At 38.0% G+C, this 72,089-nt stretch overlaps 1 protein-coding gene and 1 long non-coding RNA gene across 2 annotated transcripts; one reads left to right on the top strand and one right to left on the bottom strand.

Annotated features, from left to right (window-relative positions):
- Window positions 1-23,532: 23,532 nt before the first annotated feature.
- Window positions 23,533-31,971, bottom strand: TDRD15 (tudor domain containing 15). The gene is made up of 2 exons (XM_061460885.1): window positions 31,894-31,971; window positions 23,533-29,933 (listed from the first exon to the last, which is right to left on the bottom strand). Exon 2 carries the CDS (start codon window positions 29,926-29,928, stop codon window positions 24,025-24,027), a length of 5,904 nt encoding a protein of 1,967 aa, XP_061316869.1. The 5' UTR covers window positions 29,929-29,933; window positions 31,894-31,971; the 3' UTR covers window positions 23,533-24,024.
- A 999-nt stretch (window positions 31,972-32,970) lies between these two features.
- LOC133273465 (uncharacterized) lies at window positions 32,971-57,612 on the top strand. The gene is made up of 3 exons (XR_009744822.1): window positions 32,971-33,026; window positions 44,039-44,124; window positions 57,478-57,612. It is a non-coding gene; the product is annotated as an uncharacterized LOC133273465 (long non-coding RNA).
- The last annotated feature ends 14,477 nt before the right edge of the window (window positions 57,613-72,089 follow it).

The following is a 72,089-nucleotide window of genomic DNA, read 5'->3' as shown; positions in this document are numbered from 1 at the left end:
CCTATGGAAATAAATCTTATTCAGGAGGAAGGTAAAGGAATACATGAAAGAAGGGATTCATGGAAGGGTAGAGACACTGGTGTAAGAGGCTTTGGGGAGCTGAGAAGCCTGTGAGCAGCAGTCTGTACTTCTCACACCCGGCATGCTAGGTTCTCTATGTCCTGCACACATGGTCCATGCTGAGCTTGGGCCAGCATCTTTTCTATATGGAGTTAAGGCTCTCTCTGGAAGAGACCAGAGGTTTGACTGGCAGGGACAGATGGTAAAACAGTTCAGACTGGTCTCTTGCAGTTGTCCCTAATTCACCAGAACTTTAAAATTTTCTTCAAACTCCTTACTGTCTGTTCTGTCATCCCAAGATCCTTCTTTGCTCCATCACAAAACGGTAATGTCTCCAGAAACAATAAGGAAAAATAAATATCCCTGATATTCACTCATGCAGTGGCAAAATTCAGTTGCATTCACCCAGGTAAGAAGCTCTGTTAGTCCTTGTGAGAAATACGAGACCAGAAGATTGTGGGGAAGGAGAAGTTATTTTAAAAAGATTTTTAATATTCTTCAATTATACAATCCTACTGTACCAAAAACATCAATTAAAAATCCTTGCTGCTGCGCTTGCTATTTCCTGCACTAGTTCCTTCAGTAATCTAGAATGGAGATTAGCTGGATTTTGTCACACTTGGCAATCTTAAGCTTTTCTTCTTAGAGCTATGGCTTGTTTCTTCTGCTTTGCTTAGAGGTACTGCATGTAGTGCAGTTACAATGACCGATTTCTAATTGTCTACAATATACAAAACAAAGGGTTAACATATTAATCTTCTGCATTCAAACAGAAAATACCCCAGTGGAGCCAGTCAGAGATAATGAAATTATAGCTCAACAGGAAGATCCTGAGAATGGAGTGTAATGGTTTTACTAAATAAGGATTGCTGATTTTGGGAGGGAGGCTTTCTACAGGCTTAATTAATCAAAGCAGCTAGGGAACACCTAAGCAACCACTATAACCAGTGGAAGTAATTGTTCTTTATGTGAGTACTTTATCCAGCCAGGATGTAACTTCCTCATTTGGCTGTGGAATGATACAGAGTGCAGACTGTATACAAAGTCCATACATTCATAAAAACATAGATATGTTTTAAATCATTTAACAAAATCATTACTCTATTGATTGTCTATGAAATGTAGTTAGGAAAGCAGAGTCTATCATCAAAAATGAGACATCTGTTGCATCATTTTCCTATAAGGGACTTTACAGCAAGAAACTGTCTGAAGGCTGCATCCAAGGCACTTCACAATAGCTTGGACAGCGTCTTTTGGTGTCTTTTCTGTCAGGTTTAATAATAAGTGATTGTTATATTCTGCAGGAGGAAGGAGTCATTTTCAGGTGAATACCTGGTTCAGAGCAGTATTTCTTCCATGTACCCATGTGCTCTCCCTGAGAAATGCCTCACTCTAACAACACTTTTTATGACATCCTGACGTCAGCAGAACCAGCTGTCGAGGCTAATGGAAGTACACAGTCTTTCTGATGATTTCTGGAATAATACAAAGGAGAAGATGACAATTACCTTTGAGACACCTGCCTCTAAAATGGCACATGCTTATTTTAAGCAGCCTGTAATCTCACCTTGAGTGACTGCCAGGCTTCATTTGGATCCTTCATGTTTAATATATTATTTAGATTGCATGGTTTTAGGGCTGAAAGGAAGCAATTTAGATTTAAATTAGCAAGAGTGTGGAATTATACTGACAGACAGTGAAAGTTTAGATAGTTATTTCAAAAAATATCACTCTCAGCTCTACATGTGCCTCTTTGGCACTAAAAATGTTTAGAGAATGTTAAGACATCAAAGTTAAATGCTCAGAAATAAAAATCCCTGAGTTAAGGTATCAGCCTCTAGTTTTGCTCCTTTCTTGTTTCCAGTGCACTGCCAGCACCAGAATACCACACAGGTCTGGCTGTTGCCCATGATCAAACTGGAAGAAATTCACTGAAGGCCTGTGAAGCTGACGAAGGGAAAGGAGAATATACTTCATGGGAGTTAAGCAAAGGAAAGATTGCTGTCTTGTTTGGTCTAGTCAAATGGAACTGGAGTGGGAAGGGGAAGCCAATTAGAAATGTATCAGAGATGACACAAGAAGAAAGGAAGAAGTACTTAAATCTGAGGAATAATGTTGGTATAAGAACAAACAGTATAAACCTGACACAAATAATTTGAGCTGGAGACTAGAAGAAACATCCTCTAATAGTCTCATGATGACAGACGTAACAGCATAAGCCTTGCTAAATTTTAACTTTCTAATTGCAGTAACACTGTAAAACACTGACTGACTTCTCATTTTAGATTACATGAAATGCAGCCTTATGTCCTTTAAGTCTTGATATGGTAAGAGTTGTGATGATTATCTCCTTTTTATGTTTGTCCTGCAGACAAATGGGTCAGGAAAATTTCACCCAAAGCGGTGAAAGTTTCTGAAAGCAGAAAGTAATATCAGCACTCTGACATCAGAAAATGCATCTGCTAATGGTGTTCACTATGTGTCATGATATATGGAATTGCCATTCATCTTAAACAGCAGGCAGTTATTCAAGGAAACTACAATTTGCAGACACTGACAAGCTCTCATGCATGAGTTCCAGCTTCATTTCTTTTACTTGCTAGGGACCACATACCAAAACCAGACCCCTATAAATCAGTTACATTAGTCTAATCTTGAGGTGACACAGGCATGGGCATGCGTGGTGAGACCTGTATAGAGGAGAAGCAGGCAGACTTGGTAGTCAACACTGGAGTTTGCTGCTTGTCTTACTGTAGAAAATATTATATTTGTTTTATCAAAATGCAACCAAATGGCATTTATGATTTAACCATCCATCCATGCTTTTTAGAACAGTGCTCATGTTATCATCCATGAGCTAATCTTAGTTACACCTCCCATCTGCAACTTTTCATTGTAAAGTTCTACAGCGACTGGTGAAAAAATTCAACTTGCCAACATCTTGTAATTTACATTTTTTTTAAACATAGAGCAGCTTCTACATCTTTTTAATTTTCTTTTCAATCCAGCCAGTCTTCAGTGGCAATGTGTATTTTACGAAGGTGTAGAGCCACCTGGAAACGCTTTATTTTTTTGTTATATTTATCTTTTGCACTTTTCAGGCTTCTGTCAGCATCCATAGTAATGGCTGCTATAATAGTCTCCATTCTTGTGTGGCTTGAGAGCTGCACAATCCAATGTGGTTTTCAGTCTAGACATCAGGCAACCACCGATTTGTAAGACTGATATTTAGGGGTTTTTGCCCTTAGAGACTATTATACATAGGTGTCAGAGGTGACATTTTTGTGTCCTTTTTGCTCATGGCTTATTTCAAGGGTGGTTGATCAGGAGACTATGCATTAGTTTTTTCACACACATATATGTGTATATACATATATACACACATATATTAAAAAAAAATAATCCAGAAAATGTCGACTTCTGCATTACAGGTTTTGTGTGTGTGTTTGTTGGTTTTTTTTTAACCTCTATTCCAATCATCCACCTTACAAACTGAATTATTTTCCTTGTTTGGGAGAGCAGAAACTCTGAAGTGCTGCAGTTCACGTACAGCTGTATTATATTTTTCATGAACAGTAATGACTTGCATAGGCATAACACTATTCAACCCACAGAACTAAAAAAAAAAGAAGTGGTATCACCTCCAGGTGCAGACATGATAAATGCTTCAGCAGGTAAAAACAGTAAATAAGGAAAGCAAAATTCTAAAAATGTAGCTGAACCTGAGTGAGATGTTTGTGAAGGTGAACTGCATGTATCCGAGCTGAAATTTGAGATGTCTTGACTGTTAAAAGTAAAAAGGGGCAAAAATGACCTAATGATTACAAAATATTTTAAAACAAATGCAATAAACATTTATGGTAATTAGTAGAAGGAAAAATATTCCTATAATTTCCTATCCTAGATTTAGGAGTATTATGGTATGTGATCTATACTCACAAGTGAACTTACCTGCCCAACTTTTAGGGGCCCATATCCCAGATGGCATTAGTAGCTCTGAGCATTCACAGCAACCAGCAAAGTGCTACGTACATAAACAACAGCAAATACCATGGTGGGATTTGTGCCTGAAAACATCTGTCCTCGGGGCTCAGGTGTTTACACCGCAGTTTATCTCATGCTTCTTTAGAGGCATGCAAGGAAAGTACCTAGTCTAATCTGGAAGCTGACGCACCCTTTGGAAGAACACAGAGTGATTCATCTCACTGGAAGACCTGAACAAGCATTTAAAGAAATTTCACTGGCAAAAATCTGTATACCTGGGGTATTACATAAAGATTTTAATGAATGTACTTGGAAGTCAGTGTTTAATTCCAATCTCCTAAAATTCAACTTTTTCAGAAAGGTCTGTGAACTGAACATTAGTCTGAGAGCCCTAACCGTCCAGCAAGGTAACCAATATGTCACTTTCTTTCATAATGCAAACTTAGGAGGAGAAATATATTTGTGAATTATTCAGATTTTGCAGCAATGGACCATATAGGTACCCAAGAGAGATACTTTATGTCAAAGAAAATTGAGATTCTTACTTGGAACCTGCCTTCCAGCTAAACAGCTCTTCAGTTCACCAGTAAGGACTTTACCCTTCCTTTACAAAAGCTAAATAGAAAGGCCAAACTGCAGCTAGCAAATGGTATTACTTTATTCTATCTCTGCATCACACAGTCAAGGCAGTGCCTCTGAAAAATAGCACAGATCTACTAAGCCACATCCTCTTAAAACATTTAACTTTCTGCAAAGTTTGACCGTTATTCTTTAGGAATAATGGATGGGGAAAAAAAGCCCTGTGCATTGGTAACCCGTACAGTGTGTTGAACTGTAGGCCCAGCAAAGTCAGCATATCACAGAATCACAGCATGGTTTAGGTTGGAAAGGACCTTAATATCATCTAGTTTCAACTCCCTGCCATTGGCAGGGACAAGGAAAACCGCTCTAGGGAACTCTAAACATCATCCAGAAGACAGAAAATTTGCATACAATGTATATACTGTACTGCCTGTCTTTCCATATTGTTATTGCTAAGCTCTTTACTGTTTAAGCTGTGTGGTAGGGTGCTTGTCAGTCTCTGTTGTACCTGAAAATTCATGTAAACAAACAGCATTATGAAAAATCCCTAGATTTTCCCTGAGGCATTTTTGCTGTTGCTGGAAGCCTGAAGTCACTGTGCAGTCAGTCCTGCAAAGATCCCCCATGACTACCAACTAAGAGGGCATAAGTCTGGATGCTGTGACACTGGAATGCTTCAATAAAAAAACTCACAAAACAGAGCTTCGGGAATCAGCATCTATTAGCACGTTTGAGAAATCTTTTTATTTCTTCTAAGGATTGGGAAAAAATTCATGTCTGTCAAACTGTCAATGTGCAGAAGAAACTGCCCCTGAGCATACACTGTTAGTCAGCAGACAGATCTAGCAGCGAGAGTCCTTCTACTTTATCATGATCCACTGACAATTCACACAAAGATGCTTGCCTCCTCCAAGGCTCAAGCTACAAGGAAACTAATTACCAGGTTGGATTAAATAGATAAATGAATAAAATTGGACATATTTTTTTCACTGATAGAGGCTGGAGGTCAGACTCAACAACCTAAGGCATGCTAACACCTAAAAATGAGATGGTTAGATTTAGCATGATGATTCAGATTTTATCTTAGGCTCTTAATGCAAAGCTACTTCTGAAGAGCAGCCATCATAGCCTGCACTGACTATGGAGCCTTCTAGAGCTGGACAGTGACTAATGAATTTTCATGTCTAACTCAGGGTTACATACTAGAGATAGGGTACAACTACCCTAACTTTAGGCATCTAAAAGTCAGTTTTATGTCTCTAGGCTACCCCTGTAGTCCACACAGAAAAGCAGGACAGTTAAATCACCTTCCAGGAGAACTGTTCCACAAGATGAAATATTTCCTTAGATGTGCTTATTTGTCTCCACTGGCTTAAGCAGGTAATTTCTGAACGTGCGTATTCTAGAGAGATGAAAGTCCTCATAGCTGGCTTAATCAACTTCCCATCAAGTTACATAAGTGTAATTTACATATATAATGCATAGTACTATGAGAAAGATGTCAATCATGTGCAGACTGGACCTTTATGAGTATTACATTTGTCTATCTATTTACTTGTGTCTGATTTTTTATTTTTTTTTAATGTGAACCTAAAGAAACAATCTGTGGTTTGCTCAGTTGCCAGTGAAGTTCTGTATTTCCCCAAGTATATCACCCTGAGAGAAATCCTGAAATTCCTGAGATCAAAACTCATGAGAAATTTCTAACTTGAGAAAGAAAAGATAGGTATTTCCATGTATGAAGCTGTGACTTTATCCCAGTGGCAAGTTTAAATCAATACTTCAATGGCCATGCTGTGGCTTTGTTCCCTTCTTCCCCTCTACCTCACCCAAATCAAGATCCCTACTGAAAGTCACTGTCTTGCAGCTTAGTTTTCAAAACTATCTTATGTCACAGAATGACTCACTTTTCCTATTTTACAATTTAGGTGTATGACATGTAGTATTATACCATACATCATTAAACATATGAAAACATGAATATGTTCTACTTAGAAATCTTAACCATGAAATGAGAAACCATCATTATCCCAGTTTTCAATTCTGAGATAGGCAATAGAGAAATCAATGTGGAGACTGCTTAGACATGTGTGTAAAGAAAGCAATATTGTTTTATTCACAGAAAACCCTTGAAAAGCTTCCAAGGACCTTAAAAAAAAGTCTTGCTTCTAGTTACATTAGATATTATAGGACCAGGAGGAAGAGAAAACTGTTTGTGCCATTATGAGGATATCAGTAAGATCAGCGTAAAAATGTTCCCATTTCTTCAGGACTTATGTCCCATGACTTAAAACAGCTGTAAGATGAATTTGGTGATCAAGGAAGAGTCATTCAGTCCATGTTTGCAGGCTAGCCTGGCACAGAATGAAATATGGAATCTGCTTTGAAAATCTGAAACCCTGAAACCTCAGAGTAAATCTGAAAGGATCTGCAATGCTCCATTGCCCATCCATCTCTGTGTCCTTGCTCCCATTAGTAAAGCTTCCTCAGGCAACTACCTGGGAAGCAATGCAGAGACCTGTATAAACTGATTATATAGCCAATATTTTTTATATTGGCTGTATTACTGTCTGCTAACAAGAATTTACACAGACCCAAGCCTTTCTCCTATGCTCACATTTTTCCATGACTGCTCACTGCAGACCATGTGGGATACGCTCACACTGAATGCTATTACAAGCTGCATGAAAACTGGTGGCCCTCTGAGAACCATCTCAAAACATACACAGTGCCTTTATAAAAAGAATACATTTCTGGTCACTCAGGAAGCCCAAACAGGCAGCTGTAGTTCTTCTAGGTGCTTGCAAGAACCCCTGGCCATCTTTGAGGCTGCAAGACAGAATAACCAAAATCTTTGTAACATACTGTAGCTATCTCTGACACAGACGTGCACAATGTGAGCATCTACCACTGACCCCCTCTCTGCAACTCCATTACCCAAAGGCACTTCTATCAACAACTAATGTAGATGCGCAATTCTTACCATGCAGAAGCAGCCTGCTCAACAGAGTATGATGCAGCCAAGCACTCTCTCCAGCTAAGCTCTTTGGGGTGGTCAAGAAGTGTCTTGCATCCATTGAGGAAGAACAAAATTCTATGAAAATCACACACAAAACATTCTTTGCATGCATACATGCTGTTGTTCACATCTCACACCTAATATCAGGTGTACCTTGTTCTTTACGATCCAAGAAGAAAAAAAGAAAAGCACACATATCATATATGTGTATCTTTGTAAATATAGATCAGAATGTACTTTATGTGTGAGTCATTTTTTGTCCTGTAATACAGGAAATAATAGCCTTCCCAGAAAATGGCATCATGCAGATTTCTAATATTTATTACCCCAAGTGAGATGATGAAGTTATTTTTGTTCTCCACACAAAAGTGGGCTCAGTGAAAACTGTGTGCGAGTTGCCTGCATATTTGTGTTTTGAAAGGTTATTGATGTGACTAGCCGGTAAACTGTAAAGAAAAGGCTCCAGCAGTTTCTTGCTTTGAATTCTTCCTTGGTGCAAGCACCAAGAGTAAATACTGGAATGGGAAAAGTTAAAACTCGTAAATGTCCCAGTTACACTCAAAAGGAAAAGAATTAAAACCCTTACTTGTTGGTGTGCTATGCAGTTCTGCAACATTGATTTTATTCACACATAGTGAGCAGCTGTTTATTGAGTCTGACCCTTGAGGGGACGCGAAGAAACACTGAAAATGAAACTACTCAGAAAAAGGCAGTTTTCCTTTCCTGTTTACTTGATAGATGTTTCATATTAAAAAAAAAATAAGGAAAAAAAATCAAAAAAGAAAAAAACAGAAAAAGAAGGAAGCATTTCTTATATAACAGTGACTTGCAAATCGTTGTTTCAAATATTAGCATAATTATTTCAATACTTCTGATGTTTTCCCCATCTTATCCTCCAGAACAATTGCTTTCACTAAAAATGAAAATAGTGGAGAAGCTACTCCTGTTATTGTTCAGGAGATTGTAAAATAAAACTAAGCAATGCTGTCCTTTATTAAAATGATTTAGTAACCAGACTGTCTCACTTTTTTTATACTGTCTTAAATGCTACTATAAACCAGCCTTAAATATGTCATTCCTATTCTGTTTGAATGTTTTGTCAGAATAAAAATATAAAATACATAATGGATTCAAATAAAGAGAGACTGAAATGCAGTGAGCACATTAAAATCCCTGCAGATCTGATTTTGTAGGTAGGGAGGAAGTCTGGGAAGTTGTTGCCTGACTACTTTTAGCTAGACTCCTGCAGAATCTCCCTTACTTAATACAATTCTCCTTGAACAATACCATTATAGGAATGCAAAAATTTAAATATAAATTTAATAAAGCAGCATCAACTGAAACTTTAATTATATTGAAGACAATAAATGTACAAAAAATGATACTTTCAACCCCTCTTTCTCCTTAGGTGCTTCTAACCAGCCAGTGGCAAAAGCTGCACAGCTGAAAGCGATTTCCACAGCCTCCAGTTCTATACTGATTCAGTGTTGGACAATTCACCACCACAAGAGAAAGGTAAAATCAACTTGAAATGGGAGATGCCTATACTTTGAGGAGAATTCAGATTTAAGAATTCCCTTTCCTTTAGTTTGTGTTGCTATAGATTCAGTTCTCGTATATATGGCAAAAATTGAAATCCTAAGTCTTTGAGTGAGAGTGCTCTAGTGAATGCAGAAAAGAGAAATCTACTTTTCCTGAAGCACAGTGTGATAAAATCATAAACTACTGTGAAGATGCTACCAGCAAAACTAGTGTTTGAACCTCTGGAAAGTTTAAAGAGCCAGGTCAAGGGGACTCAACAGAACACAGAATCCAAGATACAACCAGAGACAGAGCTGTTAAGAGGTCTGAAGACAGTTCAAACAAGACTGATAACATCAGAAAAGCAGCTTCTAGATCTTTGAATTAAGACTGCTGAATAAATGCAAAACATTACTTTCCAACAGGATAGTCATCACAGGAATGGTATGAGAAATGCTAATTTTAATTTAAGAAAATAAGTAATTGGCATAACTAGCTCAGAGTTAGTGAGAAATTTTTCCCAGTGTGTTAACTTTCACATTACTGCAGCAAGACAAAAGATTACAGGTTTTTTTTCCTCCTTTTTAAGCTACCTAAACTGGAGGTCAAATGTTTGGAAAAAAGTAAGTGCATGCAAATTTGCCTTTTCTTGGAGGTAGACTATCTTTTCCCATTATATTATTTCTAAGTTTTATGTTAAAGTTATAATGCTCTTAATCTTCTCCTCTGTGATATCTACAGGAACAAGGACAATGGTAGAAACCTTCAGCCTGAATAGCTCAGCAGCTTAGGCCAGCACATTCATTGACCAAATGGAAATAATGTCCACGACAGTCTACATTACTCTGATTTATTTCAACAAATCTCAAAAGCTGTATTAAAAAAAAAATGATCACAATAAGGGGTTTAATATTTTTCTACAATTAATGCTCTTCTTTGGCTTAAGAATACTGTCCAATCATTAAATATGCTCTGTCAACCTCACTGCCTTTTAAAGAATCTGTTGAAAGTCTTTTCCTCTGACACACACAGATGAAAATTGCGCAAATTTAAAAAGAAAGGAAAAGAGTAAGCTACACATCCAAACCTGCTGATTATGTAACATTCCACATTTATAAATTAGACCTCAGTACAACAGAGCCTCACCTTGAAGAGCTGTGGACTGCATCATCATAGAAGTTCTAATGTAGATAAGAGGATTAACCCTACAGATGTGAGCACGAGCTTTCCTCCACTTAGCATTTCACACTAATGCTGGCACCAAATGAACTGCTTTTCACATACTACAGTATGAGGGACATCAGGCAATTTTCAGCTCTTACTTTAAGGGCTAGATCCTCTTCCTTCTAACAATGTTGAACTATGTTTTACTGGACAAGTGGTCCATTGAAAGAGAACCTGCCCTACGTGTTAGACACAGAATCATAGAACAGTTAGGGTTGGAAAGGACCTTAAGATCATCTAGTTCCAACCCCCATGCCATGGGCAGGGACACCTCACACTAAGCCATATCACCCAAGGCTTCGTCCAACCTGGTCGTGAACACCACCAGGGATAGAGCATTCACAACCTCCCTGGGCAACCCATTCCAGTGCCTCACCACCCTAACAGGAAAGAATTCCCTCCTTATATGCAATCTAAACTTCCCCTGTTCAAGTTTTAACCCGTTACCCCTTGTCCTATCACTACAGTCCCTAATGAAGAGTCCCTCCCCAGCACCCCTATAGGCCCCCTTCAGATACTGGAAGGCTGCTATGAGGTCTCCACGCAGCCTTCTCTTCTCCAGACTGAACAGCCCCAACTTTCTCAACCTGACTTCATACGGGAGGTGCTCCAGTCCCCTGATCATCCTCGTGGCCCTCCTCTGGACTTGTTCCAACAGTTCCATGTCCTTTTTTATGTTGAGGACAGCAGAACTGCACACAATACTCCAGGTGAGGTCTCACAAGAGCAGAGTAGAGGGGCAGGATCACCTCCTTCGACCTGCTGGTCACGCTCCTTTTCATGCAGCCCAGGATACGGTTGGCTTCCTGGGCTGCAAGCGCACACTGCCTGCTCATGTTCATTCTCTCATCGACCAGCACCCCCAAGTCCTTCTCTGCAGGGCTGCTCTGAATCTCTTCTCTGCCCAACCTGTAGCTGTGCCTGGGATTGCTCTGACCCAGGTGTAGGACCTTGCACTTGGCATGGTTAAACTTCATGAGGTTGGCATCAGCCCACCTCACAAGTGTGTCAAGGTCCCCCTGGATGGCATTCCTTCCCTCCAGGGTATCAACTGAACCACACAGCTTGGTGTCATCGGCAAACTTGCTGAGAGCGCACTCAATCCCACATCACTCTACAAACAGCACTAAAGCCCATGGGTTTATCATTAACTACTTACTTCTGGTTTTATTTTAAAACTCTCTGGTTATTTTTTCTAATGATTCATAACTAACTCCTTACACTGCCAAACTGCCAAGCAGCAAAGACCACCAATGGACTGAAGTTAAAAAAGGCAAATTCATAACAAAACTGAAGTTGAATATTTCTAATAACAACTGGTCAACTAGCCATTCTGTATGATGTCATGTGACAAGTTTAAATTCAAATGTAATACCTTTCCAAAATTAATTCTGTATCTCAAGCAAAAATCAGTAGATTGATGTGGATAATAGAGAAAAAAAATCCTTAGTCCTGTACTGAAAACTGAAGCCCAGACAGACCTACCTGACCTAAGGCACTCCAGTTCTTTTCAACAGCACACAAGAAATGAATGTGACCTAACATCATATCTAGATGCAGTAGTAACCCCAGAATAGCTCACTGGGTACCTACTCACAGCTTTACAAGTAAATGCAGGTTTCATACAAAATCTAGAGCAAATCAAAATCTGTTGCAAACTCCTTAACTGCCCAGATACCATGCACTAGAAATCTAACTACTAGATCATAAAAGCCCTTTGGGATCTTTAAAACTGATTTTCTAGTATTTATTTGTTTAGCTTTCTTTTTCCTTCTTTTGAAACACTGACAGCTACCATTTTTCTATCAGAGCATCTCCTTTCATTCTACAATTCCCTCTCACTGCTACAGACATATACTGCATCTGTCCCAAGGCCAAAGGCAGATGTCACTCAACCGGGCTTGAGCCTTAAGTCCACTTTGTTTGAAAATGAACAGTTTTTAAATGTGTCTGCTGAGGGGATATGACAGAAGAAGCAATAGGGTTGGCATCCCTCCTTTTGCTCAAAACCCTTCAGGATGAAAAATGGGGAACAAACTAGGCACATCAGAGTGCAGAATACTGCTGTAATCTCTATGAGACCTCTCTGCTCCCCATTCCCACTACAGCCTCATTCCTTACCTGCCTGCAGCTTTCAATGCTCTATCACGTAAGATACTCACATGCACCCTTTTAAACTATGTCTATATGGATTTTTTTTTAATCTATCTAAGATCACCTCATCCACACTTTTTGGGGGGTAAGCTTCTGCACAAACTAATCTGATTCACAGTTCCAGCCTTTCATTGCCTTTATTCACTTACAACTCAGCACCCACATATACTCATCCCTTCACAACTAAATACTCTGCAGCTGAAAAATAATACTCCTGCTGATCAGAGAGAAACAGAATGGTTTTATGTTCCTACTGAAATTCTGCAGCCAGATTAGCTACAGGGCAATGGGTCTTCACCTCTTTGTGTGTCCTCTTCATTGCATAAAAATAGAAAGATGGTGGAGCTCCAATTAAATAGTCTTCTTCTCCTCCATATTAATAAATAGCTAGCCTGGAAAACCAATTTCCTCCATAAATTTGCAGATTGTTACATATGACACTGCCTATTAGTATTTGCATTTAGAGACTTCCACTTATAAAAAAGCATGCAATTATGTCTTTGCTATTAACTATGCTACACAAAGATAAATGCTGTTTAAACCTGCTGCAGATTCTAAAGGCCACAGAGTTTTTGTAAGTAGGTCATTTTAAATGACAGTAATTCAAGATTGGTCAATTCCCTGCCACTACAAAGACAAATCAGGCAGATAGAACATATTTAACTTTAACAAATTCCATCATTGCATGAAACAATTCAGCATTATGCTGCTAAATCTTATACTATATGCTTCTCTTTTTTCAAAGAATTGCCTCCTCAGATCAGCCTGGGAAACTTTTCATTGACAGAATTATCTGCAAGACCACCTAAAAAATAAATGGGATTTTTTTTTTTTTCTTTTTGAGGAAATGGCTTCTTATGCTGATATCTTCTTTTGTAGCTTCAGTTTAGGAAAAGTTAATGCAAAGTCTCCACCTGGTGGCCAATCGCATTTGGGTGAAATCGAAACATCTTGCTACCTGGTCAACACAGTATTTTCATCTCCATAGTCAACCTATTACTTAAAATTGGTTGTTACGGTTAAATAGGAAAACAAAACAAAACAAAAAACCAAAGCAAAAAAACAAACAAAACCAAAAAGAGATTTCAGAATCTATCACTAATCTACTGACTACACAATGCTATACATAGGTACCTCCCTGGTTTGTAATTTTGCAGATTAGCACTCTACTGGCCATGCTGAATGATGTGGTAACTTCAATTTAAGAGGTGATATCTTTCCAAAATCTGTTCTGCATCTCAAGCAAAAATGAGAAGACTGATGTGGGCAATAGGAAAAAGTGTCAGTGTCTTGATACTTAGTTTTGATACACACAGTACCCAAGGAGACCAAGCATGCAGAGAAAAATGTGGGGAAGGGCTTAACAGGGTAGTATGTGATACAAAATTAAAAACTCTATTTCCCATCAGAAATTGAAAAATTCATAGCAGAGGTAGAGGTAAGGAATGGGACAACTGAGCTAAGGAAAAAAAGAAAGGTAATTAGAGGAAGATGACAGTTCATCAAAGAACAAAGCTCAGTGTGGTGGGTTGAGCCCAGATGGAGCCAGGTGACCACCAAAGCGGCTCTATCACTCCAGTCCCCAGCTGGCAGGGGAGAGAAAACACAGCAAAAATCCTTTGGATGCCTTTTGGATAGTGAGAGACCATTCACCAATTACTGTCATGGGCAAAACAGATTAAACTTGGGAAAATTTAATTTCATTTCTTAGCAATCAATTTCTTAGAATAGAGTAAGATAATGAAAAATAAAACTGAATCTGAAAATACCTTCCCTCCACCTTGCTCCCCTCTTGGGCTCAATTTCAGTTCCAATTTCTCTACCTCCTCTCCCCAGCAGTGCAGGAGGATCGGGAATGGGGATTGCGGCCAGCAATTCATCGCACACTGACTCTATCATTCCTTCCTCCTCAGGGGAGGACTCCTCACAGTCTTCCCCTGATCCAGTGCGGAGTCCCTCCCACAGGAGACAGTCCTCCATGAACTCTTCAATATGAGTCCTTCCCACGGGCTGCAGTTCTTCACCAAATGCTTCAGCATGGGTCCCTTCTGTTGGTGCAGCCCTTCAGGCACTGACTGCTCCAGTGTGGGTCCCCCGCAGGGACACAAGTCCTGCAGCAAACTTGCTCCATGGGGCCACAGCTCCTGCCAGGAGCCTGCTCCAGCATGGGTTTCCCACAGGGTCACAGACTCCTTCAGGCATCCCCGTGCTCCAGTGTGGGGTCCTCCATGGGTTGCAGGTGAAGATCTGTTCCACCATGTACTTCCACGGGCTGCAGGGGCACAGCCTGCCTCACCATGGGCTGCACCACAAACTGCAGGGGGGTGAATCTGTTTCAGCACCTGAAGCACCTCCTCCCTTTCTGCATTGACCTGGGTGTCTGCACGGCTGCTGCTCTCACCTGTTCTCATGCCTCTCTCCCACTGAAGTTACACATAAGTTTTTTCCCTGTCTTAAATTCATTATCCTAGATGTGCTACCACCGTCACAGCTGGGCTCCATCTCGGAGCCAGCTAGCATTGGCTCTTTCAGACATGTGGGAAGCTTCTGGCAGCTTCTCATAGATGCCACCCCTGTAACTTCTCCCCCTCCCTCCCCCAAAAAAGCCCCCAAAACAAAACCCGTGCCATGCAAACCCAACAGATTCAGAAAATGAATCTATCAGTTACCATAGAATGGTTTGGGTTGGAAGATCACCTTAAAGATCATCTAGTTCCAATCCCCATGCCATGGGCAAGGACACCTAACACTAAACCATGCCCCCCAAGGCTCTGTCCAAACTGGCCTTGAACACCGCCAGGGATGGAGCATTCACATCTTCCCTGGGCAACCCATTTCAGTGTCTCACCACCATAACAGGAAAGAACTTCTTCCTTATATCCAGCCTAAACTTCCCCTGTTTAAGTTTTAACCCTTTACCCCTTGTTCTATCACTACAGCCCCTAATGAAGAGTCCCTCCCCAGCATCTCTATAGGCTGCCCTATAGGCTTCAGATACTGGAAGGCTGCTATGAGGTCTCCCCACAGCCTTCTCTTCTCCAGGCTGACCAGCTATAGGTTTACTGGGAACTTGCGTTTTATGAATGACTGCTCAGTGTGTTGAATGAGCTATCTAGAGAGATGCAGCTCAGGAAAGACTACACAGGCAGAAGTCCCTCCTTAGACTCCACATAAAGTGCCTAGTTCTAGAAGGCGTAGCATTTAGAATAGATTCGCACCCTCAGTTTTCCACAGCCAGTTTCTAGACCATTTTAAATACCACATTGAGAGGTGAAGACTTTTCCCAATACAGGAAGCCCTGGCATTCCCCAAAGGTTTCTGTGCCTGGGACAGGAAACCCAAAACACAGCTAGATGCTAGATTTAGAGCTGTAAATTTTTTGTAAGGCATTTGTGTAAAGCACAAAATAAGGCATACCAGGTTTCAGTCAACTTTTCAGTCTGGCTATAACAGCAGACTCCACAGCCCACACCACAGCACAAGGCAGATGTTTCAGAATATGCCCTAAATGCCTCACAAGTCCCATGGAGAAATGCGTAAACCAGCCAACCAGAAACACTGAGTACAAGCACCTGAGATGCCACTCTACTTTAACCAGCTTATGCTGCAGGTAGGTTCCTCCATCCACTCATTCACATCCCTACAGCTCCTAATAAAATGAGAGGTCAAATCTGTCTCATACACTAATGCCCTTTATCCTTTAAAACAGAAAAGGAGAATACACTCTATTATGAAGCAGTTCGGTGCATTCAATCCCAGTGAAGGAAATGCAAAGCTAATTCTCTATTACAGACCAAAGTTGTTCGTTTGTTTTTTCTTATTTTTAATTTCTTTCAGATATGTGCTTTAATCCCAGAACTATTAGTTATTTGATCTCTCTTGTTGAAGGTGTCCTGCTTTGCAGAAAAGGATCCAAGATTAATTAGGAAAATAAAGGGTGTAAAACACAGGGAACATGACTGGATCATGGAAGTCCAAGTGTCTGTTCCCAGAGTTGTTTCATCAATGAGTGTTTCATATAAAAAAAAGTAAGAATTCCTTTGAGGAGAAATTGGAGCATAGGTTCTCCCCTGCCCAAGAAATTGCCTAGCTCCTAGACTGAACTCCTGTGGCTAAAGAGAGACATATCACAGCTCTTTAATACTTTTTGTACAGTAAAACAGCTTCATGGGGGTGAGCAGCAAGCTTATAGCTTGAAGGTGGGAAATGAGAGATGAAGCTTTGAACCCCTGGAGGCAGAAGACGGCTTAATGCAAAAGTAAGCAAAATTCAACATTATATGGAGGAGATCGGAGGAGATCAATGGCTCCATGGCTTAAAAGAAAATGAACATAATTGAAGAGCTTGATCATATATTATGTGTTAAGTTCATACTCCTATGAAATCAGGGTGATTAAACACGAAAGAATTAATCAAAATCAAAGTCTGTCAAACAGTGTTTTCTCTCAACACCATGGTATTCTTTTAAAGTAAAAAAAAAAAAAAGACTAAATCCATTTAAACCCCACTTTTATTCTTATTTTTTTTTAAATGATTATTATTTTCAGCAAGATAAATTTTACAGAACTAGGTCCAGTTATATTTCAGGATCACCTAGTAAGATTCCTGATGCTTGCTGCTCACTCAAATTACATCACAATCATAAGTTTAACTCCTTCACTATTCAGATCTGGATGTGGCAGTCCTAGAAACATTCCTATTAAATTTGCAGGAACCAAGTTAGCTGTCCTTAAAGTCAGTTCAGAGCTGAATACATATTTTCATTATTTGTTTTCACAGTGTTTATTATTATGTGAAAATTGATTTCTGAAAAATACAAAAAAGGTATTTTCAAATATGTCTATGAAATTTCATCAATAAATAGAAATCTACTGGGCACTAATAGCAATGTGCATTTTTAAGTGCTCTTGAATAACGGCCTGAAAATAGACTATGTATCTACAGAAATCAGGAACTTGCCACCAAATATTTTCTTACATCAGAGCTTCCCTAAAACAGCATCCCCAACCTTCTTCTCCTACTCTGTTTATTCTAACGTTTTGTCCTTTCTCAGAAAAAAAGCAGAGAGATCATGACTTGAAGGAAACTTAAGAGGGGTAAACATCCCAAAGACAACTGCTGGAGCGATGCCAGCGTGCAGGGAGTCACTGGGTGTCACTGCAGCTCACTGGATTCACCAAAAACAAGCAGTAAACCGGTAAGAGCTCAGAGCAAGGTGGCTTCCAGAGGCACTACCACCATACAAACACCTCCTAAGTGAATCCAAAGAGGAGTTAAGCTAATATAACTGCTTTCACATCAAGCGTTTCCTCCTGCCCCACACATGCTGAGGGCTATAAAGCATTCCCAGCTCTAACTGGAGCAGCTTTCCGAGTCTCAAGTCAGCTGGTAAAGCTTTCTACAATAGCATAGCTGTCATTTTGGGGGACTCCCTACTCCCTCAGGAGTATGCAAAGTGTATCCTGATGCCTTTGCCCTGGCAGACTGCATTGTCTCCCACTTACAAACAAGTCCTTGACTTTCCGAGTACAGTCTTTCCTCCCCTCTTCTCATACCTCTACATATTTCTATAGCACATACACTCTACAATGTCTCCATTGAAGCTCAATATAAATTATAAAACATAGCTGACAAAAGCCTTTAATACCTATGGCATGGAGTCTAAGATCAAATAAAACATTCATGGATCATGCTGGAGAGCAAAAACACTTAAGATCACTGACCCACACCAAATTTATTGTTAAGCATTTCTACAAGTCATATAAACAGGCGTCTTAAAATTCACAAATTACCTATGTAACAGATATTTGCATGCCTCTAATTGAAGCATTTCTTACAGAAAGACTGCAAAACTGGGACAATGAGTAGGTGAGCATATATATTCTCAAGAATAGTTTATCCCTTCAGATTTAATCAATTAGCCAACGTATGAGTACTCCTGTACACTGTCACAGACAGCTGGTGAAAGAGACAAGTACACTGGTGAGTCTTCAGCAAAGGAATTACAGAGAAATGTTAAACATCTGGGAGAAGAAGGGAAGATCAGAGGACAGAAGAGATGAGGCAAAAGGAGAGCGTTAAGCTTCTATTCGCAAAGCCACTTCTGAGTTATCTAAAGGGACATGAACCACCTGGCAGGCTGACAGGCCTTCTCTGTACCTCAAGGTACACAGAAGGAGGAGGGTCAGCTATGAAGTCAGACAAGGTATGTCAGGACTTTATCCAGTTGTGTTTTGAAAACCATCAAAGATGAAGGCTACACAATCTCTCTGGGCAACCTCCTGCAAGGCTTGACCGTCCTCATTCTAAAAAAGTTTTTCTTTCCAGTCTCAAGCTCTCATTTCAATTTATGGCTGTCTGTCCTCACTACATTTCATTGCATTTCTGCTGATCCATTCCTCCAGCTTCTCCCCCTGGACTACAGCTTGGGATCCTCAAGGTGTATCAGCTGACCCTCTCAACTTGGTATAGTGTGCAAACTTGATGAGCAAGTACTCCATTGCCTCTTCCAGGCCATTAATAAAGATACTGAATAGGACAGGACACAAGAAAGTATTCCACTTCTTAACAGTACTCCACTTCTGAACAACCTCCAGACAGAGCATATCTCTTTAACCACTATGCTCTGAACCCAACTATCCAAACAGCTTTTTACCACTTCTTGACCCATCTAGAGGGTAACATTCTATTCCAGATGCAAGAATATTATGGTAGAATGTTGAAAGGCTTGCAGAAGTCACTGTAAATTATGTATTCCATTCTCCAGGAGTCGCATTCCCTACCCTTATTTCTCCTGGTTTAAAGTTTTCCACACAACAGCAGCTGACTTGTTGGCATAGAAGCCCTTTCCTCACTTTGTCAGGTGTATCCCATCTTTGCCCAGCAATCCTCAATTATCAAAGAGGATCTTGCTGCCATAAAACCAAAATTCCCGTCAATAACATCAGCTGCATAACCAGGTATTAATCCAGAGGACCAATCTGCTCCTCCCTCAGACTCTTCTCCATAAGGACTAAGAACATCACCTGGATCACCAGGTATGAGCAAAAGGTCCTGACAGAGCACTAAGTCTCTCAATTAGCCAAGGCTTTTGATAGGAACTGGGAGGCTCATGAAAACTATTCAGCAGTGAAGATATCATGTGAACACAAACAAGATTATTCTCTTGCTCTGGTATTGGAAATTGCACATAAGAAATTACTTGTGCTTAATTATTTTGGTAGAAAAGTAAACACCAAGTCAGATAATTTTCTCTAGGAAGCATATAAAGTAAATGAAAGGTAAGCAGCCTTGTGGGGTACAGGGCTGCTGACACCTACGTTACTGTAGAGTAATACCATATAGGGCCCAGGCTGCTTACTACTGTCAGAACTACCAAAATCTAGGCAGGGATGCAGGACCAATGACCAAAAAGTAATTTGGGATGGGTTGTTTACATGGGAAGAGTGTGAGAAAAGACATGAAGGCACACAGGCAGCAAAAGGGCAAGTTGAGGGGAGGGGGGAAGAATGAGGTTCAAGCACCACTCCCACTGTAGAAGTGAAGTAGTCCAGACTTTGGTCTGCAGCTAACAAAGCACATCCAAGAATACTTATACAGTCTTCTGCAGACATTAAGGGTAACTAAAAGCATCAGAGGATCTTTTGCATTCTTAAGTTTGCTTTTATGGAATAGATTATTTTTTGTTAGTTTCTATGAGCTCTTCTTCACACTCAACACTCATATTTAATATCCTATCTTTTTACTACAAACTTTAAATATCTTTACACACTAGGTTCGTACTGACACCTAAACTTCTGTCTGAAAGCCCAAACTTCTATGATTCCTGGAATATAAGAACATTCAATAACTAGTCAGCCATTTCAGAATTACTGAGCTACTCATCCCATATCTCCAGCGAAGCCTTTTCCTTCTCCCCCTCTCTTTCTATAGGAATCCTTAATGATCCCAAATTTCCTCCTCGCAGACTCACTATTTCTGCTGGCCAAAGTCTGAACACATTTCTTTCTGGAGACAGTATAAGGTTACTCCTAAATCGGCCAGAAAGGATCAGTGAAATCAGGAAGAGATGCTCTTCCCCTAGTGAGTAACACTGCATGTGGTAAGCTACTAAAACTCAGACATCTTATTGTACAGTTACAGTACCATAAAGCTCCCTCAGGAAAACAAAATAAAAATTACATACACACATCCCCTGTCCCATGTGTCTCAATCATACCACCCCACCAGTATCAGGTGAGCTTTATGAAACATTGTAAAGTGCCAGAACATTAGAAAAACATCTAAGTAATAATTTTAAGTAATATTTTTAATCTAGTTTAAATCTTCAGCAATGCACATCTTTAAAAATAAATAATGGAAAATGTTTCTCAAACTAACTGCATACAAATCTAAAAGTTTTTTAAGTAATGGTACTATAACAGCGCCCCTATCTGGCACGTAAGGCCTGGCTGCCTTCATAGACAGTACATCTGACCAGCACAAAGCAGACAAAGACTAACTATGGTACGCACCTCATCTAGAAAGCTGTATAGGCAGAAAGCTGATGCCATTCATACAGCATTCAAAAGCTAACCTTGATGCAGCACAGGACAAATAAAATCCACACCACGCTACTACCCAGAGGGCAAGGATTGTTGCTTGGATCTATCCCACAAAGAATGCACTCATCTAGCTTGAGATTTTTCACAAGGTGTTCACCAACCACAAAGGTCACAGAAAGCTTCAAAATATTCTGAGTAATTTAGGTATGGCAAGTTACACATGGACAATAAGCATTTCATTATTCTTGACAAAAAAGGCAGAATACTGAATACATCAATATACACAAGAACATTTTTAATTACAAACAAATGCAACCAGTTCTCTATCATTATCATGGATTAAAAAAGTAAAAATAATCAATGACACAGTATAAACAAATACAGAAATACATTTAGTAAATATAACCAAATGATAAGCAGTAGTTTCTATTGAAGTTTTACTAAATCATAGTAGTGTTTTTGCTCAGAATTATACTTGCACAGTAACAAATAGGGTATCACACCTAAACTTCCAAATCCTAAATAAATTACATTTTTTTTTTTCAACTAGATTACAAGTATAGCCTCTTCTAAGAAAAATTATGTTACATCTGAGGTTGGGGCAGGGGAAGTACACACCAGAGAAAGGCGACTGGGAAAAAAAAAAAATCCATAGCCAGACATCCCAGCAAAATAATCTAAAAACCGTAACATTACCTTGCAATACACTTCTGAAAATCCATGTCAACAGTGGCAACGAGAGACATTCTATATATTTACAGGTGCAGCACAATCCTGAAAATACTTTCAGTTATCTAGTTTTTACCTTAAGCACTTTGGGTTATCAGACCTTCAGCAAAGGAAATACTTTATTATTGCAAGATAGACTCTACGAGTTGAGCACAACACACACATTCTTGCAAATAAATCTAACATCTGCAAATTGCAGAACGTAAAAATAGTACACACAAAGCTATTTTTTTCTTAATCATCATTTTTAGGCGCCGTTTTGTAACATTAGTCAGTTTCTACAACTATACAGAAGTTAAAGCACAATATACTTTACATTAGTGAAAAAAAACAAAACCAAATCAAAAAAACCTAATATAAAATTTGCCAGTCCTGTTCGTGTAATATTAATATATAACTTGCATTTAGGGTACCCGGATGATCTTTAAAAATAAAAGACACCCAAGCACCTGCTGTTACAACTGAATGATAGCCAGAAGGTACAATCAGAGTTAATGAACTCTTAGGTGTCAATGCCTCTACATGAAAGTATTACCTGACATTACAGTGAAGGTAGCCCAGTGAAGTACCTAACATGCCAGGTAAGCTTGTAATTTTAACTAAGAAAAATTTAAAATTCTGCAACAATAAATTAAAATATTGCAATATAAAGAAAAACATTAATCACAAATGGTTACAAAAAAAACTCAATTTAAATCAATACATTAATGTGACTTCCGATACTTTAGCTAATATTATCTTACGTATTTTCTCATTTACTAATGGGCATCTTTCACTTGTATACAGAACTAACTTTGTAAAGATCTGCTGTCATTGTCTTATTTCTTACTTATTCAGATTTCCTGGACATGTCTCTCTCCTTTAAAAATAAAAGGGAATCTGTTTTCCAGATAAAGCTTTCAGGTTTTCACACGAATTAAATACATCATGATATGCAGGGCTAGGTGTTCCTAGATCTTATTTTCAAATAGAGATGCATTAGATATACTGTCTATCATTAGGGCTGTGTTATTTTTCTCATTTAAATTCAAACAATCACAGGGCACAGAAAGAAACCCCTTACACTTCAGGCCTCTCCATGCTTATCATTGTCGCAACACCTGAGGAAGGAGGCGGGGGGAAATGTAAAATTAAAAATAATAATAAGAAAATAATCAGAGAAACACCTAACAAATTCTTGTAATTTCAGAATGGTTACTGAAAAACACTTACTGAGACATATGCAGCATACCATCACTTTTCAGTTCTGAAATTTCCACCTACTACAAAGAATTAAACAAAAAAAAACAACCAAATAGGCTCTAAATATTTCAAGATATAAATGGCCTAAAGCACAGAGAAAACTTCCTGTCTTCATTTTGACAGGTGGGGAGGATGGAGGAGAGAACAGGGGCACACTCAGCAGAGAAAACACCCCCAACTGCGATGCAACTCACAACAGCAAGAGAGCTCTGAGACAGGTCAATAACACCTTTGCATCAAGAGCTAAATGAAAACCACCTAATGGGCATCTCTCCCATAAATGGGGATCCAAGGTTTTGGCTTATCGTTTAGCAAACATTCTCCTAACAGGAGCAAAGATACTCATAGGGAAACTTTGTAATTAGGAACAAAGAGAAGAGTAAAGCACTCTGACAGATGTTTGCCAAAACCATGATTGTCTAATTAAATAAATATGTCTAGAGATCTTGGAGAGAGAAGAAAAAAAAAAAGTACCTGGAGTAATACCTTTTTTGTTGTTGTTGTTTTTTTGGGGTTTTGTTTTTTTTTTTTTTTAGACGAATTGACATAGTACTTCCCTGACTGCAGTCTACTTATTCAGATCTTTTGATAGTATCTTCACAAACTGCCTTTCCAGACTGTGGAGCGCAGAATCACAAGTCTCATCCAGTGCTTCTGGTAATATTAAGTCATTCTACTTATCACAGTGCTGAAAAAAAAAAAACAACTTCTTCACAGTATTGTCCACCTTTTGCAGCTTTTCTTTCAGTGTTGTATATGAACTCGCATCCTTTGTTAATGATATTCCAGCACCCACTTTACCAGATTTCCTTATTCGAAACTTCATCACAGATAACCCTATGGTTTGGGTAACTTTGTTTGTTTGTTTGACTCTTGCTTTATTTCTGTCAGCAAATCAGAAGTTTTGTTATAATTATAATCTGGTTCATAAAGGGAAGCACAGTAACTAGGATTTGGATGCTTAGCCTACAAATCTGTTTTTTCCGATTTAATTCTGTCAACTGGAATGAGACAGCACCTACTTCTAAAGCAGGCTGCATGGCCAGCAGCAATTAAGGCATGAGCTATATTGTTCTCCTTGTACAGAACATCCACCTCTAACTTCATTTCAGAGCCATAGTGTTTAAAATGAAATACCAGACCAGGATTACTAACAAGCTCCTGAAACAGAAGTTTAGCTTCATCACTCCAGTATTCCCCCTTGGCAGGAACTACATCATGTAAAGAGCAAGAGTGTGCCAAGTGTGGTAAATAAGACAGACTTTTTGTTATGACTTTAAGTTTATGGATATCAGAGTAAGGGATGCTCTTCAGAAAGCCATAATCAATAAATCTAAGAACAACAGACTGACTTGTTACTTCACTAATTTCTGCCCTGTTCCACTGTGCTTCCAATCCAAACTTGATCAAGCAGCTAGCACCAGGAGCCACAAGTTCTTGTGGCAAAGCTGGCAAGTTGTCAGGAAGGTCAGAGAGCAGCAAAGACAAGTTTTGCATGCAACCAAATAAGCTTTCAAACTGGACGCAGAAGTTTGAAGGATCAGTAACTGCAGTTACAAACCCAGGATACCTTCTGCCACTCAGCAGCAACCATGTGATTGAATTTTTTTTGAATGATGTATCACACTCCTTACAATCTGTAATACTGGATTTTTCTGGTCCAACAATAGTCTGACAATGACTTAATAGGGTCTCCAAATACTCCTGAAGCAGAGTTTCCCCTATTAAAATATCTACTTCCCAGATATGAGAGCATTCCAAGTATCTCAAAAACAAGATCCTAATTCCATGATCCAGGAGTGCATTTACTACATGGACAAACTGATTTTTCTTCATTTTCTTAAACCAAACCCATTTACAAAACACAGCTTGTTTAGGAATACTTCTAATCTCATCACTGAGCATCTTTGCATTATATAATGATACCATCTCATACCTTCCGCAATCCATGAAAAAAACTAGCATTAGCTTCTCTTGGACAAATTTCTTTATCACTCTTGACCGATACCACTCCAAGTTAATTTCAGATTTTGTCATGCATTCTAATCCTTCTTCAATGTCATTCACTCTAAGCAAATCACTTCTCTGTGCTTCTCTGACAAGCAGTACATTTAACTCATGCAATACTTCCACATTTCTAAGTAACTGCACATGAAATTCTCCACTCTCTAAAATATTAACTACTTCTGCTCCTTCTACCTGTCCAGAATTTACATATTGAGGAAGGACATTTAAGGGTGTTTTGAAAGTATTTTTCATCCTAACAGACTTAGTTTTGCTTTGATCAACTAAACCATTCCTAGACCTCCTATCTTGAGGATTACTGCTAGTAACCAGAATCTGGTTTGGCCTATTTTTCTGGTTATGTATTGGTGGGTTTTGCCACCTTGCCCTGCATTTTTTCTGCAGAAGGTCATTAGACACAAATTTTCCATCACAAATTACATCTATTTCCCATTGCTCTCCATGTTGCTGTAAGAACTTGCAAATGACTGGCTTGTTATTTGTTTTGCTTACTAAACAGGAAGTAGTTTTGTTAGTCCAGCTTTCACTGGGAACACTTTTTACTCTGCTAAGGAAACAATGAACACTGAGCCTTGGCAAAGTTAAGAACTTTCTCTGAATCCTGCAGATTTTTGAAGGACTTACAATCGCTGCATTACCATAGTCAATGAACTCTATCTCAACAGAGTTTCTCCATTTCAGAGCTTTAATAACTGCTCTATAGTAAAAACAATCAGTGTCATGCTCTGCAACAATGAGGTCCCCTAACATGGGCTCATCTAAGCCACTTTCATGACCTATGTTCTTCATAGTTTCATTTAACTCTTTTGCTAGTTGCATTATTAAGTTTTCATCCTCTGCAAACTGAACATAGAAACTTGATGGACTATTCACATGAGAAATATAACCCACTACTTCAGAATTTACCCGAATATCACGTTGAGGAAGACTGATTAATTTAGGTACATTTTCATTACTCCTTTCCTGCTGACCTGTATAATTCGGTCTTTCATTATGAGATCTGGAGACAGCATTTACAATTGCTTCTTTTGAATTTAAAAGAGGCTCTCCAACCAGAGGTTCCTCTCTGTGCTCCGGAACAGCACTGACAGTATTTCTATGAACTGGTTCTTCCCTGTCCTTTGAAGTTGGAGGTTCTGGGGACCCATTACCCAACTTTTGTGTGATACATGCAGCATTCTCTTCATCTCCAAGATTCTGTCCAGTATCTGTCTGACAGTACTCACTACATCCGTGGCATTTCACTTGAGTTTTCAGTGCAACTCTTTTAGGATTTTTAGCAGTTACTCTGTTACTTTCTTTATCATCTTCCATGTGACATACCACTCCTCTGTTACTTCCAATACATTGTTGTGTATAATTTTTCAGTGCCAACTCTTCCAATACTTTTTCTTTAATTCTCTGACTTACTTTGAGCTGTCCATCATACAACTCCACAAGAATCTGTCCATCTGATTCTCTGGATACAATTACAGCCTTCAGCAGTTTATCAAGAAATGTTTCCTCAAACCATCTAGTAACTCTTGCTGGAATTTTTGTCTCCCTAAGATCTGACAGACAACATTTAATAGCTTGCATAGGTGTGACTATTAGGTCAGTGGCAAAGTCTGGAATAGGCATCAACTGGTCTCTCTCTACCATACTCTGATTTCCAAAATCCACAAAGTCAGCACATAAGTAGGATGTCGATTCCACAGGAAAAGCCAAAGCTCTATAAAAGAGACCATCTCCAAAATATCTGGCTATACATAATTGCGTACTGCTGGTATCATATTTTGCATTATTTGGCATTTTACTTATGGCACTCACCTTCTTCATCAATGTCTCTAGAGTTTCAGTGTTTCTATTAAGCTGGCAATAGAATTTTGTGGGACTATGTATGTGAGTTATATAAACTTCCTCCTCATCTCCAACTTTTAAATTAAAAGATGAGTAGCAAAAACTGTACAGAGAACCCAAAGATGCAAGGTTTCTCAGACCAGTATATTCAGACTGACCGAGTCCACCACCCAGTTCTCTGAAGAATTCCTCTGCACTAGTAAATGGAGTCTGTAAGTCAACTATATTGCATAAACAGTTGGGGCTTACAAGAGCAAGAGCATAAATTATACAAGTCAGAGATCCTCTAGAAGCAGAAATGAAGTCTTCAAAACATCTACGCATTTCTTCAGAGCAATTAAGCGAATCAGTCTGTAAAAGTACATTTTTAAGTGCACATCGAAATGCTTGACTTTCCAGAGTAAGGAAATCAGGAAGAACACCCTGAAGATCTTTAAGTAAAACTCTTTCTCGATAACCATAGTCTACAAATATCACATCAACTTCATCTGTGGATACTTGCTGCACAACAGTTGCTCTGTACCACTTCCCATCTTTGGGACATTTAACAATACAGGCAAGCTGTCCAGTTCTGTAAGGACTGGTATGCTCTTCATAGTAAGTCTGGATTTGTTCCATTAAGTTATTTAGCTCTGGCAGTTTGCTTTGCAACTGGCATGAAAAATCTCCTGGAGAAACAATGCAAGAACACACCACTTCAAAAACAGCTCCTGGTTTAAACACAAACTCCTTATAAAATAATTTTTCCTCATGTACCGATTTACACCTTTCAGCAACAGCATCTTTTCCAAAACAGGACAGCACAACAGATTCTCTTGGCGCTGAAGGCACACTTAATGATTTTTCCTTATGCAATATCTCTCCATTTCCAGATACCTTATTTTTACGAGTATTACATGTGCTCTGCGCATTTAGTTTTTGTTTCTTAATTTTGTAAGAATTCAGCGCTTGACTTTTTTTTGCTGAATTTTGAGCAGGATCTGGTGCCCTTGCCCAGTATTCAGCATATCCAGCTTGAGCCATACATGTGGCAACATTTCCTTGCTTCAAACCGTTCCTGTAATGCACATTAACAATATACTTGTCGTTTTCCTTTCCAACTACATGAAGTAGCAACGGTGTATTAAACACAGTATCTTTGAAGAAATCAATTTCCTTTTGAACCCATACCTCATCCACAGGAAATGTGCAAGCAAGTGCACAACACACAGCTAAAGATGGTAAACTGGAAAACTCAGGAAGCAATATTTTCACATCATAACAGGGTACTGTATCTGTATTTCCAAAATCAAAAAAATAAACAGTAATGTTTACATGAAGTACTTCAATGACAACACCACGATAATAATGCATGTCTTTGCTATACCGGGCACAGCACAGCACTCCAGGCTCTGGGTTTTTAAGGACCATTTCATCAGCTCCACATTGGTTATATGTGGCTGCAATATTTTTCATCAAGGTTTGAAATTCATATTGATATTCACAGGTTTGAATCCAAAAGTTAGATGGATTTATGACATATACTACAAAAGCAGTGTGGAAGGAATTAATTTTCATTTCTACCCTTTTGCAGTGGCTTGACAAAGAAATATCCCTTTCGGGTAAGCAGTTTTTTGTACATTTATTTTCAGTACAATTCTTTAATGAACTGTACCTCTCATAACACGGTTTGTAGTTTACAGCAATATTTGTGATTTTTGCTTCTGGAAGTGAGACACATGAAGCAAGTGCCTCGTTCAGGTTTTCTGACTGCTTAGCATGAATTCCAAGGGTTTGTTTTTGCAGCGTAATATAATACAAGCATTTAATGTCATTGAATAAATCAACACGAACATACACAGAAGTTTGTGCTATCAAGGCCTGTGTAAGTTCTTTCAGCTGGGTTTTTATTACTGTTTCATCCTGACTATCAAAACAAGACAGTGCACATGGAAATGAGATCACAGGTAATGCCATGAACTCTACTTTAAGTTTCTGAATGCAACTAGATGGCACAGCTTCAATATTGCCAAAATCCATAAACCAGACTTCCACATAGTCAGAGAGAAACCGTTTTATCACTCCTCTATGCCATTTCCCATTTTGACTTTTGGCAGCACAGAGTAGCCCTAAACTATCAAAAGATTTTGTATTTTCTGTACTAATAGCTTCATAGTATAAATGCATAGCTCCTGTCAAATCTTCCAGCTCTTTCTGCCATTTCTGTATCTGACAGTAAAATCTATTTGGGCTAATTGCAACAGTTATTCTTACGTTTTCTTGACTGCCAACAGGTAGACGTGGAAAGAGATTACCTGGAACTGGCCAAAAATCTGTCGATTTCTCAGAATTACTGAAAGTAAGCAAATCCTTGACTGGAAGCTTCCGTTGTAACAACTGTGGCACTCTATTACAAAGCATTTCTTGGGGAAATGCTCTTAACATTTCTACAATAAGACAAAATGAATCCACATCAATAAATTTTCCTAACTGCAGTTCAAGAACATCACTAATTATCTTTGGCACTTCTAGAATAAACACCTGGTATGGCATAACAGCTTTCACATGACCTGTAATCTGTAATCCCACCAGAGATGAAAAATAGTTAATGGCTTTTGGACCCCATTTTTCTCCAAGAGGAAGTACGCTTGCAAAAACACCCAAAACCACCTTTGGAGGCAGTTTAAACAATTCATCACAAGCAGAAGCAAGATGTGTTTCCTTAACTACTAGAACTTGCCCAGTATCTATAAGAAAAACCTTAGAGTTATTCTCTCTCTTTTCCAGAACTCTTCCCCTATGCCATTTTCCTTCTGTGTCTTCCACCAAACAAGATCCACCAACACTGATCTTATCTTTTACTTTGAATACACGCTGAATTTCATTTTGTAGTATGTAATAGCCAAGTTCATATCCTGCCTTGTATTGGCCTTGGAAGACTATAACCAAGCATTCAGGATGGCATTCTATGCAAGTTATCTTCAGTTTCATATCTACTGTGTTTGGTGAGGGAGTCAGAGATTCCATCCTGTCTGCAAAGAAAAGGAGCAAGATCAGCCTCATAATTTTCCAAATTTTTTGTCATCTAATTCCTTACACAAAATTTGTGTATGCTTTAATAGCATATTATTACACTTCCCGTTAAACTGTATACTAAGTATTTAACAATGTCATGTTTTATGCAACTGGGATACACTTGAGAATTTTCTTTGTAAACACATGTTCAGGTAACATCTGAAAAGAAGTACCTCTGGACTTGTTCTTGTGGCTACAGACCAATTTTATCACTTGAGAATAATTCATAATCAAAAAACTGCTCCCAGAGGAACACAGAGAACTAAGGATTATATCAGAAAACAAGCGAAGGCAGACAGTCATAGACAGGGGCAAAGGACGTGCAAGAATGCGGAACAGGACAGGACAGATGACTAGGAAGATAACTGTATTTCTTCTCCAATAAAAGTACTTCTGCTTGAAGAAACAAAAGAGTGGAAAGCAATTAATGTCATTTACGTAATCTCTGCTCATCTCACAAATATTATCCACATTCAGTAAACTTAACTGCACATCACTCCAAAGAAGATCCAATTAAGTATTTTGTTGCACTGGACTTGTTACAAGTTTTGCAGGAGCTTACCACAAAAGTACTTCCAGTATGCTTTACTCTCTCTTTATAAAATGTGAAAGATCAACCCCTATTTACCCTGCATTTTCTCTGTAAATCACCTCTTCAAATTAATAGTATCTTCTAGCTCTGTGCTTTACTATTTACATAATCTGGCTGCCTATACATTATCAGTTATAGCTGCAGCACATTTTACGCTCTTGTACTTTCAAGGACATACATTATTTATGTCCAACACTTCTGCACCGTGCATCAAGCAACAATTGTGCCAGGTGTGTTTTGCACCATCTCAACATTCAGGTTGAGATGTACCTTTAAACCCTTCAGTTACTTCTCTGAACTTCATCTATAATCTGCTCTTGAAGATCAGCTTTCAGTTCCATTCCAAGTTGTCAGGGGATCTGTGATTTCACATTGTTTAGGCATGCACAGCACTTCTACAACTTAACCAAGCAATTCCATTAAATAAATCATTGCTCTAACAAAGTAATTACAGTTAGACACCTGTCAAATGCCAAGACAGTGAATAAACATGTAAGGATAGGCTGGACAAAGCATATGCCTAATACATGAATTTGTGCATAAAGCTGAAAGTCAGTTTCAACTAAAAGTTCTTATGACAAGATCTCTCTCAGCCTGCAAAAAAAAAACTTCAACAGAAATGCCAAAATAGTTTTTATTGCAAGTATCCGTGAATTATGCTAGTGATTATATAATCTGTCCTCAGAACATTGATCCCTATCGTTCTATTTACACACACATACAAAAAAAAAACAACAAAAAACAAAAAGCAGACTCAAACCACTCCTACTGTAAAGCTTACCAGAACAGAACATCTCAGGCAGGAGGAAGAAAGACACGTCTTCTCCAAGAAAACCCCAAACCACCAGCTACCCCAAAACACCTCCCAGTAAAAGCAGTACCAAACTGAGGTCTGACAAATGCCCGACTAATAAGCGCCCTTATTTTTCACTTTTCCTGTAATAAAATAGAAAACTAAATTTGGACGGGTGGGGGACAGTACACTAATGGAAGCAAATAGCCTTCAAGAAAGGATTCTGTCTGCCTGGAAAAAACACCTGATCATTACAGAGGATCAAACTTCTGAAGGTGCACCACTTATGCTTTGGGCACCTTTGCTTCCCCTCCCCCACTACTGAAACAAAGCCCTGGTTGCAGAAACAGTAACAAAGGAAAAGAATGTGTGCATCAACATTTGCTTGCTCCTGGTCACAGGCCAAAAAACAGCACTGCACTGATACAGCATCCTGGTTTCAGCTGGGATAGTGTTTATTTTCTTCCTCTTTTAAACCATGACATAGTCACATTTCTACAATTCACAAAATCATCTTTTGCTTTTTACTCACCTATATACCAGTTTAGCCTTAATTCATTCAGAACACACCTCCAGAAGCCTCAGCCCTCCTGTTAACAACTCTGCATCTAAGGAAAGATGATAAAAAGAAAGGGGAAAAGAAAAAAAAAAAACAAACAACAAAACCCACCATTAAAACGTGCTTGAACTACTTCTGTAAATCCTCCTTCTGCCCAACAAATACATCCTAGAAGAGTTCCTCACACCCAGTTTATCTAGAATGTTAAGACTTTAAAAATAAAGCGTAACTACAAAACTGAATGCACCTTCTTAAAACTATGGTAAGACCATTCTTTCTTCACAGTAGCTCAAAAACCACGCCAATCAGAAGCACACTACACAGATAGTCTACCAAACACCTGCTAAGCAACAGCAGTCACATAGTTGGTTTTTTTTGTTTGCAATACTTCGGACATCCAAATCTGTACTCGATCATGTATTGCTAGATATAAACAAACTTACTACATAATAAAAGGGCTTTGAAATACAAACAGATACAAGACGCAAGTAACAGTTTAAAGCATGGGCGCTGCTCCACAAAACGGCTGCTCAGACGGGGGCTGTTTGACGCCCAAGGCATCCTTCTCCTGAGAAGAGCCAGGCGCGGAGCTGTGCTCATGTCCACATCGCGGGGACCGGCGGGCGAGAGCCGCCGCCACCAGGCGAGACCTGAAAGCGAAGACCGCCACCCTTCAGCAGCAGCTTCCTTACCACGCGCAAGAGCGAAAGCGACGGCTGAGAGCCACAACCGCCAGAGCACGATTATTCTTCACCACCAAGAAGCCGAGTCGGACGGAACCCAGCCACCCCCAGTACCTCCTCTCTCCCCGAGCTGGCAAGATGGCGGCACGAGGACCGGCTCCCGCACGCGCCGCCAGAGGCTTGTGTAGAAGACGCAGCTCAAGGTTGATTGGTGGGAACGCGACAACAGCGCCCGGCCAATCAGCACGGCCCAAGGGCAGAAGTGTTAGGTGATCAGCCTTCACATAGGAGTTGTCAGTGTAATTAGGCACAGTTCCTTAAGAATGAACTTAAATAGTGCCATATTTCTAGAGGGGAAAGATAAGACCAAATCTTTTATGTTCTTGCACGATTAAAACCTCAGACTGAAATCTAGAACCCAAGGTAGGTGTCTTGGCATCCTTTGCAGTGTAAAGGAGGAGTGCTGCCCCAGAATGGCAGCTCAGAAGACTAAGGTACTAGATAAGAAGCAGTCTTGAGCTCATGACTACTAAATATTACAAAGCTGTATGGGGTATGGCTGTGTTTTCCCTGTGATGTAGGCTTTACTCCTGAAGGCAGAGTGCTACCACTGGCTTTCTTTAAAGGCAGCAAGACATACATTTTGTCCTATTCAAATTACAGTGGTGATGGCAGCTGTAATATAATAATCCTATGGTTAAAGAAGTCACATTCTTGCAGCATGAGTGAATTTAAGAAAATGTGTACTACTTCCCTGCAGCATGCCTTAACCATGGATGGTTATGCATGGTGGAATGCAGTGTGTCCCTTTTGTTTGAAGTTGTGCTGCTGTGGGATGGATGGGGGGGGAGGAGGGGGTAGGGAAGCAGGGAAGGAAGAGAAAACAGAAGGCATAACCAGGCAGCCTGTCAGGGCTGATTGATTTTTTTGGAAGGAAAGAAGAGCTTTTTTGCTGTTACGCCTTTGTTACAGAATTTCTTTGCAGTTTATATCATTTCAGACAGTACAGGAATATGTCTCTTCTGACACAGTGGGGGTGGGGGGGGCTGGTTCATCTTTTGTTTACTCAAGAGTAGTACAATTTTTAATTATCTCCTGCCCTGATTTCATATCTACACTGGAAAGTGTTAAGTATACATAAAGTACTGCCAGATCTCAGAAGTAAGCTCCTCCAATAACATCTGAGACATGAAGAGTCACTATAGGCCATTGTAAGTGTACATAGCAGACAAAAGCAGAAATAGCAGTGTTGTATTAACCCACAACATCTCTATAGTGTACTTCAGAAGGCTTGCAAAACTTATTCAGTGTTTACATTTGAATTGTGAATATTTTAAAATATTGGTGAAGCTGCACATTCCACATTGATTAGTACTAAATCTCAACTGTTTTTCCCAGCTTTGTTTACTGTGTAAGTAGTACAACCAAATCTGGGTTTTCATCTTTTCCATTTTATTGTCTTTACAAACTTTGTGTTGCTGTTACTCCCACAAAAAGCCATGTGTTCCTTCCTTGTCGTTGTTGTGAGGAAGGCATTAAATATTTTTTTCTGTTTTGTCCAGTATGGAAGGTCAACAAACTCCAGTTTATATTCCATAAAAATAAAATACAATTGAAAAAGAATTTTGATATGCAAGGCCTTACTCTCGTAATGAATCTCGACTAAGACAAAACTTCTAAAGTGAGCCTCGAGTTGTTTTTGTCTACAACAGACTACTGAGGAAGGTGGTATTTCTTCATGTTTTCCAAAATAGGACTCTATCTGAGAAATCATTTCTCATCACTGAGGATTGATTTCTCACCAGGAAAATGTTGCTAGGACTCCAGTATATTCCTTAAAAACAGTTAATAAAAACCTGAACATTTCACAAAAAAACTCTTCTGTGCTCATGGGTGAAGTGTCTGTTCATAACCATTTTTATTCGGTAAGGGATTATGGTCTGTTTCTGAGTTTGACTACTTTCAGTACACTTCCACATGAAATATCTTGTGGAAGAATGGATACTAGTTTTCCTTATAGACTCAAGAGTAGTAAGTGTAAAGAGAGTAAAAGTATTACGCCACCACTTAAGGGAGTATCATAAATGAAGCTCTACTGCCAGCTGTCTGCCAGGAAGTGGAATGTAGCTCTGTGTAAGTGAGCTCCTGTGCTGAAATTGGATAGCAAACAACTTATCCCACAGTTCTAGCTAACTATCAACACTTCTGAAAATTGATTTTCAGGAGAGGGAACATAAGACAAAGCTATCACTTGTAAAAACTGAAGGGGATACTGAATGGATGGCTTTTAATAGCACTGACATTCATCTCCCAGTCTAAACAGCAACAGTAGTCTGCAGCCTTCTTAAAATATTATTGGCAGGTGATAAATAGTACTTGTTTTGATGAATTGTTTTGAAAAAAAGGGAGAAACATGCAATCTGTAGGATACCATTTAAAGAGAGGAGAGGAGTTATCAGCATCTTCTCTTCTGTTTGAGTTATAAAATAGAAGTGAGTCTCACTGAATTCCTTGGGGAGAGTGAGGAGAGGATTAGGTAACCACCACCCTCCGAGGCAGGCAAGAAATACAGATTACAAGAGGATCGGATTCTCTCCCCAGTGGAGGGTTTAAGGCTTAATCTTCTCCTTAGTGCTTCTTTTTTGGGTGGCTAAATGTCTGAATGCTCATGATGCTAGTTCTATGCAGTGTATGCTTACTGGAATGAATCCCATTCTGAAGCACTTGACTTTGATGAAGAATGATGTAGAAATCATAACTGCTTTGATTTCATGGGGAGAGAAGGAGAATTAAACAAAGCATCTCCAACCTTCAATCCCCACGACTGTTCTATTATCCATCCTTTGTGTTGTTGAGATTGTTTCTGAATATTAATATCATAAAAATGTTACTTAAATAGATAATCATTGCACTTTTTACTTTTTAGGGAGGACAATCTGTCATACCAAAGTACTTTGAAATTGTCTCCTATGGGATTTGATTAGGTCATGACATGCTAAACTGGATGGGCAGATTAATTTAGACTCCCTGGATTAGTTCCATCCCTCTCCAGTTTGAGTCTTGTGGAAACCTGAAAGTACATAAGTGGTTTTTGGTTGCCAGAAACATTTTTTTATTGCATGTAATCAAATTGCTTTTCTGAAAGAGACTGCAACATTTGCTTGTAATATCATTTGTGTTTGTCTTTTAAATAAATAGCTTTGAAAAATACATGTAAGACAGAGGTAGAAATGAGTGACAATGGCAGAAATACAGGACATTTCAAAGATCTAAAAATGAACAGTGAAAGCACCTCCACCTAAGATAAATCTCACAATAAAAGAGATTTTTTTCCCAGCTTAGTTAAGCCCATATTTATTGTTTACATCTGTGTCTCTTCAGAACTTTTCACACTACAAAATCTCTATAACTCTTCCTTTTTTTTCTTTTTTTTTCCCTCTGAATTCAGTCCAGAGGGTTTGCTGTTTTTTTGATGTAGTCAAACACTTTAAAAACAACGGGACTCAAAATAGTTATCTCAAAACTTTTTCCTATTTTGCAGTTTTTCCTATTTTGCCTTTCAAAGTCTCTTAATGTGTCCTTAGTTTGTGTTTCTGTTAACTTGAAAGATAGCCACTAGGTGTCAGGAACAACCACAAGATTAGCTGGATGCTTGGAAAATACACTTGTGTTATTTTAATAGAAGGAAAAAGTGTAGAAGCAACTAATTCAGTCTGACCTTCAATGAAATATGGAGCGGTATGTACTGAAGAGTTTCGCTAGCAGGTCATCACATTTATCACACAATCTGAAACCACTTCAATTATTTTCAGGTAACCTGCACTAACTCTTGAAATATTTTCAATTTGCAGTGTCTGCTTACTCAATACGCAGACAAAATTTCATTTCAAATGTTTTGCTAGATCACATGTCTATCTTACCACCACTGTCATTTTTTAAATTATGTTAATACCATCACTTATATGAAATTAGTCACTAAATCAACAATTCACATGTACAAAAGCAGAGGGTTGAAACAGCTTTTACAAAATACTTTCAGCAGTAGGCAATAGATCTGTTGCTTCTTAAAATTCACGTTGCATGTTTCAGTGGCAGTAAGTGTCAGAGCAGAGAAAGAGATGCCCATTATGTTGGAAGACATGCTCATTTTACAGGTGAAAGAATGAATTGAGACTTGTTGAACAGGGACACAAAGCAGAAGGTAGAATTTCTTTTAATAGAGGCCTCCCAAAATAGATTCTTTTTTGCCATATACTACACCAAACCAGTACATCTGTGCACATACAGGTCCAGACCTGGTATTAGTGGGTTGGGTTCCTCTGCTGTGCAGTTTGTATGATGCTGTGTAGTATGGTCATGCCGACTATGTTATCTTAAATGTCAGGCACATAATGCAGAAACATGCATAAGAAGACCCTGCGCTGCACTCTTACCCTGGGTACCTGCATCTGATGTGTGGGATGAGAGAATGTTAGGGTCCGTCTGCATTAGCAATTGCTGTGGCACAATCAGAGTAGATCTGTAAAGTTAAATTATTGGTGCTGGTGACCCAATATCCAACAGGGTTTAAGGGACAGAGGATTATTTAAGACTAGCTCTAGTGTAGCAGACTGGATGTCTACTAGCAGCTGAAAAGTGTTTTTGAGTTTCATTCCAAAGAATTTGTTTGTTCACTGTGGAATAGGTCAGCAGTGCTGATCAAAGCAGGGTAAGTGGGAAAGGTAAGGAGATTCACCTCCTGTTCTTCACTAAATGTAAACTAATGTAAAAGCACACAGAGATAAGCTAGACTTGGGCACCCTGGGTAAATTCCCAGTTCTTCAGCTTGGCAGTGGAAGAGCAGGGCTAGTGGAGAGGTTGAATGACCATACAGGAAAAGGAGAATAAAATTTTAATAATTTCAGTTCTTTGGATTCAGAGTGTACCATTTTGCACAGCAAATATTTTTAAAGATGTATAGATCAAAAAGGTTTTTTGTTTTGTTTCATTGTTGGTGTTTTTTTTTTTCTGAATTCTGAGATCAGTTTATTCTGAGGGGGAAAAGGAAGTTGCATATGCAGTAGCAATTCTGTCATTAGAAATAGTGAATAATATTTCTGATGAGTGGTGGAACAAACTATTGCATGTATTGATGGTGAGTGAGCTCATTGAACTGTGAGTCATGAAGTCACAGGAACTAAAAGGTGGAAAAAGACCTGCTAAATCATCTAGTTGTCCCTGAAGAGACAAACTGAATGTTCTAATAGGTTCTTCACATGAGTCATTTCTATCATCCAAATCGATTAACTAAATTCTGGCCCCAGCCATACAAAGAGTATGTGAAGAAAGACCCACAGCCTCTTGTGGAATTTAATGAATACCATGAGTGTCTACAGAGGATTGCATTTTGGATTATACATATCTGACAGCACTTTTGTGGTCTTAATTCACACTTAAAACTTTAGCAAACCTATTTGTGAAATTTTACACATTCAAGTAAAAGTGAAACTTCCCACAGTCTCAAAAAAGAGGTTTTGGGTTTTTTTCCCAAAAACACTGTCTGTGCATGTTTCCACTGGATGCATAATGTTTAAGGAACATATTCTTACCTGGAATCTCTATGCACAATTTTCATTTAAATGTAAAAACATAATCCAGAGAGGAAAAATACAGAAAGGAAAAAGTTTCTTCATCTCATAGTTCAGGTTTATTATCTGTAACAGGCTTTTTTATTTAGGGATGTTGAACATCTCTATTTCCCACTGTAGCAGTGCTCAGCATCTTTTTGAAGCTGATGTCTATGGTTTAAGCTAGTCCCATGTTTGTTTGATTTTTCTTAAAAGCCTTACAATGTTAGATTTGACTGTTATTCATTATATCCATCTTGTTAAATATTTTACATCTTGTCTCTGTTTACAAACAGGAGTTCTCTCAAACTCTTCTAGCATTTGATGTTGGCCATTTGTATTAAATTTGAAATCATAGCACAAACCGTAGCAATGTTCATTACAATATGTGCTTCCTTTTCATACTTTATGCACAACCTGTTCTTTCATACTAGTACTCTCAGATGTTTATATGGATGTGTGTGGCCTTTAGCACTACTGTTTTTAATGAATGACTAAATCCTACCTTCAGATAGGTAAAAAAAGGTTGTTGTGTACTAACATACCTGCATATACAATTTCATACTTTCAGAGATGAGTTTAGAAATAGATTTGAAGGTAAAATATCTTAAAGCTATTTTTCTTGTAAATTTTATCTATTCGTACAACATAAAGCAAAAATATTTCTGTGCTGTGTTCCTTCAGACAATATACTAGGAAAGTATGATATACTGCAGCAGTTTTAATTGCTGTGGGGTGCTGATCCATCCTTGGAATTGAAGTACAAGATTTTTTCATCGCATGCATTAAAGAGACAAATACAGGCTGAAAATCACATGAGCACTGGAAGAAAAATTTGTCCTTTTGGAAGGCAATGACAAAGCTCCCATTGAATTCGCTGGAGCAAGGATTTCACTCCATATATGTAAGCAACAAGAAAAGTGTTGTGTTGTTACTCATACTGTGAGGAAAGTAAAAAACAGCTTCTATTTGGCTTTTCAGTGTTTGTACTGCAGATTGGTTTTGATTCTCACGTCCACTAAAGCAAAAATGATACATGGGTAGTTTTCAATTAAAAGTTTTTCTTGGACTGTCAGACTTGCACAACTGCATCCATGTGCCTGTAAGCGTTTCTTTGAATTTTTCATCTGTGAATTTGATTGTAGGATCAAGATGACAGTACTATGATTAAAAGATAAAATGTACTCAGTAGCATGATTTTTCATTTGAAATTCACTCCTGCTTGGCACAGAGCTTGGCCACATTCAGAAAATTATGTAAGTTGCACCTCTCGATCCAGACTTTGTGCTAAGCTCTTTTCCCAGCATTCAGTCTGCCCTTAAGTTTCCCCTTCTCTGTCATGTAAAGTGGTATTTCTGGGCAGTTGGAGATTTCTGCTTCATATACTTTATTTTTACTTGCAGTCTAAGCCATGTAAAACACATTCAGGCCTTGTACATTGTAGGTTTTTGGTATCAGCTCAACTGCCTTAATGCAAAACCTACGTCTCCTTACACTCTACACAGATGTGCTATGAGGTTTAACAGTGCATCGTACCTCAGTTCAAAACAGCAACATCTAAACCAGGGGCTAAAAAGGATGAATAAACATAGTTCCAAATATTACCCTATGGATTTCCATATAAATTCTTAGTACATGTTTTTTTCTATACAGATTTCTTTATACAGTAAGAGGGAATGTTCTAAACTAAGGAGTTACAAGGCATGACTTGATGTTGTTAACAAAAAGTGTTTCACATGTATGTTAAGAATAGATTTCAAATACTGAGACAGCCAATCATCTTCATGAGTAGGGTGCCCCCCCAAGGGGCAGTTACGCACAGCTAATGTACAATCCATGTATGAACAAAATTAAATTAGCTCTCTAATTCCCACACTGCTGAACATACTTAACACCAAAGTGCTGGTACTCATGTGTTACCTAATGCATGATCTAACCTTGAAATACTTAGTGTGGTGAGACCAGCATTTAAGATAACTAGTACACACTTGAGTAATAAAGGATGATGACCTGCTAAGATTGCTACTGGTGTATCTATCTACAGCATACAGAAGTAAATATGAGCTCAGTAAAAAAACCCTCACATACAAATCATGTTTATAGAGATTTTTTTTTCTTCTTGTCTAAAGTAAATACAGTCCTGATAGCTTTATTTAAGAGCACAAATTACAAATGTTTTGTATTTAATGAGAATCTTATTCATATGTAAATACAATAATCCTGAATCCTTCCTTAATATCTTACTTCCCAAAGAATGTTACTGTGAAACTGAAGTTTATGCTTCAGACAGTTTTGTAGGTTAAAAGCTGAATAAATTATTTAACTAAGTTAAAATAAAACTATGTTTCTAGTTTGAGTTTAATCAAATGTTATCATTTGTGAAGCAGGTTGTTAAATTTTTAGTAGATCTGTAATATGTACGTCACAATTCCTCCTGACAATCTTCCTAAAAAGTTATCTGTTAATTCCTGCATCAAGCTCCATAATCTATGGATAAAACTTTGTCAATTAAAACCAAGACACAAAAAAATAGAAAGAATGCTTCATTAGCTCTACCCTTCTATTAAGAAGTTATCTCAAGGCTAAATTTAGATGGTTTGTGAAATTTGCACATATGTTATTTTCGAAATAAAGAGGAAAATTTACCCTTATGGAAGTCAGTGACAGATTGAATCTGGAAAAGTCTAGATTTTTTTAGTGACAGATTTATGTAAGATTTCAGCAAAAGGGGACAATTCTTCTGTACAGACTGTTCATTGTCATAGTTTTGTCATGAGTCAACAAAAAAACTTCCTGGGCATAATTATAAACTCAGCTTGGGTCAGGAACTATTTTACAGTAGGTTTGGATGCAGTGACTTTGTTTGGAGAGTATGGAATTTTAATGATGAGGGTGCAACTGTATTATGCCAGTTGAGTAAAGGGCAGAGAATAATCCCAGATCCTTTTTGGCACACCTGGGGCACAGATGTAGCCTCTATGTGCTGATTTCTAAGAAGCTGACTTCATTCCCACTGAAAGGGTACACAGTGACTTTCCTAGATACTTCATTGGAAAAACTACATTGTCACTTACCTAATGTAAAAGAAAGGTTATTAAAAGCAGAAATTACTCATTCTCCATCTGCAGAGAGCACACCCCTACCCATGTTAGAGAAGAGATTCAGAGCAGCCCTGCGGAGAAGGACTTGGGGGTGCTGGTGGATGAGAAAATGAACATGAGCCGGCAGTGTGCGCTTGCAGCCCAGAAAGCCAACCGTATCCTGGGCTGCATCAAAAGGAGTGTGACCAGCAGGTCGAGGAAGGTGATCCTGCCCCTCTACTCTGCTCATGTGAGACCTCACCTGGAGTATTGTGTGCAGTTCTGGTGTCCTCAACACAAAAAGGACATGGAACTGTTGGAACAAGTCCAGAGAAGGGCCACGAGGATGTTCAGGGGACTGGAGCACCTCCCGTATGAAGACAGGCTGAGGAAGTTGGAGCTGTTCAGCCTGGAGAAGAGAAGGCTGCATGGAGACCTCATAGCAGCCTTCCAGTATCTGAAGGGGGGCTATAGGGATGCTGGGAAGGGACTCTTCATTAGGGACTGTAGTGATAGGACAAGGGGTAACGGGTTGAAACTTAAACAGGGGAAGTTTAGGTTGGATATAAGAAGGAAGTTCTTTCCTGTTAGGGTGGTGAGGCACTGGAATGGGTTGCCCAGGGAGGTTGTGAATGCTCCATCCCTGGCAGTGTTCAAGGCCAGGTTGGAGGAGGCCTTGGGTGATATGATTTAGCTTAAGGTGTCCCTGCCCACAGCAGGGGGGTTGGAACTTGATGATCTTAAGGTCCTTTCCAACCCTAACGATTCTCTATGATTCTATGAGTCTATGAAGCAAGCATTTTCAATTTTCCTAGAATCATAGAATGGTTCCAAACCAAATTGATTGGAAGCTTAACTGACATTTTTACTGCAATTTTCTTTGTTACATGGGATAATGCAAGGGACTGGAAAAGGTAGGAGGCGTTTGAGGGTCACATTCAGTCAAATGGTCATAGCGGTTCATTGAAGTGATTCATTTTCTTTCATGTGTTCTGTGTCAGGGTGATCTTTCAGCTGAACAGGTCAGTGTGGTCTGAAATTGAGCATTATCTGTCAATCTAAGCCCTAAAAGTGTTTGCTTTGCATAATTCTTATCATTCTCTGCCTCCCACACCCCCACAAAGAATTACACAATATGCAGTACCTCTAAAAGATCTTCTGTGGCAAGAATAGACAGCAATACCTCTAAAAGATCTTCTGTAGGAAGAATAGACAAGCAAGTACAAAATATAAGTAATTGACAAAATATGAAATTATTCAAGAACTACATACACAAGCAGTACATATCCAGCAAAATAAAATTCAGAATGTAAATTTTTATTGAATATAAGCAAGTTTATAAACATAGTAGCTTTGAACTGGCTACCGTGGGTTAACAGCAGGAAAGAGGCAGTTGCACAGACTTCGCCATGGATTATGCAATCATAGTGGGGACCTTAGGCATATGCTTTACTTGCTATTCTGCTCTGACATCCATAGTCTTCAGATAATGTGTTTGGTGCTTCCCTAAACCATTCTCCACTGCAGTCACACCTTCAGTTGCAGTGACAGCTTCCATCAGAGAAAATCTGCTGTGAATTCTCACAAAATAGCTAGACTGACAGCCGAATTAGGTACCAGGTTCTTTGAGTCTTGGCATTTTTGGGACTCCTCCCCCAGCTCTCCCCCCACTTTCCCCTCCTCTCCCCCCCCCTCCAAAGAAAAAAAAAAAAAGGAAAACAATTAAATACATGTTTGAGAGCAGTTAAGACATTAGTAAAACTGAAAATCAAGTATGAAAATAACTTTTTTACAATCAGGAACTTGCTAAGAGCTTTAAGAGATTAGGAACATTTTCTGTTAAATGAAAGAAAAACAGCTTTAGTAGGATTTTGTTCAAGTTTTAAATTTTTCTTCAATACCAATTAATACATTTCTGTCACATTAACTATGAACTTCTGAGACTCATTCAAAACTCTGTCCTGATCTTTGTCCTTGGATTTGACACTGACAAACCAGGAAATTTCAGGATCAAAATGTACATAATGCCCTCATACAGATTTTGAAGTTGCATAAAACTTCAGAGCTTAATGGGTTTGAGGTTATCTAGACTTTCTAGATTTCTCTCTTAAGCAAGTAAGTCCTATTTTTCATCTTAAATGCCAAACTGTCTTCATGGTATCTTTTCTCATTTCTTTTCTCAGATGCAGATTAATGTTTCGTCTCTACCAGTACCACATTAAACTTAACATTTATTTACCGCCTTATTTGCCTTAGAATAAGAATAATCATGTAAATGCTTTTGAAATCACAGGTGTGGAGACAGACCCGTCCTGATAAATTTCTTTTCATTTGGAGTTTTTATATATATTGAAAAACTCTATTTATACTTGGAATTCAAATGGAAATCTATCTGACTTGAGTTTTAACTGAGGGTTGGGCCAGTCCTGTGGTACCAATAGTTCTCTTAAGAGCAGTTTGTCTCTCAAGGCTTCCACCTTCATGAGCTGAGTTGAAACTGTGCCTCAAATCCTATAGAATTAACTACAAGTGATACATAGTACCATGTAAAGTGGTGACTGTTGTTTTCTATCAAATTAAAAGCAATCTTGGGATGGGCAGATCCAACTGCAATCTTTGTTTCCCGCTACTTCAGAACTGAGGAGGACTTGATAGTTGGCATCCCTTAAGTATGCCTTCTCTAGGAAAGTCTCAGTGAAATTCATAGCTGCTTCTGAAGTATATATTTCTCTGTTTTGTTTGTGCCCAGATATACTGAGGCCACATTTCAAGAGTGAGCTAACACCTGGTAAAATAGTGACTTGAGAAAAGGGCCTTTGCAAACAAGCCCTAAAGGTAAGAATGTATTGATGATTTTCAAGAAAAAAAATCATTTTGCAGACGAGTTTCACAAACAGGTCTACAGAAAGTTGGGTCAAGGGGAAGGATGCTCATCTGTGTGACTTCTCATATGAACCTTTCTTGGAATCAGTAAATTAAGTCAGATTCATGGTAATTTCACGGAGTAAATTACTGAGGATAGCCAGTATATCTGATTTTATGACAAAGCAGAATAAATGAAGATTGCTCAATCTACAAAGCAACACTTCAAAACTTGAATTTGGTAAACACACACTCTGTGTCACTATGAGCTAACTCACACTAAAAAGTGTGTGTATCTAGAAACTACAGATCCTGAATTTATCTTGAGGACTGCTAAGTTGCTATTGCTTGTAGATTTTTGCCATGCAATTAGTGATGACATTAACTACATTCATTACCTTCCTTGGCCTTGGCAACCACTAATTTGCATTTTTGTTTTTCTGGGTCAGAGATATCAATACTGTCTTTTTATCATTCATTTAATTTGTTGGTTTTTTAAAATCTTTGATTACTGAGACTGCTGGTCTAAGTCTCAGACTACTAAGTAATTTCTGTTAATTAAAATGTTTCTATTTTATCACAATCGGGTATCATGGAGCTAAGAAACATAGACATTGCCCTAAAGAATTTGCATATCGATATCATGACTCTGTCCTTGTATATGTAGATGCTCCTTGTTCATGCAGCTTATCCTACTAATGTCAGATGTCTTGGCCTATATATTTAATTGCCAGTATTAATTCCAGGAGTCAGAATAATGAAAGAAACTTAATTTAATCAGTTTATGATGGTACTGAAACCTGGAAAGGTTAGAGTTAGTGGGTTATTGTTTTTTGGACAGTGAACATTATGCAAAAGAAGAGGAAGCAACATTTTTTATATGAAGTAATAATAACCATGCTGCCAACAGCTCTGTAGCAAGTGACAATGAATGCTTGCAGATGACTGTTATAATTGTGTAGAGCCTATATGTCAAGATCAGATACTTCTTCCCCCAGCATCTCCAGCTATATTATTTCCATATATGTTATTTCTTTCACACTATCAGAGTTACTGCAAACACAGAAAACCAATGCATGTCCAGTATATTTCTGAGTGCTTCTCTGAAATGCCAGATTTTTGTGATGAATTGCAATGCACTGCAACTGTATAACACAGACATATAATTCATTGCCCAAAATCTACTCCTGCCTGTGCCAGAAGACAATTTAGAAAGATGGTGACTGGGAGGAGAAGGCTTCAATCAGTTTATTTGAAAATCTGGGTAAAGATAAGCAGAAGTATTCATGGACAGGCGCAATGTCCACTCCAGGAACAAGTGGTGTTCCTCAGTAGTTGATATTAGGACCAGCACTGTTTAGCATATTTACCGGTGGGATTGAGTGCACCCTCAGCAAGTTTGCCAAGGACACCACTCTATTTGGTGCAGTCAACACGCTGGAGGGAACGGATGCCACTCAGAGGGACCTTGACAGGCTGACAGGTGGGCCAGTGTGAACCTCGTGAAGTTCAACAGGGCCAAGTGCAAGGTCCTGAACATGGACTGGGGCAATCCCAGGCACAGCTACGGGCTGCACAGAGACTGGGTTGAGTGCAGTCCTAAGGGAAAGGACTTGGGGGTGTTGGTGGATTAAAAGCTCAACATGAGCCAGCAATGGGCACTTGCAGTCCAGAAAGCCCATTGTGTCCTGGGCTCCGTCAAAAGAAGGTCGAGTAGGTCAAGGGAGGTGATTCTGCCCCTCTGCTCTCGTGAGACCCCACTTGGAGGATTGTGTACGGTTCTGGTGTTCTCAACATAAGAAGGAAATTGACCTGTTGTAGTGAGTCCAGAGAAGGCCAAGAAGATGATCAGAGGGCTGGAGCACCTCTCCTGTGAAGACAGACTGTGTTGTAAGGGATTGGAACAGATTGCCCATAGAAGTTGTAGATGCCCCGTACCTGGAAGTTTTCAAGACCAGGTTAGATGGGGCTTTGAGCAACCTGGTCTAGTGGAAGGTGTCCTGCCTGTGACAGGGGGATTGAAACTAGGTGATCTTTTAGGTCCCTTCTAAACTGAACCATTCTTTGATTCTTTGAATCTATAAGTCTATGACTCTATGATTCTAAGATTCTATGATTCTAAGTTTTTAAGATTCTATGAATCTATTCTATCATAGCATTTCTGTTCCTTATCTTCAGTGACTAGTGTTTCAGTACGTCACTGATCATCACCCTATGTACATGTCTATCACATGATAGGAAAGAACCTCAACTGTTTCCAATAAGCAGCAGATAAAAGCTGGCCACTACTGCAGGCATACGTAGCCTGCTGGTTCTGAGACCTGAGGGAAGCAGAGGCAGTAAAAGCAGACCAGATAAATAGTCACATGAGGCTGTTACAGCCTTTGTCTTCAGCATAAGCTGCCTTCCTCTAACCATGACAGCGATTGTTACTGTCTTTCACAGAACTATTACTGTGAGTGGAGCTTAAAAGAATAGCCAATCTGTTTATTTTCTTTAGATTGCTTAAGGAGAAGAAAGCAAGCTGTACTTTTATGGAGATTTTAATATGAGCAACAACCTGTAGACATCATTCCACTAGTCTTAAAGCACCCTTGTAACATCTTAAAATTAGGGAACAATCATGAGCCAATTCATTGTAAATTTAGATAGGAAAATGTTAGTGGTAACTGATTTTATTTTCATAGCATACTAGGTCCTGGGAAACCACATAAAAACAATCACACAGGACTGAAAATATAAGGGGGGACAAATACAATAGGATCAAATATGCAGAAAGGTGAAAGTCACATAAATGGATTTCACTGAGAGGTTAGACATTCAAGAAAGGTTAAAAGGAAAGTAAAAAGACATGAGAAAACCAGGTTTGGAAGAATTAAAGACAATTTTAGAAGTTTTAACTATATCAGGAATAAAAGGATTTCTGATAGTGTTTTTTGTCTATTTGTAGGAATAGAAAGATAGGCTGCTGATAATCATGCAGAATAGACAAAAAGTCTTCTAGAACTATTGTTATTTTCATTTTTTGAAAGGATATTAGGTGAATCTAAGGTAAGGTCATGCCCAAATATTTTCCACTCCAATATTAACTAATGGAGAAATTAGATGTCAGCCATTATAACCCCCTTGGCAAGGGGTTTGGACTTGGTGATCTCCAGAGGTCCCTTCCAACTCTAACAATTCTGTGTTTCTGTGATCTGTGATAATGCATACCTTAAAATGAGTATATAGGTGTAACTTCTATCCAAATGTGTTCTGTTTGGGTTTTTTGTTTTTCGTTTTTTTTTAAGATGCCAGAGGGGGGCTCTGTACTTTTAATACTCATTTTAGTAAGTCTTTAGATACTTCTTAAGGACTGGAGGAAAGCTAGCATTGTGTCAGCAAGTTCCCATTTCTTTATGTAGACTGTAGCAAGGTTTCAAAATAGTGTGTAATAGCTTCTTGAAATCAAGGTGAGGAGGTGTGTACTGGCTAAAGGGGCTAGAGTTGCCTCGAAGACTTGATTAGACTTGATTAGACCACATGCAGTGCTTCATAAGTTAACAGTCAGTGGCTAGAACAGGGAGTGACTTGATAAAAAAGACTTGCAGAAAGGGAACTAGTAGACAAGCTGAACGTGTCAGCAGTATGTCTCTTCAGCTATGAAGGCCTACCTTATAAGAAGCTGTAGAGAGCGGCAGAGTAGCTAGGAGGTCTAAGGAAGTCATTATTCCTCTATATTGAGCACTCTTAAAACTGCATCTGGGATACTGTGTCCAGTCCTGATCTCTAAGGTATAAGAAAGACACTGGCAAACTGGAGGAAGTCTGGAGGGAAGCTGACAAGATGGTTTGGAGTCTGGAGCACCTGATATATGATGTGAGAGAGCTGGGTTGTTCAGCCTTAGGAAAAGAGAGTTGTAGGGTGATCAACTACCTAGGTTGGAGCCACATGCTTCTCAAGTGTGAACAGTGGAAGGCCGGGGGAGATAAAGTTCAGCAAGGGAATTTCCAGTTAGATAACAAAAAAGAACATCTTTCATAGGATGGCTGTGATCAAATGATAGCACAGGTCTCTCAAAGAGGTTGTAGAATCTCCATCCTTGGAGATTATTCAAAAATCAGCTGGTCACAACCTTAAGCAATCCGATATAACTTTGAAGTCTACTCTCTTTTGAGAAGCAGATGGACCAGATGACTTCCTGATGATCCCTGCCAGCCTAATTTCTTGTATGATTCTGTGATATAACCAGTAAAGTGGATCAGCCATTCAATGCTAAATTTCCATAATTTATGGACTTTCTTTCACACAGTTTGGATAATATGGTTTTGTTACTGCCACAAATCAAAATATCCATTTATAATTGCTAAAATAATTTAACTTCTCATAGAGAAAAAAGGAAAAAAATTAAACTCGACTACACAAATAACACAAAATCCCTCAAAAATATGAAGGAAATGTAACGTTAATGGCACAAATATACATAACATTTCATCTAAGTTCATATCAAATATAAGAAATATTGGGTGGTCCAAATTTGAAAGATGCAGCTTTTGAAAACATTCTCCAGTTGTCTCAATTGGATGCTTTTCAACTTCTGTAATGTCACAAAAATGTTTCTGTATTCTGAAACCATTTTAAAAATGTTTCCTTTCAGAATGAAAGGATATAGGTTAGTCTTGAAAATGTCTCTTCACCTTGAGGAGCAGTAACTCTAGCAATACTCTAGTATTGCTTACAGCATAGCCATTCATGTTGGTGCTTTTCAATTAAAATAAGCAATGAAATATATTTATAGCTTATTTTTACCAAAGCTCTTAAGTGCTTCAGGCATCAATTGTTTTTAACTACCATATCCATATAGAAATGATAAATAACTGCCTGTCATAGGTATGGGTTCTTGAAGAGGAGGTAATTTGCTTTTGGCCCTTTCCAGTAGCAGTCTGTTGCCTGATCCTTTGTTAGGGTGCAGGCAAGGTTTTTTTACTGTCTTCTGTTTATCTCCTTCCTACCTGGGGATGAAAGAAATGTGCTGAACCTGTCTGTGTGTAATGCTAGAAAACTGCTAGTGGGACAGAAGCAAAACTGAAATCCAGTTAAACCCTGTCAGTCTTATACATCAGCACATGTCTGAGTCATGAAAGAGTACTGAGCAGAACCACCTCTGTATCACCAGCTGTCTTAAGAAATTAAATGGAACCTATTCCTTGGAAGTAGAAAGACTTCAGTACCAATTTCCTGTAGTGTGTGGTGATGTTGTGGGTAATTAGCAAACATCACAGTGACAGCTCTGAAAACTGAAAAATGGACACAATAATAATGATATTTTCATAAATTTATACATCTTCCTGGTAACACTGAGACCATTATGTGGGAGTGGAATATAAGCTAGTTGTTTTCTGTACTACATAGTCAGGAGTGTGTGTATTTAAGCGTTGCCAATTAGTGTATAGTTGCTTACTTGATTATCTCACTTTTATGGCTAATGTTATAATTCTCTGTAGATATTTGTCCTCTTTATAGTTTTGTCATCCAGTGGAGAATGAGATGAGAGGAGTACTTACAAACTCTAGTTAATGGTAGAACAATGAAACTTTTCTAGTTCAGATTCATGGTTCAGATTAAGTTTCATTGAAGAGACTATGACACATATCTCCTGATATTTCCTGTCTACTATGTGGACTTGGAGAAGCTCAAGATAGGTTAGACTCTGTAGATGCATGTACAGTGTAGTAGGTTCTTAGCCGAAAAACAACTTTGACAAGCATTCTTGTGAATTTTTTCAACTGCAAGACCTGTGCAGTATTTGTACAGGGAACAGGAGTCTTATCAATAGTGCTGACTCTACCACTGTTTATCAGTATTGTGCATGTGGGTTAAAAGTGGTGTCAGTGAGTGAACAAACTAAAGCCTGAAACCAGTGTCTGCCTGTGCCTCCTGTTTACCACAGTTCTTATCAGAGAAGTTATAAAGAAGCTGTTCTATCTGAACCCATTTGGATTATAAAGAAGTAACAAGGAATACCACGGTTTAATTACTAAGATCCCATATACTTGGACTTTGCACGTAGCAAATCTCTGTTGGCCGCAACCTTTGCACAGCACAATAAATTTGTCTGCTGCGTGACAGTGAGCTCATTGAGTTAGTAACAGAAAAACAAAGAAAAAGTTTAAAGTTAGTCATGTAAAAATATTCTTAAATGCAGAAGGAACCACTGCTTTACAGCAAATATATGCTATAAAGCGTATATTTGAATGAAGAAATTATCTTGAGAAGAAAAAAGTCTTTGTCGTTTAGTACTGTTAATGAATCATAGCTTTAAAGCGAAATTTGAATTTTAGTCAGACACAGAAGTCAGATATAAACAAACAAAAAAAAAAGTATCTTTTGGCTAGAAAAACAATTTAATATGTGCCAACTGTAATACTAGATGTACTCTGATACACTTCATGGAAAAATAAAACCAGATAAGTAATTCATATTGTATGTAGTTGTTTACACCTACACTAATTTTTTTTCCCCTGGGAAAAGCAGAAAATACACATGATATTTTCATAAATTTCCCCTTTGCAATTTTCAGTCAGGTAAACAGACCTATAGTTTTAGTGTTAAGAGTTGGAATTTTTAAGGGAACTGGGCCTACAAGAGAATTATTTAAAGCACCCAGGCAGCAAAGTACAAGTGACATTAATGGGGTTGCTTGGAGTAGTGACATAAATGAAAAAATCTAAACTGGAATTCCCATTAGGTGTCTTTATGTAACCTAAGATTGTTTTAACACTTTTGGAAAATTGGGTATAGCCACTATTCTATTTTTGATGGTTTTAAATGCTTTAGGTTAGAAAAAGAAATGCAAGCTACTTGCAAATATTTTTTTTTTCTCTCTTTTTTTAAAAAAAAAATCAATCCAGGTGTAAATTTCAGAAATGCTCATATTTTGTTAATTCCCAGTGTTCAAACTTATCTAATTATTTTTAACATGCGTGTTTTACAGGAAGATGATGTAGAATGCTGCTCATGAAAGTGCATTGGATTAACACAAAGCCTGAATTTCATCCATTTGCTTTCAAAGGACAAGGTAAAGAAAAACCTTTGGGTACATGAAATTCAATGCAATTAGGATTGTAGGCAACTCAGTTCATTAGAGTTGTTTATATAAATCTTTTTTTGGCACCTAAGATATTGCTTATAATTTTAGTGAAAACTTAATCTGGTGCCAAAATATTTTATGTTCCCTGAAGCATCACCATCTTGGCTTCTCAGTGCTGCTCTATCCCTTAAAGCTGTTTATGATTTACAAACAAGGCATTTCAATTTCAGCTCCTTTGGAAGGTCAGTTCAATCAGAGGTCTCTCGACACCTCTAACATACATTTACTTCAACACAAAGTACAGCCGTCACAGACAGTTTCATCCAAAATTGCAGCTGGAGGAAGCATCAGACTGGTGTATAGCAGTCTAGAGAGTTAAACCAGTTGCCCAGGAAATGGAAGTCAGGGTTTCCAGACTCTTCTCGGTCCATACATGTTCTATCTGATTTTACTCAGCTTTCGTGTGACTGCTCTATCCCTTAGCTGATAGACAAAAATGCAATGTGAACCAGTCACCACCCCTCTTACTAGATAATTTAGTAAGTAAATTTGAAGGACATCTTATTTTTACTTTTACTCAGATATTTTACCTGTGTATTTCATGCTCAGTCAAAATTCCTACCTAGATAAGAAGTTCTGAGCAAGAAAAGAATACAAGACTAAGCTTTGTTTCTTACCAAAAGTAACAATAAAAGTCTAACACCATCCTTTTAATTTCTGGGAAGATTATAATGTTAGTTATACTGATTCCTTGAATTAATCTCTGTTTAAAATGCCACTTTCTGAGAGGTAATGCTTAATCTTACATGTCCTTTAGTGGAAGAGACACTGTAACCTTTCTGCTTTCCAAAGCACATAAAATAAAAGCAAAAAAATTAAAAAGAAACAACCTAAAGAAATGAAAAAAAGAAGCAATCAAATCATTGAACAGTTGAAGAAGTAGAGAAATAGCTAAACTTTTCCAGTGACAGCTGACAGTGTTGCAACAGTAAGAGGAGATACAAAATGCTCCTTTAGCTTATTCTAGCTATCTATTTCTATTATGAGGTAGGAACAGGTTAATGAGAAGTAGGTCGTGACGCAGGTAGGCACTCAAAAATGCAGTGAATCACTTCAGATAACCTAAAGATATAACTACATTCACTTTTTAATATGGATCCAGCATGTGCTTCTAAAGCAAACCTCTCTCTTACTCTGCTCTGATCCACATTACAGAGCTGTCTTGGACTACACAAACTGCATTCCTTTCAAATAAGATTAAACCAGAGCACTGTAAGCTCTCCAGTCCTAACTTGCGTTGCCTGTAGAATTAGATCAAAACTAGTCTGAAGTCCACAAAAAGTCCATACTATGGCTCCTAGGTCTTTGGCAGAAACAGTTATGCTCTCCATGTCCACTCCTTCTGAACTGCAGTGTTTCCTGGTGAAGGTATAGTAAGATTAATGCCCAGGGATTATTTAAAAATTAATATGAAGTTGTTTCCTTCCTCAGCATTTGCTGTGCACTTACTTTTTTTTGTTTTATTTTCCTGGTAGGAATGTGTTGGCCGTTCATTACCACATCCATGGTTTCCTCAGAATCTATTCTGCCTGGGTCAGCATAGAGAGCAGTAAGCAATATTGAGCTCTCTCACAGTTTTCATATGAATTCTCAGAGAAAGATTGATCAGAAGAAAGATACACAGAAGCCAATGCAAAACCAGGCAAAATATGCCAGCTCAAAATAATAACCTCATGTGACAAGATAGGAGACCAGTGTCAGATAATTGCTGACAGTGGGCAAAGTAGAGAAAAGCAAGCTTTCCAGGCATGGCAATGAACTGGCAAGAAAGGCAGTTTTCAATGGAAATTTAAAATCTATGAGCCAGACATGTTTCTGTAATCAGAATATCCTGTCACTTAGAAAAAGGAAGCTAAAATATACAGACAGGCAGAGATTTGGACTATACTGTTAATCCGAAAAGGTATGAATTTATGTAGCTTTGAGGAGCAGCAGATATAAAGTGCAGACAGATCATAAGTGTTGTAACCAAATGCTGGTCCATTTCAGAATTCCATGACTGAAATACTATATTTATTAAAATAAAAATAAATAAAACCTAAATATTAGCATTCAACTTTCAACTCAGATATATGCTCAATTTATTCTGGCTTTAGAAGTTATTCCATGTCAGCTAAACTGATCTAGCTGTTGACATACAGATGCCTAACCCTAAGGAGATGTAAGCTTAACCTGACATTGAGAGTTTCATTTGCTGCAGGCTAAGAGTGAGCACATGGAGAATTACTCTGTAACTTGGCTGTTCGACTAAACCTTTGTTCTTTTCTTAGTGGGTAAGCATTCCACCATATGAAAAAAAAAAAAAAATGTAGCTATTTACCTTAAATATTATTAATTCTATTCTTTGGGGTAATAAGGATTGATAGGTTTTAAAATTCACTATATAGCAGTGGGAATGGTTCATGACCTGAATGATACTGAGCTGCAAAACCCAAGATTTTGAACTATGAAAACTAGTTCTGCAACTTTTCCTTAATAAATGATACTTCCTTACACCTCTTTGTAGATGAATGTTGTGGCACTTATTGGCATTCAGAGAAACAAATGGTTAATGGTGAGGATAGCAAAATGATCTTTGGAGAAACAGTGGCCACCAAATAAATGTTTAACTAAAATAAATTTGCCCTAGATTTCTTTGGCAAAATAACCAGGACCCTGAAAAGTACACAGAAAGTTTCCCAGCACTTTTCATTCCCATTTCATGGAAACAATATTTTAAGATTAAAGAAAAAGAACCCCATTCTCAAACTACTTTGATTTGTATTCGAATTTGTTCCTGAGTTTTCTGTCTTTAAAAGGCTTTTAAAAGCTCACAAAATATGTGATGAATTTTAGTTTAAAAGATTTGAGTTCAGTGATGTTTGTGGTTTTTGTTGGTTTTTTTTTTCTTCTTTTTAAAGATATATCTTTAGCTATAAATATTTATGGCTTTCAAATAGTGTTGGAAGTGCAAAACCACCACAGGGAGCGTCCACGGCAACATGGTGCATGACTGCTTTTAGCAAGAAGGAAGTAGCAGAACTGTGAGTCCAGTGGATCCTGCCTTTAACTTTGAGCCAAAATCTCTTTGCCTGCTGTCACCCATCCTGTGAGTGCTTTGAAAGTCTCAATTTGAGCATGTTCTGTGCTGACCCTTGTTGAAATTGGAGATATATGATTGTGCTGATAATATAAAGACAGAGCAACCAGGATCTTTTGGCTTAACCTCTTCTTTTAGCAGATTTTTTTAATGGATAAGCAATGAGGGCTTAGTGGATGGAAGAGCCTGCCTAAGGTGAGCTCGATTTATCCCTGTGAGTGAAAACTCAAAGGATGAAATCCTGGCTCTCTTGCAGTTGATGGCAAAACTCCCTTTGACTTCAATGGGAATAAGTTTTCTGCCAAAGTGCACAGAATATGTAAGCACACCGGCTTATTAATAAATGCACAATAACACAGCAAGCCAAAGGCAGTATAAATACTTAGACAGAGTGTGATTCAGTTCAAATGCCAATAGCAGACTTAATTCTGGAATCTGTGAAGGATCCAGATGCCACAGGTACAGTCTCTCACGTTCAGACATCTGGATTCACTGATTGCTATTTAAAAGGAAATAATTAATAAAGTGGCAGAGTGGTGCTGTATATCTAATGGCACAGGACTTTATAGTGATTATGAGCTGGTTTTCACTGTTTAAGTGAGAGCTGGACTCTTTTTGTACAGTCCTATTCCTCTATGATTCTATGATTCCATCTTTTACAAGAGAAAGTGAAAAATAAGAACTGCAGTTAACAGAGTACCTATGAAAGTGTCAGTAAATACTGAATTTACAATTTAAAAACATGATACAAGATAATGATTTTAAATAATTTGCTTTACATTTTATAAATATATCCACAAATTACTTCGCATTTGTGTATATGTTGCAGTTAGAAACGAGTATCCCACTATTGGCTGCTTTATACAAGAAAACAATTTGTGGTTTTGTAGATTTGATTTAGTATGGGGACATCTTTCCTGTATGGAGTAAAACTGGCTGGGTGCAGTGGTCTGTTCATTTTCTCTGTGCCACAAAAGAACACCTCTGCTAATTAACTTGATGCAAATGAGAAAATTTTCTGATGTAATATTGAATTTGCATGTTACTTTTCAGTGTCTCTTATCAAAGAGGAATCTTGAAATCATTCTTGCTGCTTGTAAGGGCCACAGAAAAGATACTTCATCCTTTAAAAGACAGATAGAGGAGAGAGAAAGAGGTCTTTTACATAAATTGTTTTTACTGAGGTTTTTAATCCTGTATTTGGAGGACTGGTGACCCTAACCAGGGGTTGCAACAATCTTTTAACAGAGTTCTGGTAAGCCTGTGAAGTAATCACCTTTTGTCTAATCATTTCCACTGCCATGTCTTATATAAAAAGTATTTCCAAGTCAGGAAAGAACTTACTTGGTAAAATTTTTTTTTGCACTCATTTTTAGTTTACGAAAACTATTTTTCCCAGATTCTACAATCATAAGAAGACATATCATATGTATGTATAACAAGACTGCTACTTGAAATTCACACGTCTGTTTGTGAAACTGAGCTTGGGGCAGTTCTAATTTCCATACTGTATCTATAAAACATGAGAAATGCTGGCATCCTCTCTATTCTAGTTTATCGTCAGAGGTTGAATCTTTACACAACCTGAATAGTAGTTTACAGTTAATTCATTGTCCTTGATGAAAGCCGTACAATTTCCCTTACAGTACTGTCTGAAAGGTATGGAGAAAGGATCCCGTTTCAGATTATAAAAGGCAATTTATATTTTATTTAGTCTCCCAAGTAGTAAATGTCTTATCATTGGTTTAGAAAGAACTGAGAATGATGACATAAACATAGAATGCATGCACGAAAACAACATAAGATATCTATGGAGCAGTAACATAATCTCATAGCATTTCTTCTAAGGAGGAGTAATAAAAATTTTGACCATTTAAGAACACCCAGAGGATGAAATTCAGCACAGTTTATGTAACTGTAAACACACAATCACTAGGTTCCTCTTTTAAGTAATTCATAAAAGTTAGACTAGGTTAGATGTGCAAAGTGGTATGAAATAACTCCTAGGTAATAAAGGTATTTATAATTTTGTTTAAGCAAGACTTAAGACTCCTGAGGGATGTATTATAAAATTTCTTAAGGCACCAAAATAAGAAAATAAGAACTTTGAGATTTCATAAAAATCTCTTTAGACTTTGGAATTTAGGAGAGTGCATCTTATAAGTATGTATAGCATTAAAATCTGAACCACTTGTCCAAGATAGCTTTATATACAGTGGAAAGAAGTAGGCATGTTTAGCACAAGTCACCTCCTATATTTTAGATTTAACTTTATAGAAGGAGATGAGATGTACCTAGAGGTTCCTTTTTCTCTCCTGTTAGGTATGGGAGGAACTTGGGTTCTAGGTGAAATACATATATTTGTATTAAAAATGTTTTAACAGATTAATCTAGATGGTCAATTTATGATTACAGAGTGAAAATAATTCCACTCTAATTCCATACCTGTATGTATATAAATGCCATCAAAATGTTGTCTGAGGATGTAAATCAAGAGAAAACAAAACCAACAGCAAACTGGAGGTGATTTAACATAAAAAGTCTTCTGAAAATGTGGAGTTTTCTGGTGTTGGGTGTCCATCTACAAGCCTAGGAAGTTTTAAGTAGTTGAAAGTGAAATATCCACACATTAGGAGAATACCCTCCAAGATTAAATAAGGATAGACTTCACAGACAGGGACAAAAGTTAGTATCTAGTGTACACCTAAATGTTTTTTGGAGTGAGGTGAGTAAATCAGTAATTTCCCACTGAATTTTTTCTATGCTCTCCTTTACTCCTTTTTCTACTTGTGATGATGTAATTAAAGCATCTACTTGGTTTGTTGGCAACAAACATTTTGGTCCCTTCTCTGCTTATAAAAGGATAACAAAAATCATACTAGTACTTATCAGAGGAACTGACAGGCTCATAGAGAACATCTTTTTTAATCCTTTCATTTGTGCCTGTTCCGTTTTTTTTGCTCATCATGAGGAAGAGAGTAATTTGAAAATGGGAATTTTTATTTTGTTACTCCTGTATGAAATTCTGATATTACATCATTTTCTCTGGCCATAAGGTGCATAATGGAACTGACTTGCCAGTAACTGGTTATCTGTGGATGAACTCTGTTTTTAGCAGGTACTGGGGAGATCTACTTTTACTCTAACTAGAAGATCACAAGGATGCATGACACTGAGGAAATTGTGGAAATACATACTTTAAAAATGAGAAAAGTATAAGAAAGAAAGCAAAATGAATGGAAACTTTGACATAGCACAGCTCGCAAACCTTATCCTAATAGAAAAGGTGTGGTATGGAAATCTTGCATAGGTTTTACTGAATTGAAAAATTAAGAATACTTTGTCTCCATGTAAGTTTATTTCACTATGAGCCCAGTGCAGCCACCTCCCCTTCTAAGAAATAAGCTATAATCTTTTGTGAATTTTTATGTGCCTGTCCTCATATTTCAGTGCTGAACATTATTTCCTCACATCGCTATTTGCTTACTTGTCAGCTCTGGAAACATCATCTGCTGTCTCCAGCTGAGCTACATAGCAAAGAGTCAGCATGGAAGCAGTGGTCATATTTGTTAGCTTTGATTTATCTATGTCCTCAGGTTGTGTTTTTGTCAAATGACAGCCCTGTAGTTCATCAAGCCAATATCAGAACAAGCAATGTTCAGAGACTTCAGGAATGCTTAGTGCATTTGACAAAATCAGTATAGAAGGAACAATAATAAGGCATTTTGTTATCTAATTTTTTTAGGACACATAATATCATAGAATCAACTAGGTTGGAAAAGACCTTTAAGATTGTCAAGTCCAACCATTACCCCAGGACTGCCAAGTCCACCACTAAACTGTATCACTAAGGGCTCATGGAACATACTGGTGGTGCCACATAAGGGTGGTGAGACCATGTCAGCTGTAAAGTAGCCTGCCCTGATATCCCTTAAACTTTTTTCTATCAGGTCTTGCTCGTTTTTTATCTAGTAAAAGAGATTCTGTCAATCAATCATGTCATGGCAAACTCTCCCATATCAAAATAATATTTATTTTTTCTTTTTTAATGCCTTTATTATCTGTTACGTTAACAAGTTCATGCTGAATTTCTTTACCTTTCTTCTTTTCATTCCATATATTTCAGTCTTTAACCCCTTCCTCAGTTAGACTGAGCTCAGCTTGACGCATATCTATGTAGTACAGACTGCAGTGCATGGAGATGATTTTGAACTTGGTAATAGTGGTTCTGCCCTCAAGCACAGTCAGAGCAGGGCAGAGCTCACTGTAGCTTCACTGCCCAACCATTCACTCAGCTCTTAAGGTGGGTTTTGCTGCGTTCTCTCAGCTTTGTTACCATGACTGATAACAGTCTAAAATTGTCCTTCCCCCTATTTTACTGTTAAAAAACAGAATTGATACTCAGGTTGAACCAATATACTAGAAAACTGTTAGCAGCTTTACTGATGCAGAAAGAATTGATAGAATCATAGAATAGTTAGGGTTGGAAAATAATTGATACTTTACATGTTTTTTAATGTCTGTAATTGCAAAAATGTATTGTACTAAAATGAATACAAATTCAAAGACAAAGCATTTTTGATGACACTGCTTACTTTCTTGGAGATATTCCATGGAAGCAGCTACTGCTGTTTCCAAGAAGCAACTGTTCTGAGCCTGTGCCTCTTTCCAGGTTTTCACGTGTATTCCCAGTCAACACAGGGCACGCATTTCGCAAACAGCAAAATGGTATGTCAAGAATTATTACCTTTAAACAATTTCAGATACTTGAGGAAATGTCACCATTTTGGTCAAGAACTCTGAGAACTAGTTTACACCACAGTTTTCCAGATACGTTAGTAAACACAATGCATCCCATTAGTACCTTTAAAAATCCATCACAAAAAAGGATGAAAGGTATCACTGAGTGGCAACAAGCTATTAGTGTAACAAGGCCAAATGTTTTAAAAAAATGAGGTTCCCAAGTTTATATTTAGTATTGGAAACTAGTAGCCTGATTTCCACTGCAACTAACTTTTTAATCAACTTTTTAAAATTTAATGGCGGCTACCGCGTTCTGAAAAAAATCTCTGTGATCCTTATTTAATTGGTTAAATATGCACTCATATTTAGCACAGTTAACAGCCTCATTTTAATTATTGCCATTTTTCAAAATCTTGGCTCAGTTCTTTTCCATCATTAACTTTTATGACTCTATCTATATCAAACACCAACAAATATGTAACTTAAGAGTCTCTCTCTTTTAACTCTGTTCATGATATCATGAGTTTTTCACTGTTGAATTTATGCCTGTGCTTGTGAAATACAATGTACATGTTGCCTCCCTACATCACTTGGAAATCATTCTTTGGCTGACATAGCTAACTGTAAGCCAATGGTAAAAAAATGTTTAAATATTCATAAGAATTATCATGGCTAGTGACAGAATAATAGATTAATAGATTCCCCCTGCAAATATGAGGATAGTCACTACTTTCTACCTGTAAAGTGTCAACATTCATTAACAACATTAAGTGCTTTATGAAGCTCTTTGCATGGCCATCATATTGCCAGAATTATAACATAAAGTTCAAAGAGAGTTTGATGAGTTCTGCTGCCATTCATCCATTCGTTAAAATGCCTTCTATTCCTTATAATCCTTTTCTTGCTACAGAATATCACAAATTATTAAGCATATTCTAATAAAGTGCAACATAATGATTGGTTGTCTTAATAAAAAGCCCCACTGTCGGGAATTTTTTAACGAGTATTTTGGGAGAAAAGCCAGTAAAGGGCAAAATAGGACCTGGCAAGGTGTGACTGACAATAGAGGTGACTATTCCTCGTGCTGAAGAAAGTTGGAATGATCCATGAGCATCTTCTTACAATGTTGAAATCTACGTCCTTGGGTATGATTCTCCTTAAATTCGTTCCACCACTTATTCCAGCCCCTTTGGCATAGTTAAGAGGAAGTTATTTTAAACATTAAGTAATACTTTGGAGTGTTTAATAGAAACAGTGCTTTATATAGGTGGCTGCATCAAAAGGAGCGTGACCAGCAGATCGAGCTCTACTCTGCTCTCGTGAGACCTCACCTGGAGTATTGTGTGCAGTTCTGGTGTCCTCAACACAAAAAGGACATGGAACTGTTGGAACAAGTCCAGAGGAGAGCCACGAGGATGATCAGGGACTGGAGCACCTCCTGTACGAAGATAGGCTGAGAAAGTTGGGGCTGTTCAGCCTGGAGAAGAGAAGGCTGTGTGGAGACCTCATAGCAGCCTTCCAGTATCTGAAGGGGCCCTATAAGGATGCTGGGGAGGGACTCTTCATTAGGGACTGTAGTGACAGGACAAGGGGTAACGGGTTAAAACTTAAACAGGGGAAGTTTAGATTGGATATAAGGAGGAAGTTTTTACTGTGAGGGTGGTGAAACACTGGAATGGGTTCAAGGCCAGGTTGGATGAAGTCTTGAGTGACATGGTTTAGTGTGAGGTATCCCTGCCCATGGCAGAGGGTTTGGAACTTGATGATCTTAAGGTCCCTTCCAACCCTAACTATTCTATGATTCTATAGGCAGAGTTCTTGGGAGCAGGCTGACTAACTTGGGGTTAGCAGATAGTTTAGGAGAATAATATTGTCACACTAAATTAGATACCTCCATAAAAACTGAGATTTTCTACCACTTCTGGTCATTGTGGAAAAATAAGTCTGTTTTAATGGTTTTTTTGTGTTATAAAAGTATGGATTTTTGACTGAGGTGTGATGAGGCTAATTTCTTTAGTCAAAGCAAAATTTGACTAACGATTTTAAGGGAAAGAATCTTTCAAAGAAAGAATATATCCAATTGCAGAGCAGTTGCTCTGACAGAACCCCCAGATTTATTATGATTGCATGCATTTTTGCATGTACTGGTAGCCCTATAAACATCATTAATTGGAGAAATTATGGAATCTATATGAAAAGGGATAGTATCCATTAGGCATTCTAATTTCCATTGATAAACTGTTTTGGGTGCCTTTGAAAATCTTGCTTTTTGTCTTCCTCTCTGTTTATGCATTCCTTGACATAATCATGCATCTAATAAAAACATAAAATTGCAATACTGGGCCTGAGTATTTCAGTGTCATAACAGTATAATAATCTGTAGTTTTCTGCATAATTGTCAGCCATTGACACTAGACACAGTTCTTATTTTAGAAACAACATTCCTGAAATCTTTGGTGTAGGTTTTAGAGGGATTTTTTGTCTTTTTGATTTTCAAAAGCCCGTTAGTGTTAGAATCAAAATACCTTCTGATGTTGCAATGAGGGGCTTCACCTTTCAGAGTAATGTTTAATCTTAGGTATAAATGTACTCAAACAGAAAAGTTTTTCTTTAAGAACTCTTTAGTTTTAGTCTAAGAAGTAGCCACTGTGTATTTTCATTGTTCTCTTAATTCATTTCTGCTTAACGTAGTTCTGCAGCATTTCTGAAGTGTAAGATGGAAAAGGAACTATTGAAATCCTTAGGACCACAGTCCTGCCTGCTATCATGAGCAACTGTTTTCTTATGGTAGTCATCAATCTATTGAACTAAGCTCTAAAAATGTTTGGGTTTGGCCCCTTAGATACTACCATTCCTCTGCTAATGGTCATAGATTGACACGTAATTTCCAGTCTTCAGCCTTGATGTACTTTTGACTGCTTTATTTTGGGCCTGTAACACCATAATCCTTAAACTTGTATGGCATTTTTTTCTGCCTGTGGATTTACAGGGATTCAGCCATAGCCTTCAGACTTTTCTAGGATAGAAGTATCAGGCTGCTTTTTATCCTCCTGGACAAAACCCTTTTTGTTTCTGTATTGATTTGAATAGTCCTTTCATTCCCATCTATTTTCAGTCCATGTTTTCTGCATGTGAGTAACAAGAAGTGCTTAGAATGTTCTACATGTACTCTCAGCTGAAATTATTTTCACAGGAAAAGTAATAGGCAATTGCTGTTACATTCTAATAAGTAACATGTAATACGTCCCTATCACTAGTACAAATGTTTTCATTGATAGAGCTTAAGATAGCAGCTGCTTTCCACTTATATCACAGCTCAGTATTCAGTTATCCTGCCCATAACAATATATATAAATCCTTCCTTTCCTTTTTTTTTTCCCCAATGTAAAATTTTCTAGCTTAAAGCAGAGGTTACTCCTATCTGTTCTTAAGTGAATGACCTTTCCCTTTTTACTATAGAAATTCATGCTATTCCTAATGTCCTAGTTCTTGAGATAATTTGGTCCCTTCCTGGTGACCTTCTAACCTCTTCTGTGTTGACTGTAGGCTAGATCCACAGAAAGATACAGCAGGATTCAGTCAAAATTTTAGATTTGCTGGTTTTGCTGAGTACCTCACTCTCTCTGATGGCATTGTCATTATATCACCAAAAAAGTACCATAACAATTCTGTTTCTACATGTGCCCCAAGTTTTGAAGGTGAGAATTGAGGCTGATGTCAATTTAATTTTCAGACCAACCTTAACAACATCCTTCTATGAACTCCTTTCTTCCTATCCTTCCTTTGCTTTCTTTTTTTACAGCACTTATACCTTCCGTCTGGACTTCTGGCAGTTCTCCCTTAACTCTTCCAAGATTTAACATTTTTGCTGATCTGCTCCTTTTTCTTATTCATTGTTTATGTTCTGTTTCTTTTAGTGGCATTTTCTGACATAGTCACTTATCGAATTAGGTTTGGAGTTCTTCCTGTCAGGTTTTTTACTGTTGTTTAACATGGAAATTCTGAAATGGTATTGCAGTAAAGAAGTTATATTCTTCTTCCATGTACTTATCATGATCCTCTTTTTTTTTTTTTTTCTTTCCCAAGAACAGTTCTCTTTTCATAAATGGTTGTTAGTGGCTGAACAATTCTCAGTTTCCTAGAAATACTAATAATCTACTTATTTTCCTTCCCTTGTCAAATCTTTACCCTCAGCCTTTGGAATAAAAGTACTCTGAAATTCCACTGGAAGAATCACTGAGAATAACACCACTTTCTTGAAAGTTTTCTCTAAACTGGCACAATCTAGATCTCTTCCAGTAAGAAACCAGCAGAATCATTGTTTTCCAGTGCAACTAAAAATTAACAGAGTGTTTTTCAGGCTTCCTCAGGTTTGTATTTCATATCCTTACTTTTAGCAAACATATCCTTCTGTTCACTGGATACACTTTGATAAGAAAATGTACTGACTTTGGTGGCTTTATAAGTATTTCTTGTTAAGATGCTTTGCAGGTTTGTATACTTGATCTTTCCTGTATTTGAGAGAAATCCCAGCATTTTTCCTCCCTGATATTCTTAGGTCCTCAGGTCATGGCATTCCATTTTATCTTGCAGTACTTTGCATATTATCTTCATGTCTCCTTGGACTCTACTCTCCCAAGCTACACCTACACTAGTAAACTAAACAGAACGATGGCAATTAGGCTTTACCTTTTTCTTACAGCTAAATAGCATAGTCAACAGACTGTTTTCAGCCCAGCCCACAAGCACTTTCCCAGATAATGCGGAGGCACCACTTGAGACTTATCTTAAGTCAGGAACCATTCCCAATACACATACTGCATGTGAGCTCCTTGTTTGGTGACATGAGAGAATTTAACTTGGTGGACATGGACTGTACCACAACCCCTGGACTCAGAGCCAGAAAGTGATCCTTTACCCATTTCATTTTTTTAGTACAAACAAACCCAGCTGTCCTCATTACCATTTTCCCCTGGAACTAGTTGAATTTCTGTTCTTCTTTGCCAGACATTTTCTGTTTGTTTCTTATTCTACAGGAAAATCTGTTTGTCAAATCAGTTTTTCTGTAGTAAGGGGTATCTTCATTTCTCTTCATGAAAGTTACTATCTGCATTTCTGGGCATCTTTAGGTGTGTGAATATTTCAATAGCCCATTCATTCTTCTAACTTCTCTGTTCCATCCCTATTTGAGCACCAACTTTTCACTCCTCAGATATCCTCTCCACCTTATATTCTACTTTTTTAAATGCTTAGCTTCATTCAGGTCCTGATCTAAAGATAATACACTTTCTAGATTTCTGGACCTACTCTCTCCAAACCATCATAACCATCACTGTCTTTGGACCCTAACTTTAGGGAAATAAGGAAAAAGAATATCATCCAAAATTGCCTATTTGCAGTCTGACTGCTGACCATTTAGTGTTTTAATGCAATCGTGCTTCTGTGCTGTGGCTGAGTTAGATGTCCATCAACAGTGACTGAAGGGAGAAAGCTTCCAGCACAGACTCAGCTAAGAGCTGACACAGAAATGTTAATCCTGTGTGTAATTTCATTTCAAGATAATTTTTTTACCAAAGAGTAAATTCATGGGAAAAGTTCAAACACTCTCCCAACATAGATCTTAGCTAACTGAAATTCAACATTAGGCCTGATATTAATTCCATGAAATTGAGTAATAAAAGTTCTAACATCTGAATTTCTAAGCACAACTGTCTTTTCAAGGAACTGGAGAAGTTTTACATTCTTAGCTTCACTCATTTCAAACTCTACCATCCATCATGAGGGAACCTGATTCTACGTTCTACATTCTTCCTTAATCTACATTATACATTCTTACTTGGGTGAATCATGAATTACTTCACTCAAGATACTGGAAAATAAATGTATATTGATGTAAGTCTGTTGAGAGCAAATTTTATGTGGGAATATAATTGACACTTTGAAATGTGTTTTCTAGCCGCACAAGAGTCCTGCCTCATGAATTAGTATTCAGACTAAAAGATGGATTTTTATAAAATATAAAGTAGACATTCAGAAACAGCTACACTCTTTCCCCAGCAACATCAGGTGGTAAGATCCCAGTCCAGCTAGAATAGGACATCCAGGAGATAATCTAAACCAAGAGGTACATAAATGAACTGACTTAAACCAGAGGTCTCCAGAGCTACCTCTGAATCATGTTTAATACTTGCTCTTGTTCAGTTAGTTTAACTTTTACATTCAGATTTATTGCCAACTTTCAAATTCACTGAAAGCAAGATTAAATAAACTTGGACATTTAGTATCATTTTTTCCTCAATGGGCTGTCTATCTTCTCTGACCTTCAGTTTCTGACTGAGAAGTATGCAAATCTCCTGTTATCTCCAAACACCATACATGTGTCCTTGATACCCAAAGAGTTGAAAACAAAATTCGATGGCTATATTTCAGGAACTGATTCCACATGCAAGCACCCGACAAATGTCTTCTAGTACTGCAAGAAAAGGAGTCTCTCAGTGCTTTTCATCTTTCTCTGTATTTGTAATTGGTTTGTATGCCTTTATCTTATCTCCTCTTTAAAGCAATTACAGTCTCTTTAGTCTCTCTCAGATAGATAGTAATATTTTCCATTTCTGACCTGCATATCTCTGATACTTCTCAGTGTCTACTACATATTCCTTGAACTGGAACCACAGGAGCTGAATAATAGCTTTGTTTGCTTCTATTGTTATTATTGTTACTGTTGAGAACATACCATTTTTTGCATTACTATAAAGCTGTTACAATATTTTGACACCGATTTCCATTCTCTTCCTTCATTATGTGCTTTGGTTTTTTGCCACTGGTACACACTGACCACAATTCTGAATTGCTCAAAACTATGTCCACATTCTCTGCCCAGCAAATCCTTACCATTACAGTGGAATACATCTTATCTAAATTTACTATCGGGACATTGTAGGCATGAAGTCTACACTAGTCGAGGAAATAGTGTAGAAGCCTTGCATCATGAGCTTACGAAATGGGCAGAGGGTTATTGAGGAAGCTCCACAGTAAAGCACTTTGAAGTTATAGGTAGTTTAATGCAACAGAATTGGCTATTTTAAGGAGCTGAAGTGTGTGTGATGAGAATCTGCTAGGTTGTTCTCCCAGAGGAATTATGGATGGGATGGTGGACTACAAAGGTTTAGTGAACAGGAAGGTGAAGAGATTATTTCAGCAGTCTGACACCAAAGGAAGACTTAGCAAATGACAAAGAAGTAAAGGTAACACTGGGATACCATAAGTAATGTGCTGAAACAGAGAAAATAATAGGAATAAAAAAAGAATAACACTAGAGAATAAAGTTCCTTAGGTGCAACTGTGGCAATGAAAAATCAAACAGAGGTAGCCGATGCAAGGGAAAAGATGGTGAAAGGTCAAGGAATAGAATGGTGAATGGTGGAGCAGTCAGCAGAGAAGTAGCTGCTGAAAGCATCAAATTACAGAGGAAGCTTCAGAATGGATCCAAATCCTCATACCAGATAGAGTAACATAACTAACTCCATCATTGTCAACCAATTCATTCCTGCAGATAAAGTGACTGCTAGTGCAAACATTTCTTTATGAAACCTGTCATTTTTCATTAAACTCTTTCATAACTGGCATGTTGATATGTTTGGATTTTAGGCCAAAAACATATAATTCAGAAATCGTCATTCTTGCCAACTAAATAAATATTTAAATGCTTTATTTAACTTGATTAAGCATGTTTTCAAACAACTTTAAAAAATTAACTTCTGGAAGTTTTCCTTCTGTTACTAAATAACATCTGAACTAAATAACATTTGAACAAAAGGACGTTCCCTTTTCTTTTGTGAGCCCCAGATACTATTGAAAGATGAACTTTAACCTATTTTTGCAGTTTATACTTTATCTTAGTGTTAAATGAGGTTGGTTTCATTTGAATGATCAGCATAATGAATCACTACATTGTTGATAGCAGAGACAATTGGACAGTCAGACACAAATACAAAACAAAATGCTCCATCTTCACTAAACCCTTGATGTAAAGGAATTTTAGCTTAAGTGGTAACTTTTTGCAACCCCGTATTAGCCAGAGAGACACATTTTTCAAAGATATTATGGACTGATTTTCAAATCCTCAGACCTCAAAACAGAATCTTTGTACAAAAAGAATTCAGTGCCTAATGTGAAAACCCAACCATATAATTTGATACTTCAAATTGGAATCATGTTACAATGTCACTGTAGCCCCTGGGACATCATCAAATGTGTAGGGAATGCCAGTAAGAGGTAGCGTGCTTATTTCCAATATGATTATTTCTGGCTGTATTGTGGCATTAACAAAAGTAACATGATTTTACTAATAAAAATGTACTAATATTGGACATAAGTTTCAACCAACACTTCAGATTTTGAAACCCCTTGATTTTGTCAGAAGTCCATATCAATCAATGCATGGATTTTGCATTCTACATGAAAAATCTTCGCAGTAAAACTCCTATTTACTATGGGAAATAATAGGGACAAGTTAGTATTCTGAATAAATACACTTCTTTTGTGCTCATTTATATTCCATATCATATTCTCATATTCCATCAAAACTGAATTTCATTTGCAAACTTATAACTCTTAAAAATTTGGATTTTAGGAGACACATTTTCATCTTCAGCAATACAATAACAAAAAAAAAACAACAACAAAGTCTCATCCTGGTTAGAAGACTGCTACATTTCTTTTTTAATCTCTTTAAAATATGAATCTGATTCCTATCAGTTGTATGTTCATCTAGGATGCTATATTGAGTTTAAAAAGGAATGCAAACAGAGGTTAAAAAGGCCTTTCTTAGAGGACATTTCTAAAAATCAAGAATTTTTGTTATCATTAGTAGAATTGTGCTGTTTAATCAGCTGGGTAAACTGAAGATATGGCAATGACACAATGCAAAGCCTCTTTAGGGATAAAAGACAGGTTTTTTTTCTCAAATCTCTGTGACTGTTGGCTTGTCCTAGAATTTAGAATCGCAACCACTACAATAACATTTTTAATTTTGAAAACATTTTTACCCTGGGAAGGTAACTGAACCCACTGCTCATTAAGGCTGTATTTATGAAGGTGACCAGAAAGGGAAAAGCCTTTGATGTCAGTACCAATAAGATGAATGACATGTCCCCTTCCTTCTAACTTTTCAGAGCCTCAAGCCTAACAGGTGCAGTTCATCATCCAGTAATGAAATTTATAACCTGGTCCATATATGGATTAAAGTTCAACCCCCACCTGACAGCCATATCTACTGTCACTTTTGTGGCTTCATACATTTCATTATCATTCCTGGTAATGTCATGCAAAAAGTACTGACTCATTTTTATTTTTTTTTTCTTCCTTGTATTACATAAGTGCTTTAGTAAAATGAAAAAAAAATCTCTTTCTCCTCCTCAGATGAGACATTGGGCAAACCTAACTATTTCCTTAATTATCATGTGAAAGTTTTGTCCACAGAGCCTTCATTGTGGCCTTCAAGCAGCTAATATGTCACAGGGGGTGTCTTCTGCAGTATTAATTATCTAACATTAGGAGAAAGCTAGTAATCAGGGCTTCCTATGCTCTGCAAGGCAAGTTAGTCCATGTGTGGTTCTATTCCCTATTACTAATGTAAAGACAAATTTTTTTCCCTAAGCAGAACAGTGTCTTGAAAAGGCTTAAGAATGATCTAGTAAAATTCCCTGTAATATTATGTAGAAATTTGTGTGGCACAATGCCTATCAGTTAAAACTATCAGACTGATGGATCAGCTCAGACGCTGAATGAAGGTGACATGTCAGACTCTTTGACTTTGAGTGATTATTGAACAGCTCTCAGAAGCAGAAAGAAAAATGAATTTCTCAGAGTAGTGGAAAAATGAGCTCCCAAAACAACTGGAAAAGATTTAAACATTATTCCTTGGTGTATTTTTGAGCAGCAGAAGCCAGCAAAACCAGCAAGTTAGTAGTTCTATAAACGATAGTTCTTACTGTCAAAGCTTCCATTTATTTGAAGCGCCAAAGGCTAAGTATTTAACTGTAGTGTTGTCCATTTGAGGAGCACGGTCTTCTGTAGAAAATTAACATGTGACAGATATATATTTGAAAAGAAAGAATAGAAAAACGAAGGAAACTGTTTCTATGTTGATGAACTCAGTTCGTAAGTCTGGAAAACAAATTGGGTCTCTGAGAAGTGGCCAGATGCAGAGATGAGGAAAAGCATCGTAGAAAGCACAGTAGTGGTGTGAATTCATTTTGGGAAAGCAGTTGGAATTTTGCAGGCAGAGATGGCATCCTGTGTACATGAAAGCCTGTGAAGACAGCATGAGCTCTGGCAGTATGAAGGGTTGAAACCATGGGAAAAATGAAGCAAAGAGGTGCACAGATTTTCAAGTTGGAGTTTTCATAAACCATGATTCACTGAACCACTTATGTCATGACACTCCACTGGAGTATATGTTGGCAAGGCTGGCAATACTGGACCATTGCAACCTGGACAAAAAGGATGACAAAAACACCACTGGTTCAGTGGAATTTACTAGGACAGCAGCAGTTAATTTTGCTACAGGAAATCCCTGGATTGTCATTGTGAAAGCAAATAGGTTATTTCTTAGTCTTACTTTTTTGCAGATGCACTGAACATCTGTACCAGAAACAGTGTTATTAGTACTAAAAGAGACAGCAGAAGATCAGTCTTTTAGTGGTGAGTTTAGAAGGGAGCATTTGAGTGAAAAGTATGGATAAATAAGAAATTGGAATTAATGGGGTGGGGATGGGGGTGAGAGAGAAAGGGGGAGGTGGAAACATAAAAAAGATGCTGGTTTAGAAATATACTGAGCACTTTGCAGTGTCACCTTGTTGGTGAGAGACAATAAAGTAGAGGTGTGCAATGTCTTCGTAGGTATCTCATGGCAGAATTCAAAATTGAATTTAGAGATCCCAACCTGCCTCAGTTCAAAAGTACATTACTTTGTCTAGGGACAAAACAGAAAATGAAGGAACTGGGGAAGTTTAATACTTTGAAAGGAGTGCATGAATAAAAGGTTCAACAGAATCAGTACATTTTCTTGTTAGCGCAAAAGGACAGAGCCTTTGCCCAGGAATATTCTCAAAAGAACTAAATAAATATGTAAAAAGGAAACATTTCCCACTACCTACAAGGAGAGAAATTCTGGAGGAGATGGCTTATGCCAAATATTTTTCTACTCCTGATGCCTCAGCAGGCTTCTGGCAGTGGTTCTTAGACAAATAGAGTGTATGTTTATGCACCTCCAACACCTCCTTTGGGAGACGCAGTTTCCTCCAGTCGCCATTGGGTTATAGTTAACACCATAGGTGTATCGCCAGAAAATACAACCATTTTTCTCTGATGAGGGACATGCAAAGACCTAAACAGACGACACTGTGATCTGGGAAACATAGTGGAAGACTAAGACCAATGTTTCCAAGGAGCTCCTCAAGAACCAGAAGTGCTGGGCATTAATGTGAATGAGTAATAGCATTAAAAAAAAAAAAAAAAGAAAAAAAAAATGAACACTGTGTAGTGGGTATATTGGAAAGAGGAGAGGAGAGGAGAGGAGAGGAGAGGAGAGGAGAGGAGAGGAGAGGAGAGGAGAGGAGAGGAGAGAGGAAAACTATTATGTTTGCAGCTAGGACTTTGTACTTCCAGATACATGTCCCAACATGCAGAGGAGTTGTTTCATTATTTACTTGTTCAGTTTTCTGGCTCTACAAACTTCCAGTTGTGCTACATAGTAGTCCAGGTTCATCAGAAAGGCTGCTCCCACCCAAAATTACATGTAGCCTTCTACTTAGGACATATATACATAGGATCAAAACCTATTAGAATCAAACCCTCACTCATGATAGCAAAGCAGGAAACTTGGTCAGCCGCTTCTCAAGCAAGTGCTGCTGTTCCAATGGAAATTCACCTGTTTATCAGTCATTTAAAGTACAGTTACCCAACCAGTTGCTTAACTCCATCATGTATGTGTGAGAAGGCAGTAGCCTGTTAATACTGCAGCTAGACTGAAGTCCATGAAGGACAGAACATCAAATGATCGTACCTTCATAACTGGTTGGACTCCACTGTATAAGGCCCAGAGCATCCTGATCTAGTAAGATATGTTTTGAGTGTGGAGCTGTCTAGATGACTTTTAGAGGTCCCTTCCAAACCAAGTTTATTCTATAAGTCTAAAATTGCTAAGGTTTCCATATGATGTCAGAGGTTTTCCATATCCATAATACCCATGCACAAATTGTCTCTCCATGCAAAATTAATTCAGCATATTGGAAGTATTGTCATACTTCCTATGTTTCATACTTGAGTATGTCTGCTGAATGCATGAAGATTTTGTGAACACACAGTCCATGCATATATGTGTGACAACTTCAATTTATCAGTCGTTCTTTATGTATATGAACTGCACTTGCTCTGTGTTATACACAGAATCTGTGCATGTTTTGTGCATATTCCATGCTTTTAATTTTTAGGTACAACCAACATATGAACATGCAGAACATCCTAAACCAATGACAAGATTGAAGAATGAGAGAAAGAAATGAAGAATGAAGAATGAAAGAAGGCATAATTGGCAAAATTCATTAAACATATGACAGCTCTAGCTAGCTTATTTCATCAGAATTAATGAATGCCCTACACTTTCCTCAATAAGCCATGAAATTTCATTTCAGAATGGTTAGTTTCCAGAAGCTGATGACATTTTTATCTCCTTTAGGGAATTTTCCCCTTACTAGGATTTCCTAAGGAAAAAAGGTGTGGAATGTCCAGAAATGGTTCCTCTCTAAATATAGTTTCATATTTGGTTTTTAGTATTTTTTAATATTGGTATTTAAGGTTTTTGAATGGAATGGTGAGCCAACTTAATGATCTCTTGGTACCTACTAATTCAACAGTGTTACCTTATAATGGTGAGCACCAAGGCCCAAACTGTCCTTATTTCTGAACTTTGTGGACTAAAGGAAA

Source organism: Pezoporus flaviventris, unplaced genomic scaffold (genome assembly GCF_033815535.1).
Source record: "Pezoporus flaviventris isolate CSIRO_AGI_PZ_B2104156 unplaced genomic scaffold, CSIRO_AGI_Pfla_v1 ptg000031l, whole genome shotgun sequence".
Classification (NCBI taxonomy): Eukaryota; Metazoa; Chordata; class Aves; order Psittaciformes; family Psittacidae; genus Pezoporus; species Pezoporus flaviventris.
The sequence above is the reverse complement of the archived record's forward strand: the minus strand, read 5'-3'. Positions and strand labels throughout refer to the sequence as shown.

What these genes read in the sequence shown, in the direction of transcription:
- TDRD15 (XM_061460885.1), bottom strand. Translation starts at nt 29,928, where the DNA reads ATGGAATCTCTGACTCCCTCACCAAACACAGTAGATATGAAACTGAAG.